At 51.5% G+C, this 71,255-nt stretch overlaps 2 protein-coding genes across 2 annotated transcripts; both read right to left on the bottom strand.

Annotated features, from left to right (window-relative positions):
* Positions 1–39,985: 39,985 nt before the first annotated feature.
* LOC306951448 (Krueppel-like factor 5) lies at positions 39,986–58,761 on the bottom strand (the record flags this gene model as incomplete). The annotated part of the gene is made up of 5 exons (XM_079541950.1): positions 39,986–40,164; positions 42,898–42,957; positions 45,639–46,542; positions 49,196–49,240; positions 58,597–58,761. The coding sequence occupies 5 exons, from the start codon at positions 58,759–58,761 to the stop codon at positions 39,986–39,988; spliced, it is 1,353 nt and encodes a 450-aa protein (XP_079398076.1).
* Positions 58,762–62,721: 3,960 nt separating this feature from the next.
* Positions 62,722–66,184, bottom strand: KLF8 (KLF transcription factor 8; the record flags this gene model as incomplete). Its single annotated transcript, XM_079541951.1, has 5 exons — positions 62,722–62,903; positions 64,307–64,443; positions 64,534–64,636; positions 65,240–65,783; positions 66,116–66,184. The coding sequence occupies 5 exons, from the start codon at positions 66,182–66,184 to the stop codon at positions 62,722–62,724; spliced, it is 1,035 nt and encodes a 344-aa protein (XP_079398077.1).
* Between the last annotated feature and the right edge of the window lie 5,071 nt (positions 66,185–71,255).

The following is a 71,255-nucleotide window of genomic DNA, read 5'->3' as shown; positions in this document are numbered from 1 at the left end:
GCAGCTTTAAATGAAATACTGTTTTTCTCTTCTCAAACAATATATCAAGATTAAGTGTAATTTTAGCCTGAGTCCCACATTGCATTAATGTGTTTCTAGGGAAAATTTCTTTCCAATGGCAACCAGCTCAAGCTAGAGAGGGAGAGATGTCTCTTTTCAGTGTGATCTTCTGTGATTAAACTAAATGACACCATTTGGGGCTTTCCCGTAGACATTCACCTTCTCAACAAGCACAAAAATGTTTGGTTGTACCCTACAGCTGGTTGTATCCTACAGCTTTCTAAGGAGAAAACCGTTGGCTGTTCTCCGCGGCTCTCTTGTTAGAAGGGGTTTTGGTGCTGATGTACCGAGGAGTGCCAAGGGGACTGGGTTGGAGGGATCCCACCTGCTCAGACATCTCCCTTGTCTCAGGGATGCCATGCAGTCCATTGCCTTGTTCCTGTTCCTATAGGATGCTTTTGGCAAACATCTTCCCTTCAAAAATGGCCACTTCCAGCTTGTGCAAGAGCATCTCTTCAAATGAAATAATAAGAGGGGGTTGAGCTGGTGGTCCTATTCTTTGGTTAAGGTAGGGTCTCGTCTTAATCACTACTGCAAAATTATATGAAGTGCTCTAGAGGGATGCATCAAATTACCTATCAGAGGCATTTCATGACAAATCATGTAAAACCAGGCTGGGATCACAGTGCACATCCAAGGGAAATTCACTGGACATCATTTTTCATGTGATGGGTGCTCTTTCCCTTTCCTTGTACCCCTCCAAGGGATGTGCTTTTTTGAAGGGAAGTCACCAATGTTGTCATAGTGAAGCAGAGAGCCAGACCCATATCTTTTCCTTTTCTCCAGGTCCTGTCGTGCGAGGACAACTCTCCAGGCAACTCTCCAGGCACTTCAGCCTCCCAGGTAAAGGCACCCCAAAGGATGGTCCAGGGCAAGGCTGGGTGGTGAAGATGGTTTTGGAGGGCTTGAGGAGCCCAGATTCAGTAATATTGTTGTGCTGCTCCTGATTCCCAGGAGATTCAGTGCTTGGTGGCCATAGGCCCTTCATCCCACTTGCAGGATGTCATCTAAACTGTTGTATTGCTGAATAAACTGGTTTTGAGACCGAAAGTGAAGCCAAGTCAACACATTTCAATAAGGACATAAAAATCTTCCCAAATACTGGGCTTTAATCTCTTTGAAGGCTGATCGGAACAAGGATGGCTGGAGAAGATGCAGAAGGGAGATGTAACCATCTCTTGTGTATTTAGTATATGAATAAGGATCCTCAGTAAGACATTCTCGTGAGCATCTGTATACATGGAGATGGAGACCAACAGGACAAGCTGAAAGACACTGTATCTCCCTTGAAAGCACAGTGCCTCCATTGCATTGCATTTCTCAGCTCATACTTGACTCCTGACACACAGGGAAATGCTTTCCACACATTCCTTGGCTTTGGGGAAAGGCTGTAGGTCAGAACCACAGTCATTATCCAGAGGATTTATGTTCCTAATAGGAAATGGAAAGGTGAAAATTTCAGAAGTAACATGGAAGAGAGGCTTCCCCAGGCTGGATCAGACTCTGGCAGATTTTGCAATGTATTATGTCTTGGTTTCAAACTCTCTTTGAGTAGGCACAAAGAGTGAGAAAAAGGTAAAGTAGGCAGAGGACTCTGCAGTTTCAAGACTTCCTCTCAGTTTTGGGGTGAAGTGGTTTCTATTCTCTGAAAATTTATTCACCCTTCTATGACTTCTTTTGGAAAGAGATAATGATGCTCCTGCTGTCCATTCTGGCTGGACGTGCACTTGAACATAGGAGCTGGACCCATGGCATAAGGGTCTGCATACTGCGTTTCTGTGTATTGGGATAGGATTTAGCTCAGATCATTACAGAGCTGCAGTGATTTTGTGGCCCTCAGCTCCCCAAACTGACATTAGAAGAAAAGTTAAAAACAGGAAATCTGGTGGAAAACTCCAAGACAAAGGGGCACACCGGGAGTAAGCTGCTGTTTTGATTGACTCATCTGGATCAGGCTGGACAGAGGTTCTGCAAAATAGGAAAAGGACTTCTGGATAAAGGAAAAGGTGAAGAAGACATTTTTCCCTTTCTTGTTGCCCAGACGCTGAGACTCTGCTTGGATGATAGAAACACAGATCTGTGCTACATGGCCAAGGCATCTGCCAGAGTGGGTGACCCAGATCCTCATCCCCTGCTCTTTATGAACTCTTCTCTTTGGGATTGAGCAGAACATTTGATTTGGCTTGAAGAAAGGATTTCTGCTGTTCTTTCTCCCACTATATAAAAGTTTGCAATCATTCCCGCCTTCTTCTTTCACTTTCCTGCCTCTGATGTCCCCAGCTTGGTCAGCACACTGAGCAGTCTCCCAGTCTTGCTTGGAATCTCCCTGTGAGACCATCAGTGTGTGGAATTTCTTCTTGGCAAAAGTAACAAGAGAGGAAGTGAGCACTGTGTGGAAATCGCCTGTGGGTCTGCTTTCTGAAAGGTGACTCCTGGAAATGATACAGAAATGCATATTCTGGTGTAAAGAAAGACAGCTGGAGCCACTTTTGTGCTGGACACACTGCCAGGGAACAGCACGTTCAAATGTACAGTCTTTCTGGAAAGCACTTTCCCAATCCTTCCTCATTGCTTCCTTACAAGCGATTCCTTGATGCTCTTGAAGGAACCTTCCACTTTGCAAGCAGGGACCATGACTGAGATCGTTTTCCATAAAATGGTGGAAGAACAAGAAGCATTTGGCTGGGGAGATGTCTTCCATACAAAAGGGCAAACAGTAGCTGAATTTTGGCAAAAAATGGAAAGTAACAAGGCCAGACAAGCTGAGCTTTCCTTAGAGATAGCAAGCAGCTAGGTAGGTGGAAAACCTGAGCCAGGATAGCGCAGTCCTTTCTGCTACCTTCTCACTGCTGAAGTGAAATTTTCAGATCTCACAGCTGAGGCTGTGCTTTGATGAGGGTTGGGACATGAAGTTTTAGCTCAGGAGAGGTGTTCTTAATGGACCTGAGGCTTTGGCACCAATAGAAACAGGTGACCCTGCTCTGGTGGCCTCATTCTGCACCAGTATCAGTGAAAGCAGGGGGACTTCTGTTTTCTCTGCTGGAGTGGTTTGACTCCTTGTGGAAGGAGATTGGCAGGGAACCAGCAATAAATGCGTATTTCTTTAATAAGTACATCCTCATGAATCAGTCCTGGCAGATGTACAAGGCAGGCTCTGGGTTTCCTCAAACTCTGGCTGACTCCAGGGGAGAATTCATTTCCTAGCATTTCTCCCCATCCCCTCTCCTGTCCTGCTTCACCCATTGCCAAAGAAGGCTTTAACCCAGGGCCAGCACCAAGAGCTCCAGCCACTTGCTGTGTCCTGAGCATGGGAGGCAGAAAGCAGCACATGAATTACGATGACTTGAACTACTGGTTCAAGTACTGGCTTCAGAGCCATCACTTTCAATCAAGCCATAAACTGCCTGCGATATACAGCCTGTCTATATGTTTGTATGGCATTGACTGAAGAGTGGGCTAAGCTAATTGGTGTTGAAGTCATTGCTATTAACACGTGAAATCCCTCCTATGCCTGGAGCACTCTGCAGTACAACGACTCCCAGGGCACTGAGTTGTATGTCATCATTCTGAGGTTGAGTTTTTCTTCCATCGGGAGATCTGAATTCAGACCTGACTGCCTCCACATCTCTGTGTATTTGCTGGCTGAAATCTTGGGCAGCTCCCTCCCATAGAAATTCCTCATCCAGACTGACACAAGGGGTTTCAGTGGGATGCCATGAAGGACACAAAGGAGGATTCTATGGACACAGGGCAGAAGGTTCGGTATAGTCCTTACTGACCCCTTGCAACAACAACAACAAAAAGATATATAATTATGAAAAAGACATGGAGATTGCTACCTCCCCTCTGCCTCCAGACAATAAAGAAAAATTAGAAAGATCTACTTTCAGGTGTGCAAAGCCTCTGCACAGAGAAGCACTCACCCTCTGCTGGTCGGCACACTGCTGCTTCTCCTCCTCCCTCAAATCCTATTAGTATTAGAGAAGGATAGAGCTATAACAGGAAAAGCCACCTCTTAGCAGCACTGCTGACAGCTTGCCTTTTAAATCTTTAATAAGAGCTGGCTTGCACAGCTGCTCTCATCTGCTGCATGACAGCACAGGGAACCACAACTCTGCCTGGTGCTGCATCCTGGGGTCACTAAAGCACACCAAGGAGCCTCAGCCTTGCAGGTCTGACTCCATCAGAAACTCTTTCCTCTCTACATACGTGTCAGGACCTGAATTCAGGACTTTATTCCCTTATCTCACATGGTCACTCCTGTAACCCCGAGAAGAGGGGACAAGTCTGCCAGCAAAGGACATGATGCACCGTGACGGCTCAGGAGCTGAGTTCTGCCCTCAACCCACGCAGCACCCAGAAGTGTTTCAAGGCCCCGTGGCACAGAGTTCAGCTCAGACTTCCTCCTCCACATCTCAACTTGGGACCGCAGACCGTTCCTGCAATGAAAAGGGTGCAACAATAGCTACTCTGGGACATTAACTAGAACCGTTTATAGGCCTGCTGAAACATGGTGACCACAAAAATTTTTCTAGAGTGTCTGGGCGAAGAATATTGCCATAGAGAGTAGAAAGCCGTGTTTACAGCTCAGGAAAGAGTTTGCAACTGTAATTCAGGAGTGACGAAGGGCATGGAGCTTGCTGGGATTCTGCTGCCCTCTCCTGGACGCAGCATCTTATTTTGCCCCATGAGTTCATGGGCTGTGGTTCATGGGAGTTGTGTGTGGATAGGCTGTCTGCAAAGCCTATTTCTCCAGCATCCGTATAGAGTAAAAAGGGGGCCTACATGGATGAGAGTGTGCGGTGGGCCATACACACGCGTGTCCCACTGTGTCCTTACAACTTCAGCGCACATCACAGCCTTTGGGCATATACACGAGCAGCTCAGAGTTGCCAATCCCGAATGATTTGGGTGGGGATTTCTAGTAGATGTGTCCCCACAGGCATATCCTGCAGAAACACAGCCACTGTCACAGGCAGAGCAGGATCAGCCCAAGGAAATGACGCAGTCTGGACTTACTGCACTGTGGGACGATCCAGTTCTGAGACCTGGTCATGGAGAGGATGGGCTATTACCATCAGGAGGGATCTGGGAGGCATTGAAGCAGATAGTGCCCAGACCCCTTTTCACCATGGGCACACAGCAGGGTTCTCTGAGAGGTCATTCAGGCCCTGGTGATGTTCATATGTGGAGTGCAGCCAACTCTACCTTCCTTGCTCTCTGTGCATCATTCACTTTCTATGAGTTTCTTTTCTTGGTCTTGATTTTTTTAGGTAGCTCTTGGCTCAGTCTGCCTGTTCCCCAGCCTTCAGAAACAGAGCAGAGCCCTAAAAAACACATGTCTTCTTCTGAGCCCATCCTGGACCTCAAGATAGACACAACAGAAGCACTTCCAGGTGAGAAATGTGCTGTTTGATGTGCTGGGTGCCTGCAGTCACTGGCAGAACCGTGCATTGGCCACCTTGATGGACCCGCACTAAGCAGTAGACTCTGAATAGAGATATGTATTCCTATTAGTCCTGTGTATAGTTTCTTCTTCTTCCTGCTATATCAATTCCTCTACTTCACACACCCTATTCTCTCCCAGCTCTTTTTATACCGTATCAAGCTGGCACAGAGTACAAGAAGTCCCTCTGGCTTACAGTTGACTTGGCAGGGACACCAACCTGGAGCCAGTGATGGGCAGCTTGCTCTCAGTGAGTCCCATAGCGATTTCTGGAAGGAATGCCTCCTCTGGAGCAACTATGGTTAGGGCTGCACTGCTAATGAAGCCTCTTCCCATCAGTAGCAAAGGTGGGATGTTCATTTGAGGGTCACTGTATGTAGGCTTCACGGGTTTCTTCTCACCATGTTTTCAAACCACTGTGAATCTGGAGTGCTCTGGTTTAGCCTCAGTGACCATGAAGCTTAGCTTTGTCACCAGAGGGGGTCTTCTGGGCCAAACAGTGTGAGATCTCCACTCAGAAACATCAATCTGAGTGAGACTAGCCCATGTAATCCCACATCCCAGACATATCTGTACTGTTGTGTGCTTACCATGTCATAAGTCAGTACAAGTTATAAGTCATGTCCATACGCTTTCCCATGCTCAAAATGCTTCCCATGCTGAGCTGTTTCCAGGAAGAAGTTTCCCTGTGCACATGCCATGGCAGAGATCAGATGGAAAGGCTGAATCATATATCCTGGGTTGTAAGCATTTAGACAATTCCACAATCAGAATGGCTCATCCAAAACCAGTGATCACTCATCTCCCAGTCACACATGAGTGCCCCTGATCTCCTCAGAAACTGCAAAGCAATCCCTGCCATCTGCTGACACAGCAGAAGGCAGCAGTATCCATTTGGTGGAAGCTCCCAGCAAGAGACATGGAGATGCAGGTCCCAGCATGAGGAGCTGCTGCTTTGCCAGATTCTCCTGTCTTTCTTGAGCTCATTTATAGAGCACCCAGTGAAGATGATACCCAGTTAGTAGGCATACACTTCTAGCTGTAAAAGACTTAATGTTCCATTGCTGGTATTTTATAGCCAAAAAACACACAAAAGTAAGAAACCTTTTTCTCCTACCAATCTCAACTTCATAGAATATCTGTGCTCCATTTTTTCCTTTTGCACATTCTATTTCCTCCATCATCTTTCCACCATCCCACCTGGCAACACATACAGTGATAATTTCCCATGGCTGGGAACAAATTATCCCAGGACCAATGCAGTAACACACACTGAGACATCCGCTCTGACACTTCTCTGAAACCTCCTCTTGCTGGGTTCCTAATGCAGCTAGTGATGGTTTGCTTCAGGTCAGTCATTCCCCAGGCCAGTCCATGCCCTTGGAAAAATCTTCTGGCCCCTTCCAGCTTGCAAATCTCTCCACAGGGAGAGCAGCTCCTCATGGTGGGGCAGCACCTCTTGCAAAGTATTTACCATGTGCAATATTGGTGACTGACTCCTGCCAAGGAATTGGAAAGTCTTACCTGCAGAGATTGGCTTGGCAAGAAGTGCACAGTGAAGGCTGCTTTTGCTTCATGCAGCACTGAAGCATCTTCCCCAGAGCAGAGGTTTGTTGGTGTGAGTCAGCATGGATCCACTGGCTGCAGCTGCAGCAGCTTGCAACATCTGCCACTGTAGTTTGACCTCTCATGTCTGAATTCATCCTGTTTTGCCTAAACAAAACTTGTTGCAAGTTGTCTCCCTGCCATCAAGCTGCAGTCACTGACTCAAAAGTAAAATGAAACATAGCAATTCTGCTAAGTGTCTGTCTGACAGAACTGCTGGCCATCAGGTAGGGGTTCCATCTCTGCTGGTGTGCTTCAGGAAGCATCTCTCAGCTGCTCCAGCAAACTGCAGGCAGACATTATTGTCAGAAAAGATTTTCCCTGCTGCAGGGACATCTCACAGCATCAGCACCAGCAGGTCCTGCTAAGAGCTTTGCCCCTCAGAGCCAAACCTTCCCTCCAGGAGGAGTTGCTCATCCTGCAGCCAGCTCTCAGAAGCACACATGAAATCCCCAAGTCCTGCACCCACCCAACCTCTTCCTGATGGCAAAGTCCAACCTGAGTGACAAAGGACAATCTGGATTATTGTTTCAAGGCTGCAGAATTGGATCTGTCAAGGGATCCACACTGGGTAGCTTGGGTTTTCTTCTTGCTGCAATGTTGCATCTGCAGAAACTAACCTTAACTGTAGGAGCAATATATGTTTATTGCCCAATGGGGGATAGGAGGAGTTTTGTCTTTAGCAGGGAAGTTTAAAGCCAAAAGCTGCTTGTCCTGGTCCTACTGGTGTTACCATAGCAGTTAATCCATGTACAGTGTCACCAGAGCTGCAGATTTAGTGCAGCCTCACTGGCACAACCAGGCTAATTGAGGCTCTTGGGAATGCAGAGGCTACTGCTGTGGGCAGATGGGGTCAGAGCCATTTATTTACACAGAGCCTTGTCCTTCTTTGATGAAATAAGTGGGATTAGAGACAGACAGAAGTGCAGACATCACTTTTCAGGCTCAGCTTGATTTTTCAATAATCACTTTGGGCAGAGGTGAGACCTGAGATTCACGGGGATAAGGAGCTGGCAGAGCAGCAGCTATTCTGCATCCAGCATGAGTAGGCTGCAGGTACACCCATCACCATCAGATTTCACGAGAAATATTTAGGGGGGGGGGGGGGGGGGGGGCAGCATCTATCTGTTTTCTGAATGCACTTTTAGTACTAGCAAAACTTTGGTTCAAACAAATGGTACAGGCCCGTGCCCACCTCCTTCAGGCTCAAACAGGGATGCAAACTGAGTGAGCTCCTCCAGCTCATTCTGAAACTTTCTTCCATCTCCATGTCACAACACGCTACACCAAAGAGGCTAGGAAGGAGTTGAATAAGCTTGTGCAGAAAGTGGGACATGATTTTTTGACCCCAAGCTATGTGGTGGTGGTGTTTTTCATTTAAAATCTGGAAGGAAAGAACCAACAAAATGCAACCACAGAGCAAAAATAGAGATGCACAGAGCTCTGCTTCTGCCCGTGGGGAGGGCTTCCCTCTAAAGCCCATCTCTCTGTCTGACTGTCTGGTAGGAGCTCAGAGAATGCTTTTGTTTGGGACAAAATAGTTCCTCTTTTTCTGTGAGACGTAGGTGTCTGAAAAAGTAGTAGAAGAGGAAGAGCCATCTTTGAAGCCAATCTGGTCTGAGCTGAAATTCCCCCATTGGCGCAGGGAAGCAATGTAGGTATGAACTGCTTTTCACTCCTCAACACACAGATCTGTCCTAAAAGCCCAGCAACATCCCTCTGGCATCAGCCACTTTTCTTTTCTAGAAAGGAAACTAGGAATGCTTCATTCAGAGCCACAGGGCTATGCTGGACCTCTGGGCTCCGGTCTCTTCTGGAGCTGGAGGCACTGACACAGAGCAAAGCAAACAATGTGAGCTTGGGACATGGCACATGGTGAGTTCATCTCCTTGTCAAGCACTAAGAAAACAGTGCTATCCACAAGAGCAGCAAGGAGCTGGGACAGTGTGTTCTTCCTCTGCGACGTATGAGCTTGCCACGTGCAGGAGCCCATTAATTGCACTCAGCAGGATTTCCAGCAGCACCGTGGGGCTGCCTTGGAAGTGTCACTTCCGTGCTCTAATTGATGCTCTACAGCAGACAAAAGTGTCGCGCAGGAAGAAAAGTCTGAGAAAATTAAAAAAGGATGATAAAATCTGTCAGTGTAACAGATCCTTTCTCCCAGCTGAGTGTGAGGAGCACGCAGGAAGAGTGGTGAGGTGTGCTGGGGTCATCTCAGGAGCTGTACCCACATATTGTCAGACACGGGGGTTCATATTGCTATAGACAAGAAATGCGATGTGAGGGAAGTTTAGCCCAGGGGAAAATGAAATTATTTGTCCAGAGCTACAGAACTATAGAATAAGCTTAGGTTGGAAGGGACCTTAAAGCCCATCCAGTCCCAAACCCCTGCATGGGCTGGTTGCCACCCACTAAGTCAGAATGCCTAGGATCCCATCCAACCTGGCCCTGAGCAATTCCAGGGATAGGACATTCACAAGTTAGAGATGATCAATGGCAAGGCAATATCCTGGAAGACTGAGCTGCCTCAGTGTTAGGTTGTGCACAGGTCAGATTCCGGAGAGGTCCCCGTGCTCCTCAAATCACTAGCACACAAAACTCTTAACTGTGGTCAGAAGGACTGATGCCACGGCTTAGGCACAGATTCATGGATCCGAGTGCCTTGTACCAGTCACAGGAAAACTGCTGGTGACCAGTGCAGAAGAGTGGGAAGGATGAACATCTGTTCCTTGTCATCTGCCTCTTGCTGGATCCTGCAAATTCCAGCATGGATCTGATTTTCTTTGGAGAGCCCCTGGAGGTCTGCATGGCCCTTGGCTCCCCTCCAGCCCTAAGCAGTTTGGGAGCATGTGCTGATGCAGGTGGATGCTTGGGCTGCAGTACTTGGCCAAGACGTTCAGCCAGGAGGAAGCTTGTGTTTCAGCATCGTGTGGAGAGAAAATAAAATCCTGCTGAGATCTGCACTTCTCAGTGTGTGCAGGACCATTTGTGCAGATGTTAGCGTGAGAACATACCAGAGCAGGCTATGGTGTTTGAGATAAAGCAAAGCTAAGTAAATTGCTTATGGGCAGTTAACAAGTATTTCTGAAGAGCAGTCATTAGGACTCACCAGTCCATTTATGCAAAGTGCCTCAGCCGCCTAGAAATGGCCCAAATTACATTATCATACCTAAACTAACAGAATTAGGCTGCTCGTATTTGCAGAAGGTCGTGACTGAGTTGTGTACTGACACGGAGAGAAATCGCAATGCCAAGTTTGCTATCGTCATTGGATGGCCTAGGAGCTAAGATGTTGGAGAATGGAAGAGATGTGAGTTCAGCCTGCAGCTAAGCTATAGGCTCCTTATGTGAATTTGAGTGCATCAGCTTACGCTGCCCTTGCCTCGGTTCCCCATTCCACATAGGCAGTTGTGAGGCTTGCAGATAAGGTGATTAAAGCAGTCTAAGAACTTAGAGACTTTATTCCATCACTCAAAGAATTTGGGGCTAAGATACATCCCTGTAACTTCCTGGTGAGATGTGACAAAGAAAATCCAGCCTTCAAGGCTGCTCCTCAGTGACGGATGACATTTCAGCTTTCCACCTCTGGTAAGTGTTGTGCTGAAGCTGTTCAAGTAAATGTCAAAATAAAAAAAAGAAGAAAAGAGAAAGGAAGAGGGGAAAAATAACCCTTTAGAAAAGTTTCCAGAGAAAAATAAAGTGACATTTAGTGATAGGACAAGGCAAAATGGTTTTAAACTGAAGGAGGGGAAGATTTAGATTAGATGTTAGGAAAACATTCTTTACTCAGAGAGCAGTGAGGCCCTGCTGCCAGAGAGCTGTGGCTGCCCCATCCCTGGAGCTGCTCAAGGCCAGGTGGGATGGAGCCCTGGCAGCCTGAGCTGGTGGAGGCAGCCAGCCCATGGGTTGGGGCTGGTGGTGTTTGAGGTCCCTTCCAACCCAAGATATCCTGTGATCTTATGTTTTTCTGTTTCCATAGGTGGCAAAGTTTAGATTGAGGGATTTGAAATGGAAATATTTTATACTCTGCTTTGTAGCTCAAAACCTTCCTTCCCTTCCCTCCTCCCCACTTCCCCCCCCAAAAAACAATAACAACACCAGTAGGTTAAGAATTCAGACACTTTAGAGGAAAATGAAACCACACTACCCACACACTTACATGTCTGCTCTTCTGCTTTGCCCCATGGCATCACAAGCCATGTTCCTACTCTCTCTCAGCTCTCTGCTTTATCCCCAGCCTGCAATGACCCTGAGGAGCCCAGACCAGACCCAGGGACGAAGCAGGACCCTGTCAGCACCCTGTGTGATGCTGCAGCCTCCAGCACCAGCAGTCACAGCGAGCCCAGTCCTGCTCCGTCCGCAGGTGAGAGCATCTCAGGCAGAGACTCCAAGTCAGAGCAGGGGAACCCCAGCCCTGCAGACTCCATGCCATGTCCAGAAGCCCCTGAAGAATGCCCAGCTCGCCCCAACACCCTGGACTTGTCCAAGTCGCTGAAGAAGCTGGAGGAAGTGAAGCAGATGGGGCAGAGGCGTAACAGTGACCACACGGCGGTGAAGGAGAACGGGGTCGGGAGCAGCCCTGTGGCCGCAGCGGTGAGCGAGGAGAGGAAGGCGCTGCAGTCCGAGCTGGGGAAGTGCATCGAGGACTTCCGGAAGATCAAGATCCCTCAGGCCTTTCCCAATAAGAAACGGCAGTGGCAAAGCGAGCTGCTGAGGAAATACCAGTTGTGAGGGCTGCGGTGAGGCTCTCTGGGGGTTCCCCCAGCCGGTGGGTGGCGCAGGGCATCGGCACACCTGGGGTGGGGAGTATAGGCTGCTCCTTCAACAAGTGTTACAAGCTGAAAACTAGGACAGCATGCTCCTCAACGTGGCAGGAGGGATGCATGCTGCCCCAGACAGTATGAACATAGGTGAAGGGACATAAAAAAGGCAAGGGGGCCCAGGGAGAATTACCAGGGGAAAAGCTACCATCCAGCAGGAGCCCTCATCTTTGTGTGAACAAATTTTCCTGGTGTTTCAAGTAATAAAATGTAGTTGATGTCAAAAAGGAATTCAAATCTCCCCATCTCTTTGGCAAACATGTTTAGCTCATCTGCTCAAAGCTGTGCAAGTGGTTTAGATGTTCCATTTCCTTTAAATTAATGGAAGTTCCGTATCTGACTCCCTTCTGTTCTTGGCAAAACTTCCCCATTTGTAATATCTGCAACTGGAGAGCTGGGATTCAACAGAACCTTCTTTTCGTGAGAGGTCATGATGTTTTGCAGATATTTTCCTTTTTTTACACAAATCCTTGAACACTGCCCAGCCTCACACTTGGGGCTCCAGCCAAAAATGAGTAAGTGAGAGGGGGAGTGCATCTCCTGCAGAGACATAGTCAGACCAATCAGAATCAAATCCCCATCATTCTAGCCAGTTCTTGGCTACTCCTTGTATCCAGGTGCTGTTGGATGGCTGAACCCAACCTCAAAAGGAGAATGGAAGGAGATCAACTATGTGGGGCTCTTCTGCCGGATGGGGATTGGGTAAGAGCTTGTGGATAAGCACCAAGAAGGGGCCAGGATGGGTGGCTCTGAGTGGGGCAATGTCACAGCCACCCAGCAGGGTGGATGATGGGTTGGAATGCAAGCGGTCCTGGAGATCTCAGGAGGAGTTCATGGATGTTCTTGTGATGGAGGTGCTGGATTGGCCTAGTGGATGCACAGCTGGATCTGCTGCCCACTGGCAGAGTAGACACCAGATGTGGTTGTGGTAGTCAATGACACCTTTGGCCCCCCTGATCAGAAACAGTGAATTTTAAGATCCTGAGAGGAGCAGGGAAGATGAGCAGCAGAACACAGACTCTGGCTGCCCTGAAGTGTCACTGGTTCCCAGCAGAATCCCAAGGTCAGTCTCCCCCTCTCTGGACCCGTAGAAGCTTGGAGAGTCACCTCCCGCCCCAGCTGCGGCCTCCAAACCTCCCACTGATAAAGGATAAGGGAGGAACCCCCAGCAGCAATCACACTGCAGGGCATGCAGGGCAGCCCTCCCACCCCAGCAAAAGCCACAGAAGAATTTCAGTATGTTGTTGTTTTTTTTTTAATGAAACAGAAACAACTCAATTAAAAGCTCGATGAGTGTTTGTTGAGGTTTTGTTGGGCCGAATTGCTTGACCTTTTGGGGGATGGATGTGGAGGCTGGATCCACATTCTTCTTCCTTTTATATACAGACACACGATGATAGTGTTTATAGGAACTTGTAGAGACAGAGAGATGCAAACTGCTTTGGGGAAACCACCACATGCTGGGCTTCAAAGATTTTTGGAACCTCCAGGCTTGCAAGTGGTGAACATGAGCTGATGGGTGAGCTTCCTAGGAGCTTTGGGGTCTTCTTCCTATGGATGGAGCAAGGTTTGTCAGCCCCACACCAGTGGATCCCAGCAGCATTTCTGCATGCCCTCAAAAGCCACATCCTGGGGCATGATTACCCCTAATTAAGTATTGGCAGCGATCATTCTTCTGGGTACTGTGCAACCAGGTGGATGAGGGCTTTCGAGTTATGTTTTACATAACCAGCTCTATTTTTAGCTTGATCTCCAATTAATTAGAAAGTGGACTTTGCTGGAGCTGTAATTGGAGTTCACATTTCCGCATTACTTTCCATCCCAAAGGTCTCAGGAAGGTGTATGTATCCCACTGTGTCTGCCCCATTCACTTCACTAGACTTCACTCACAGCAACCAAAAATACCAAGAGGTCAGTGAGCGCAGGTGCACATCGTGCTCATACACAACTACAGCTGAAATATGTTACAGAATTAGAAAGCAAAAATTAGTTATGCAGGAGTGCCAGAAAATAATGAAAACAAAATGTGTGTAAGGAGCCAATGTAAAGAAACAATAAATTATTAATAGTGTCATTACACTGCTGGGTTAAACAATTAGATCCAGCAGGCAATTCCTCTATAGGAGGCATCGGCAATCAACCCATGAAGTACAATTTGCATTTTCTCCCCCTTAATTGTTTTGCAGTTCTCAGCTGGAAGTGTGCACTCCGAACAAAAATGGCTTGGGGCTTTTTAGGGAAAACCTGCAAGCTGTCGGGGAATTGAAGCACTACAGTGTTTCAAAATGTTCACTTTGCATCTCACTGAGTACAGCAGCTCAGAAAGGCTCAGAAGGGGAAATAGGGAGCTGTGAGGTTTTGCTGAGCTGCGGGCCCAGGGGAAGACACCACTCAGAGGGATGCCCACCTCCCTCATGGCCCTGTTATATCCCCATTCTGCCTGGAAATAACCCAGTTCCCAAGGGGTGAAAGAAGAGCTGCATGGCCCACAGTGGGAGGGATGCCTGGGAAGCAAGGAGGATCAGAAATGTTTATACCCACAGCACACACAGCATCACAGAGAGTTTGTAAGCAAAGTGACTCACTCCTGCTTCTCCTTCAGTATTTGTCCCTCTTTATTCAAGATGGTTTGGCTTGAGAAATCCACTTTCATTTGTCTTCATGTCATAGGAAATTCACAGTTTCTCTGTGCTCTGCTCCAAAGGCAAGAGGACACAAGGCCCATTTTCTACCAGATACTGCAGTCCTTGATTTCTGTGGGGGCAACAGTGAGTTTACATTCATCAGGGGAAAAGCTCGACCTGCCCTGTCCCCTGGGCGAGGGGTGTGGGAATGGAGCCCTGTTGCTGTGGAGCTGCTGGAAGCACTGAGATGCCACCATCCATGCTGTGACCATCCCTGCCAGTGGTGGCACATCAGGATTGCTGCCAAGAGAACCAACGATGCAGCTTCTCCTCTCTATTTACTTTCCACAAATGCCTCAGATCTGCCTGAGCAGCAGGAAGCCATTCATTACCCAATGACAGCATTCCACAGGCATCCCTTAATTGAATGCCATTATCCCTTAATTAATTAAATACCAATTAATTACCAGGAACATTGCATGACATGTAACAAATGCCACCAGCTAGTTGAGACAGAATAATTTAAAACCTGGGAAGCGTGGCCCAAATAATAATGATCAGAATTGGTCCAGCAGAGAAAACACAAGGATCTGAGCATGAAGTCCTGCCAGGTGGGTTGGGATCAGCCTGGTGATGTGGGCAGAGTCCTTCAAGCCAGAATCAGGCTGTGACATCGGGGAGTTTTGCTGTTCCACCAGGTTTCATCTATGGGTTCATAGCTGGTCCAATGCATCCCATTGGATGGGGTCTCCTACTGCTGATGTTGATTCAATAGAATTGAATGGGCACACGGTAGTGAAATAAGTGGTCAGTAGTACCCAGTAGTAAACCTCACATTAGTTGTGTGGCATTTGTAGTGAGCAGGATTTTCACAGGGAAATGCAACATTTCATTTTTTCTTTCCAATATGGAGCACATGGAAAAGTCCATTTTCTTCTCATGGAGGAGAAACTACGGTTTTTAGCAGTGACCTCACAGGGAAGTACAGAGATGGGCACAGAAGACACATGGGTTTCTGCCATTCTCAGACTGCAGTCAACAAGGCCAAGTTCTTTGCACTGTACCACACCAGTACCCTCCAGCATGACTGGATTTATGACTGGAGTCGTGCCCCATGCAAGGAAACCCATCTCTTTGCTCTTTTCTTGGCTGTAAAGTCAGAGCTATTTCCAGTCAGAAGCATTTCATCCAGCCACCAAGGATGCTCTCCCAAGCAGTGCTTCAGTGTGCTCCCAGGCTGGGGAGAGGAACTCAGCTCACAAGCAAGGTGCTTGCAGGTGACAGAGACACACTAGCAGGAATTGGGTTCAATTTAGCACAAGCCTTGGGAATGCCCTTCAGAAAGCACTGCAGTGAACAACTCAGCTTTGCAGAAGCGATGCAGAGATTTGCCAGGCTGCCTCAGTAACTCAGGCATGTGTAATGTTATGTAAACCAATGTAATGAGTTGCCAAATTCCCCATGGAGATGGATATTGTAGAATGAGCTGCCATGGTGCCCTCTCAGCATCCCCCCAGCTCTCAGTGCTGGAGCTGCTGCGGTCTCTGTAAGGCTGAGCTTGGAGAAATTGGGGAACAATAACCAGGTACACTGTAATTCAGTCCTTGCTAATTATTTTCCAAACCTTTTTCCTATCCCATATCTTCCGAAAAGCCACTTCAGATGCTGGCCCCACCGGTGCTGCCAGGCCCATAACCACAGCAACGTGTTCAAAGGGGACTGCTGTAATGTTCAGAACTTTGGGAGCTCAGAAACGTTCAATTTCACTTCAGGCACTGCAGTATCTGATCAAATAACTCACAGAGCAACCAGCAAGAAGAAAAGAAGCCTGCTTCAGTGTAACACATAGCATGATTTAATTGATATAATGATGCTGATGCTGTACCAAAGGAACTTCGCTGCCTGAGTTATGTCACATAAACTCATTTTTTCTCTTCTGCAATTAAAATGATCTATGTCTCTTTTCCAAGCACAAGGAGATTAAAATAGGGATCAATTAACTTTCCAAAAACCATGAATCAGCCAGAAAACAATCTTGTACAGGAGGAAAAGCCCAGGTTTCACCCATTGGAGAGAGATATGGGCAGGATCCATGCACAACGATGGATGGGCCTCACAGGCAGAGCGGGGAAGAGTGATCATCTTCTGCTCAGCTGAGATTGAATCACTCAGCTCTGGTTATACTAACACCTAGAAAATCCAATGGGACTTTGCTACACAAGGAAAACATATTACAGTCTATAACTAACCCCATCAGTTACAGGCAGCAGCAGCCCTAACACTGCAGGGAAATTAAGCTGCTCTTCTGTTTAATGCTTTTTGCCATGCTCTTTTATTAGACACAACAGCTCAGGTCTTCTGGGACCTACCTCACCCATGGTCAATGCTTTCATCTATTTCTGATGCTGGGTTTTGTTCCAACATGTGGGTTTTTCCTCGAGGTTACATATGGACCCCTCAACCCCCAGAGCCATGGGGGCGCCTTGCAGAAAGCCACTGGGAGGGGGAAAAACCAAAGAAGTCTTCTGCCACCTCCATTCTGCATCACTGGAGCCAAATACAATGTGAAATCAAGCAATTTGGGTTTGACCTTATCATTTCCTTCACTGACTTGAAACTTTATGTTGCAATGAAGCACGAGATTAATACCCCTTGGCTGGATTGTGATAAAATCTTAGCATAATGCTGCACTATCACACAGATATGGCAATATAACACTATATGGCTGGCAGCTTTTGTCTTTCCTGAGGTGCAGCATTCCTCTTCCTTTCCCTTAGTTGTGTTGTGATGCAAGATGGGCAGAGGACTGGTGGGACGAAGAGGCCTGGGGGCTGCTAGCTCTCCCCACCTTCAGTCCCCAGCAGAAACAGAGCTGGGAGCACAGCCAGCAGCAAGAGGGGGAATGCAGCAGTGCTCTCCAAGCATCCCTGAGAAAGATTTATAGGGAAAATGTACTGCTTACTTCTCATACGCTGATATGGCCCCTATAAAAGCCTGGCTAGCAGGTATTAGCACAGAGCTTAATGCACATACAAAGCAGATGTGTCAGTAGGACCCATGGAGCAATACCCGGTGCTTTTCTAGTGGTAAGAAGAGCTCTGCAAAAAGCATACAGAAGTATTTGTGGTGGTTTTCTGGCCAAGCTGCAAGGTTACAACGGGGCTTGCTTTATGCTGAGAAAACCGCAGACAAGTTAGGACCAACAAAAGGAATAAAAATAACAAGATTTTTCTGTGCCTTCTTACAGTCACATCTGCCCCGATCATGGCTTAGAAAAATCAGATTAAACAGCCAGAGCCTAGGGAGGAGGCAGCTGGGGGCAAAGGGGAGGAGCACCGTCCCTTTAACATTTCAACAAGCAGCCCAGAGGAGACAGACACAGCAAATATCTCCCTTGTTAGTAAGGAGTATTTAGAGGAATGCTTTTATTGCCAGGTGACATTTTGGTCTCCAGTGCCACGGATGACTGCCACTCAACAGTGGTTTTTTTCCCCTTTTTGCACAGCAAATTTTACCCGGATTTTCTCCAGCAAGTGACTGGGAGCAGGGCAGGCATGCTGTCAGGGGAGCAGTCGCACACTGCTGTGCGTTGAGTCCCCAGCTGACAGAAATTAATTTGTTTTTCTTGCAACTAAATAGCTTCTGTGGCTTCACCTCAGTCAATAGTTACTTCTTGGGTCAGTAGATCACAATTACCACTTTGAAGAAAGGTTCAGTTCCTATTTATGCTTCCTGCTCTCTCTCTGGGGAGAAGTTCACCCAGGAAGTGTTCGTAAGGCCCCAAAATCTTCCTGAAATGCCTTGGAAAGACCCTCTCCATTACTAACATGCAAACCTTGCAAACGTATCTATTTTGATATTTCATCAACTAAAAGGAGAGATACCAAAACTTTTTGGAAAACAAACTCCAAAGCTGCCTGGTAAATGCTGGAACAGAAATTCTCAGTCACAGCTCTGCCCCAGGAGAAACCCCCATGTACTGGAGCTGGGGGCTGCTCCCACTGCTCTGCATGGAGCAGCTGGTGGAGACTGAACAAAGCAGAGCCCCGTGGAGAAACCTTTGGGCAGCTGGGAGAAGACAGAGAGGGTTTTCTGTAAGGGAATAGAGTTGGGTTTTCCTGCAGGAATGACCCAGTCAGAGAGAAGGCTGACATGGGAAGACCAACACCAGGAGGGTGCAGGGATTGTGCCGGCAGGTGCCTCAACTGTCAAATGGGCAATGGGGAACGGAGCTGGGCAAGAAGGGGGCCTGGACAACACAGGGGATGGGGACCGTGGGGTGGTTGGATGTGTGACACCACCCGGGGCAGCAGAGAAAGCATCAGGCCGAAGCAGTGCCCCATCACCCAAAGGAGATCGGTAAGGACATCATGGAACATTCAGCCCAGCTGGAAGCCTCACACGGAGGGACTCCATCCCATTAAGCTCTCTTTATCAGCTCAGCCCATAGATGCCCTTCAGCGATGCTCGCACAAAGCAGGCGAGCAGCAGAGCCATTAATCTTCTCAGCCCACACTTGGGAAGCCTCTCGCAGTGAGCGCTGCAAATCTCTTTAGCGGGTGATGGGAGCTGCTGGGGGCTGTAGTGCAGGGGACAGTGCGAGGACCCGCATTGCACGGGGCAGCACCACCCAGGCACAGGGAAACACGAGCATGTTTTCACAGCATTTCTTCTGACCACAGAGGAATGCCTTTGAAACCAAAAGCTCCGGAAAAGGCAGTGCTCAGGAAATGGCGTGGGCACGCTGCTGTTGAACTTGTGTGCTTGTAACAATGGAGCCCTGCTGAGCACAGGGAAGGGGAAGGTCTCTGTTCCCGACCTTTCAGACACCAACCACAACCCGGGGCAAAAGAAAATGAGGCAGAGAACACTGAGAAATGATTTTTTAAATCATGAGCTCCACCCCACATAAGGAGGGTATGTAAATCAGAGAACACATCTCACTGTAGCTATCAACACGAGCAGCAGGGAAAAAATTCTAGATGAGCCGCACAGCTCATCTCAGAACTGATACATGCAGCAGCAGCAAAACAATAGGATCTGTAAGGCATCATGGTCAGGTCTCCCCTCGCCTCTCTCAGCTGGGGAAATCCTGACCCTGCTGGCCAAGGTCATAGCAGTGCGGCCTGAAGATATCAGCGAAGTGAGGGGCCGTGGTTTGCAGAAGGGCGGGGGAACTCAGGGCTGTGTTTCTGGGATACAGACGTGCCTGGCTCAGGACCTGTTATTCCTTCTTATTCCTTCTCCCCAGGCATTTTCACAAAGCCACCAGCATCTGGGAAATAGAAATCCAAATGGCTGATGCTTTGCAGCCCTGGCTCCTTAAATAGTGTATGAAGAAGAGAGAGGCTTTGCATGATTACTTATTTTACAGGTATTTAAAAAACAGAAACACTCCCTCCATACACTGAGTATCACCCACCTCTAAAACAAAGTGCCATGTCTCTTCCGAGCAGCTGCAGGGCTGAACTGAAGGAGACCTATCCCCATCCTTTGGTCTTCAGCTTCTCCTGGCTAAATCTCACAGCTGGATCTGGTCCTGATGGGAGGACTCTGCTGGTGGGACTTGAGTGCTAGAGATGCCAACAGAAGGGCACCATCTGTAGCTGCCCCATTCTTTGGTGTCCTGTCCCTTGGGAAGACGTGCAGCTCCCTCCAAACATGTGCAGGAAGGAATTGTAGAGTCACAGAATCACAGAACCATAGAATCATTAATGTTGGAAAAGACCTCTAAGATCATCTAGTCCAATTGTTGAACCAACTTCACCATGATCACTAAACCACATCCCTCAGTGCCACATCTCCACATTTCTTGAGCTCCTCCCGTGACTCTTTCACTTCCCTGGGCAGCCTGTGCCAGTGCCTGATCACTCTTTTGGAGAAGAAATTTTTCCTAACATCTAATCTGAACCTTCCCTAGTGCAACTTAAGACCATTGCCTCTCATGCTAAAGGAAGAGGGCAATGGCAGCTGTTCATGCTCTGGTCACAGCCTGATTGGAACACCCTGCAAAGCAGAGTCATAGAGAGCATTGTGATGTGCTCCTCACCAGGCTGGCACATAAACCCAAGGAGGTTTATGTGGGGAGGAGCCTGTGGGGTATTTTAAAAAGAAATTGGACAGATTTGACATTAGGAATGGTTTGAGCAGGGCTGCTTTGGTCCTGGGATGGGGAGCTCAGAGTCCCTCAGCCCAGCTGTAATGTTGATTTTGGAAACCAGAGTCACGGTGTACAGCAGACCCTGTAGGCAGGGATGTCCCTCTGGGGACATGCAGATAGGTAAGGGTCTGGTGGGCAGGCTGCATGAATGAGTTGGAAATGAGGCATGAGCAGAAGGACTGGAGGCACTGCCAGGACGGCTTCTTGAGGGCTCCTGGAAGACAGGACGTGTGCAGGGGGAGGAGGGGGCCGTTCCCTCCTGCTGCTGCACGTCAAGCTGCCACCTTGCATTTCACGCTTGCTGAAGCACAAGACAAATGGCTCTCAGTGGTGGCCAAAGGCAGGTGCCAACATCCCTGAGCTGCCGGAGAAGACGGGAGGGCAGGAGTCGTCCAGCATCGCTCATACTCTGCTCTATCCTACACAGAGACTGGGCTAAGTTCCACAGCAATACCCAGAGGATGAGGAGGCATGGAGAGGTCAGAGATGAATACCTCTGTCACCCCGAAAAGTGTCATGGGAATGAGTGGTGCTTGCAGAAGCAGTCTTTAAACTCTATCTTTAATTAATAAATATTAGTAATAATAAGGTAATACTTCTGTGCGTGTTTCCCAGACTGTGAACTGATGGAGTGCTAGGCTTCAGCTTGTGCCTGGCCATGGAGTTCCTTGATGTGGAGCCTGCAGGATGAGTTCCCAGCTTTGCCTTGGACTTCCACCATCACTGTGGTGTTGCCTTATACCTGGACTCTAGATTGTGTCCATCTCAGTTGGATGCTGAGGATATAGGCCCCACCGTGGCTTCACCTTCCTGTGAGAGAAGCCCTGATCTCGCTGCTCCTCAATGGCTAGGAGCACATGGGTGGCTACAAAGCTTCAGCTGCCTGGGGCAATCACAGAACACAGCAGTCCTCTGATGGGAGCATGAAACAAGAAGAAGCTGCACAGAATTAAGCAGGTTTGTGCACAAGGTAATGAGGTTTTTGTCCAGAGTAGGGTAGAAGAAAAAAAAAATCCGAAAACACAACCAGTTACATCTCCTACTTTCTCATTAACCTTCCAGCTAAATCACAGCTCTTCCTCCTTGACGTGACATCTTCCCATTAGGATGATGAGCCGGGTGGGAGTAGCAGCTTGCAGATACTACCTAAGGAAATCTCTTTAGGGATTATCATAAACACTGGAGTTTTTATCCACATGCTAATATGCTTTGATCTCTAGATAGCTGAAGCACTCTCTTTGTTGTAAAATAAATACGATGTCATTTGTCCTATTTATCAGCCCCAGTATGGCAGGGGCCACTTCCTTGGTGAGAGACGAGAGCTGGCCTCTTTGACCATCACCTCTTGGCTCCCCAAGGAAGGATGTTATTAGATAGACAGAGGAAGGATACTGAGAGGTAACAACAGGCAAAGCTTTCATGCTACTCCCTGTTCTCCTCTCCCAGCCATTGCTGAGCCAAGGGAGGAACTAAAGACATTAAAGCTAAAGAGTCCTTGCCAAAACCCTTGAGGTCTATTCTTCATCAACTAGAGCATAACAACCAATTAATGAATATAGATAGGTTTTATGAAAAATGCATGATGAATGTACATCTCATCTTGGAAAAAGGACTCCTTAAGGCTTAGAAACGCATCAATACCTTGAGGAAGGTACCCGAGTTCACCTGAATGACCTTGCTAATGTGTGGAAATGATTCTGCCCATTCAGCTCAAGATGTGAGTGCTCTGACACATCTGGCTGGCACAGTCAGGAAGTCAAAATGCTCAGTGCTGGCTTGCATGTAATGAAGAACATGATGGAGGGAATGACTTGGAGGAGAGCTTGCCCAAAGTTTATAAATGGTATCAAACCATTGCGGGGGAGCAGCTGATGTTCTCAAGGGGAGCACTGCTATTCAGAGGGCAGCATCACAGCCACTGAACACCTCAGCCCCAAAAAATCAAGAATTCAATTCACCTGGTAAGGAGTTTCTTTTCAGCTTTTTTATCCCTTCAAAGCTTTCTATCTTGGTCAGCACTCAGCTTCATTATGTCATTTTTGGTTTACTGAAAGAAGAAGATAATAATGTAATAACTCCCCCACCCCCCAGGAGACAGACAGCTACCTTTGTTGTAATGCCACGTCCAGCTCAGGCTCATGGGGATAAATGCAAGATGACAAATGTCCTCGGGGCTCCCCAGAACCATCTCTTTGGTATTACCCTTCCCATCTAAGAAGCTGTAGGGCTTTCCTGCCCAGCTCCAGGAAAGCAGCTTGTCATCCTCAGGCTTCACCCAAGAGGTTGAGGAGCGTCAGCATAGCACTGTAAACCTTGTGTTCCTGTCAGCCCGCAGTGATTAGTGTTCCCAGATTAATAGATACAGCTCTCTTTAAAATCAGATCAATAGTTCTCACTCACTTTTTTGGTCCTGTTCCCTGAAGCGCAGGCATTCAGCTATCACTCCCACAGATATATTGCACAAGGTGCAATTCTGCATGGAAATGAGCTTCCCAAGAAGAGCCAGTGGCTGGATAATAGCTCTGCTTCTGACCATGCCTTATGGATGGTAGCTGCCTGGTCACAGGCGGGTATTATTTCAGGGCTGTGAATAATCCGGGCAGTAAGGAGGGCTCATGGCCTGGGTTCCCCAAACAGGAACAGTGCCACTGGGGATAATGGGTCCCCTGCTGCAGCAGCACTGAGGTAAAGCCAAGCCAATTGCTTCCCAAGCGTGAGATGCTCATCATGTGGCAGAGCTTCTTGTCTAACGGCACTAAATGATTGATGCTGCAGACGCAATCATTTGCTTGGCTGGACGTTGCGGGAGCAGTGGTGATACACAGGAAAATCCATTACTGCGCTGCTCCGTCCTCATTGACTCCCTCACACTCCACGCTTGTCTGAGCAGACATCAGCCCATCTATAAAACAGCCCCTCATCCTAAATACATCTTGACTCCATATCACTACCTGACTGGCTGAGCTTTATTTTATCTTTTAAAATGTTTTCCTTTCTGCTTTCCTTCTTTTTGCACTCTGACAAGCATCTCTTGGAAGGAACTGCTCCTTGTGCAGAGGTACTGCACAGAACAAGGCAGTCAGAGCGTTCCTGGCCTGGGGGAGCAAAAAGTCACCAGGAAATAATTGCTGACATTTAATGTCAGCTGGGATGAACATTTTACCAGTGAGGCTCAAGTGCTGACGTTGTGAGGGCACGCAGCTCCACATCCTCCATGGGGACACCGGACTCAGTCCTACAAGAGCTGCTGCAGACGTCCCATTACCTGTCAGAAACCCTTGGGATCTAATGCATTTCCATCCAGTATTTCTGGAATTGCTTTTTATAATTTCCAGCAAGCACAAAGCTTATTTTTAATATAAAACAAGGTACGTGCCATCATCAGCACAGCACTGGGCTCCCATCAATACAAGATAATTGGGGAAGCAAATCCCCCTGGCTAAACAGCACAGGGTGGAAGCACAAGCACTCTGCAGTCATTATGCAATTGGCCCAACTTTTTGCATAGCCATTTCAAATGATCAATGAGCCTGACACGTCCTTGTAATTAGATTTTGTAGCTGATATCTGAGCTCATGCTAAATTAGGCTGATCTCCTGCTTTCAGAAGCAGATGTGAGTTATCTGCCATTGACGTGCTCTAAACACAGAGGGACTAACAGTCCCCAGAATGTTGATCTTGCGGTGCTGGTTTTGATTGAGTGGTTTCATTGCAGGGGACTTGCAGTGTTCCTCCTCCTGGAAACTCCCAGCTCTGCAATTCAAGAGCCAAGAACTCTTGGGAAGGTGCCAGATGTGGCACAAAACAATGTCATCATAGAATCATAAAACTGTTTGAGTTGGAAGGGACCACTAAAGACCATCTGGTCCAGCTCCCCTGCAGTGAGCAGGGACACCTACAGATCCATCAGGTGCTCAGAGCCCCATCCAGCCTGACCTTGAGTGTCTCCATGGATGGGGCACCCACCACCTCTCTGGGCAACCTGTGCCAATGCTTCACCAGTGTCCTTCCAGCTGTCCAGATAACACCTCTCCTTGAATGTAGCTCAGAGTGCTGCTGATGGTCTTGGACATGGGGGAAGCCATCACACCCTGCTTATGATATATAACAGAGATATATAACAAAATACATGCTAACTGACCTACCCCAGGCATCAGCTTCCCCAGTGCACCAACTCTGGGAGCTCCAGCAGTGAGATGGAGTAGAGCATCATGCAGAAGGTTTGCCAGTGATCCTTCCCAGAAGGTTTGCAAGTGAACCACCAGCTCCAGCCAGAGGTGGGCACCTAGGGAACACATGCTGATTCACTGCTCCTTTAGGCTGGGTGGCATCTCCAGCTGCTGGGATCTTTCTCCAGCAGGAGAGACCTAAGGACCTACAAAGAAGGCTCAAATCTGACACACAGCTCTAGTCCAAAACATGAGGGGAAACCTTTCTGAAAGTGGCAAGACATCTGCTGATATTTCTTAGAGTGCTTTCATTTGACCTTCTCTTAGAATAATTCAGGATTTCCTGGCTTCAAGGCAACATTTGCTGACATCCACTTTTTTTTCATTTTAAAGGGTCCCTTAGAGTGCAGAACTCCAGTGACCCCAACACAATGCTTCACTTGTGTTGCAAGTAAAGCCTGGAGAGGGTGCAGTATTTTTTCCTTTTCACCGTTTCCAAATGTCACCAGCACTGAGTTTCTGCTCTAACCTCTGCTCTCTGCTTATGCTTTAGCTGAGAACCCTCTCAGTCTCCCAGGATGAACTATGCTTTGATTTTCCCTGGCCAAATGCCAGCATGGGACTAAATGCTCTCCCAGAGGAGCTGCACACCTCCCTCACCCACCTCCGTCTGCATAATTAGGAGAATGACTTTATTTTGGCAGAATATACATGATATAGGACGTAAGGATATAAGTTAGAGAAATACTGGCTGAGGGAAAGGTGGTCCTACCTGTCTGAGACAGGAAGAGTTGAGATGGATGGAGGGAGGGGACAGGATGTGCTGAAATGCTCCAGGAGTCACTGTGGATGAAGGTCCCAGAGCATCCCCAAGCAGGATCCCCCTACACCAGCTTTGGCTCCTTGCTACATCCCAGCACATTGTGCAATGCAGGGATGCAGCAGAGATGATCCAGCAGGTGTAGCACCAACCCACTGCCTGCCTCCTCCCTGCTGTGACTGAACACTAATTACTGTGATGATTGACTCCTTTGTTATTTATTACAGTAGTAGCACCCTAAATTTTGCGAGCAACATCTCATGGCCGTTCTGGACCAAAAGCCAATTGAGATTGCACTGCAGGCAATATCTTAAAATGAAATCCTCCCAGGCACATCTGATGATGAGTAGAGCAGTATCTCTGGGTTGATCTGCTGTCCTCATCTTGTCCCCCCTCGAGTCTTTCCTGGGCTTCTGGGGCTACTGCTTTTGGGGCTGCTCCTGCAGCAAATGCAGCAAATGCAGAGCAATGCTGGGGAAACTGCAGTGCAGGCAGACGCTGCTGCAGCTGCTGCAGAGGGCTGTGCCCTCCCTCTGTTTCCTACAGGCCAGCAAGAAGAAGAGGGCACCTTTCCCACCTTGTCCCCTGTTTTCACCCCCAGGTCAGCTCCTTTCTGATGCTCCATTCACAGACCTTCTCAAAATACAGCTCTCACCCTGCAGGCAAACCCCATGGGATGATCTGAAGCAGGGGGCTGGCAGTTGACCCTGCAGACCCAGGGCTAGGTGATGGATGGCTTGCTGGGTGCTGCTGGGGGGTGGAGATATTTTCCATCACCCCACTGAGATGACAGCCTACAAGGAGCCTGCCAGGAGCTGGGACAGGGCTGGAGGTTATTTATTTATTTATCACTTTCTTCCTTTCCACAAACCTAAAAATAAATCAATTGAAATGAATAGTGGGAGCCAACCAAGGCCAGCATAGGCTCGCAGCACCTCTGAACGCCACAGCAGCAGGAGCAAGCAGCAGGTTGAGATGCAAAGCTGCCTGGTGGGGCTGGCATTTGACTTCCAGCTTCCTTTCACGCAGGATGCAAAGGTCACTGCATCTGCTGGCTCTGTGTCTGCCTCTCCCTCTTCCTCCTGCCTGCTGGGATGAAGGTCTGTGGGCAGGCTTTGATCTTCAGCTGTTTCAAGCCAAAGCCTCAAGTGTCTTCTCTGGGATATGAACACCCCCAAGAGGAAAGAGCTGCCACCTTTGTGCAAGATCTCAGCACCCCAAAGCTCTCAGCCACTCCATCACCCCCAGCAATTCCCAAATCCTACCCAGGAGCTGGAGCACTTGCCAATGGACTTGTGCCTGGTCCTCCTTGTGCCAAAGCTCTGCTACACTTCATTCATCGTAAGTTTTTTGTAAGGGAATTGCCCTCCATTCCACAATATCTTGCTGGCAGAAATGCTCCAGGGTGACTGCAGTTTGGCCATAAGCCCCCTTGGGATGCTCAGCTATGACTTAAGCAGTGCAGCAGCTTGCTTGCTGAATCAGAATCAAACTCCAAAAGCAGTCACAAGAGATTTAGACCTCTCCACTCCTCTGAAAGATAGGGAAGTCAGGAGCTTCAGGCAGAGGAATGTGATTTTGGCATCTATGGCCAGCAGCCCCACCAACCCCAGGCATGTGACTCAAAGGCAGGAGCCCACTTGGGGAGAGAATCAAGTGTCTGCTGGAATGTCTCCCCCTCTTTTATGGGGAGTCTGAGGGATGCTGCAGATAGAGGGGTAGGGCAAGGTGAGCACTGCACACAAAGATCACCAACAATGCTATACCCCTCTCTCATGACCAAAACCCCTTAAGAAACGCCAAAATTTCTCCTGATTTCTGCTGTAGATGAGATTTCCAGGCACAGCAGTTCATGCCACAGAGGAAGCCAGAGTGGGACAAGGGCTTGAAGTAATCCCCATCTGAGATGATACTGAAGCACAGCCCTCTCTGCCTCCCCATGGCAGTGGGACAGGAGCACACCTGCCCACCTGCCCCCTGCCCTAACTCCTCGGTCCTTCTTCTGTCCTTCCCCAGCACAGCAATTTGTTCTGGTGTCACAGCAGCCAATACAATGAATCTAATAAATATGAATATGACCTTGACGGTTCCTCCACTAGCAGAGAGGCTGGAAATAAAAGCAAAACATACATATATATTTAAAATTTCAGGAGCTCGGAGCTCAGAGGACATGCAGCAAGCAGCACTGCTACTACAGAGCTCACTTATTAATCCAGGGCTCAACGGGAAATACAGGAAAGGTCTCTGATGGATGAATTGATTGACTGATAAATTGATAGAAAGCCGAAGTCTAAATCCATTCAGACAATGTGAAATGCTTCTATATTTTGATTGTTTTGATACAGTTGTTTTGTCTATCATATAAAAATCCAGTATGTAAGTAGAAACAAGAATGCACTGAAGATTGTGAAGAGTTCTGGGAGTTATTTTTAGTGGGAATAGAATTGTTTCAGTCTCTTTTCTCCAGCCTCATACTGTCCCTGTTCCAGCTAGTGTTGCAGAGACCTGCCATCTGCTGGGCTGCTGTCTGTGAGACTGCACAGCACAGACAGGCTCTGAAAAATACATTGCTGTTGTCAGCATTGTAAAAAGGAGTGGGTCAAGGATGGGTGGGTGATGGACGAGTGGGTGGATGGATGGATGGATGGATGGATGGATGGATGGATGGATGGATGGATGGACGGAGAGAGCCTAAAAATTGTCTTTTCTAGAGAAGTAGTCTCGTGTGACTGCAGCTAGGTTAACTGAATTGCTTTGAGGCTCTCATTTGGATGCTTTTCAATGGGAAGTTTAAAATAATCTATTAATCTAGCTATTCTTACTGTACAGAAACCATCCCATCTGGTAGAATCACTGGGCTCAGTGCTTCTGAAGGCAAAGCTGCTGCAGAGAAGTGGTGGGAAAAGGAAGTTTCATATTGGTGGGTACTGGGTGGAGATGTAGGGTCAAGTCAGTGGGTTCAGACAGAGGGCAGGAAGTTTTTCTGGCAGCTGAGTTGAGTCTGAAGCTGTTATAAAGCAAGGGATTGGAGCTGGGTGGTGCGGTAGCAAATAGCACCATGAAGGCAGTACACAGTTATTAGTTCTTAATGGTGATTAATGGCTCTAATAGCATTCTACCAAACCGCCTCTTCTGTTCTCTGCTGTGTCCTTCTGAGACCTGAATATGCAGCGAAAACTCTGAAATAAAGACCACACTGCCTTGATATTTCAGCATTGTTACTAACAGCGATCAGCCCAGCTTTCCTGCCACTGTGAGCTCACACACCAATGCTACTCACATCTACACATGAGAAGAATGAGTGCCCTGCAGAGCCAGGCACTGCTCCCAGTCCCAAACCACATCCACCCCTTTGATGTGTCCCCCTGCCCAGCAGGCACTGCAAGCTCTGGTTTACAAACCTGTCCTTCTCCAGTGATTCCTGCTCCTTCAGACACTACAAAGCCCATCACTTCCTCCCCAAAGTACATGTTAATAATTTCATTGTACTTAGTGATACTGAACATCCAGTCCTGGGTGAATTCCCAGTGTGTCCCCATTGCAGCACAGTGACTGGGATGCTTTGCAGAGCAGCTCCAGTTCCTTTGCTGGAGATAGTCACCTGCCACCAGTAAAACAGCTCATTGAATGCGCATCTTGAGGCTGCTGGAGCTCTGGGGGGAGACAGGGGGGAAGGGGGGGTGCTCGATCCCTGGTAAACACCCCCACAGATGGAACCAGAGTCGTATAGGAGCTTGTCTGTGTCTGTGCAGCAATGCTCTGCACGTTAAACACCTGCTGAAGAACCTGGAGATGATGTCAGCAAGTGGGAGATTGGTGCTCTGAAGACTGGTGCCCACTTTTCCCCCCTCCAGCCCAATTAATTCCTGTTGCAATCTGTTGTTTTTTCTCCACAGTACTGGTCACTAAATGACCTCCTGAGCTGTATGAGCAATGTAAATACAGCCCCTAAAAATGACCTTCCCAAACTCTGGCTGAGGATCCCACAGGACTGCAGCCTGCTGCAGAAGAGGTTAATAGAAACCAGCTGCAGCCAGCAGCTCCTTGCCTATATTTCAAATCTGTCTATGTCCTCCCCCAAAATGCCATCCAGGTAAGGTGAAGTCTAATTGATTCTCTCTCCATCTCCTGCTTTGTTCCATGTTATTGATGGTAGTCTGCCCTCCCTGTGGGCGCAATCTAGTGAGGATAGCTGTGCCCTTCATTCCATGGCAGAGAGCATGAATCTTCTAGCGGAGGAATAGGAAAGCCCTGGGGGATCATGAGCCCAAATGAGTTTCAAAGAAAAGTTCAGGATGTTTTGCAAAACCTCCTATAGCTTTGGAGTAACCTTAAAGCAATACGATCAGACTGGGTGGAATGCAAGCTTGGTGTTTGCAGGAGATTAGGAGATTCTAAAGCACCCCAAAAATGGGGAGTGGGTCAAGTCTTTTTTCCCATCGTGCCTTGAAAAGTGAGCTCTTCAAAGGCTCCCCTGTTAACAGCCCAGACAAGCTCTCATTGCTGTCTACCAGTGCTGACATTTCTGAGCCCCCATGACCTCCAAGGTAGGCTCTAAACCTGTGGGACAACAGTGCTGGTGCAGGTGCCCTTGGGACCCCTTCTCCTATCAAAATGCACCTCCTGCTTTCTCCTAGCAAATTTGTGAAAGCCCTGCAGAGAAGATCAGCCAGCTCTGAAAGGATTACCTGCTGGGCTTAGCTTTCCATTGATGCTTCAGATCTAATGATGGGGCTATTTTTCAAAAGGGACATCCCACACTTACTTCCTAGGAGTAATGCAGTTTGCTAGTACAACCTAATCACACAATCCCTGATGGTGATGGATGGTGTTAATTACAGCATGCCCTCCAGGAGCCATGGCCCAGACCAGGGAAGGGCCCACGAACACACTGGGCAGGAATATATATGCCTCTTGCCACAAAGCTGAATCCACCAGCAACAAGAATGGTTGCCCTGAGAAGCTATAGCAGCTGTATTTGGCGTCTTTGAAAAACTGTTGTTTGCTGGCAGAGCATTTCCTTTTGCAGCTTGGAGGTTTTTCAGCAGGTCTTTCTCCCATAGGTGCCTCATAATGTGGTGGAACAGGCTGGAAGTCTGTCTTCTGCCCGAAAGTCTGCCATTTGTCACAGCTTTAAGGAAATTTATCCATCCTTGCACCTTGTTATTAGAAAACCCTGAAGTTGAGAGCTTTGAATGGCAGCATCTCACTCGAAGGAGATCTTACCACAGATTTTCTCAGTTTTGAAGTGACTCCTCAGAGCTGAACTCCATCTGCCATAGGTAAGAAAACCAATAAATTGTCTGTTACTCCCAGGCTGTTACCTGCCTCCAGCTGAATCCCAGCAGGCTGTAAGAAATCGCTGCCTCCCACCCAGCCCACAGGTCCCACATGGCCAATTCTTGCCCAGTCTGAGGTGTCTGGTTGGATCCTTCACTCTTGCCAACTCCTTGCCTGAGTGCTGATCCCAGACTGGGAGCAGTCCCCAGCCCCTCAGGAAAAGATGCATGGATAGGCAGGATTCCCAGGCAGCATGCATTTTATAGCAAACCATGCACAGATTTCTCTTGTATCTTGAGAAATTCAGCTAGTCTCAAGCCTTGTGCAGAACTGCAAAATTTCCTGCTGTAATGTGCTCCAAGTTTGCTCATCTTGGGTTTGGCATACACCCGAATAAGTGTCTTGAGGAAAGGAAAGGAGAGCTCCAGCTGCTCCCAGAAACAGACCTTTGGAGTGGACTCTGAAAGCAGATGCAAGCATTGAGAGTATAACATTCCCATATTAAAGTGTGACTGCCCAGGCAGCTTTGGAAGCAGCCAGGTGATGGTGTCGGAAGCTTTTGAATGGTTTTCTCTGCTGTCCTGGATGCATACACACAGCCCAGGATGAGGAGGACTGCACTCAGAGCGTCCTGGTCCTGAAGGGAACCTGATCCTGTGTCCCCTTCCTCTGCTGAGGGGAAGGTGGGGTCCAAACAGCAAAAGGACAAGTAAGGCTATGTACAATTCGGCTTTCACCCAGTGCTTTGCAGTGGGCTGTGCTGGTGTCCCGCTAGATGGCACATCAGGATAGGCAGGGCCACCACCTGCTCCTCCTCCGGCGCTGCCTCCAGACCTTAGGGCTACAAAGCAGACACAGAGCAGCTCCGGCCTCTGCTTTCCCCAGGTGGAAAACAGCAAAGAAAAGACCTCCGAAGCCCTCATCCCCCGGTATCCCTCCTGCTAGGGCTGTGCTGCCTCTGCAGTGCTGCTTACCCCAGTGTCCCCCTATACAGCCCCGTCCTACTGCCCCACAGCATGGCCCAGTGCCAGGCAGGGACAACGTGGAGCTACGGGATGATGGTTGAGCTGCTTTCAATGCAGCTGGTGACAGGTGCCATCTGGGGCCCTGCTGTGAAGGAAGTGATCAGCTGAGATGAATGTAACTCCTGAGAATAATAATCAGTTCACTGGAGCATCAAGTTGTGAGGTCTCTCTGGTCCATCCCTGCCTGCGTGATAATGGTGCCAGGAACTGATCCTCCAGCTCGGGGCCCCTCTGCTTCCCGCAGCCCAGGTACTGCCTGGGTCTCCTTGGTGACGGATTAGGGGATTAGAGGGCTCAGGTGAATGGTGGGCACACGGTTGGGTTTCTCCTGGAACAGCAACGTTTAACTGTGCTGTGGGAAGCCATGTGCCTGGGATGGGAGGAGTAGGATGTGGAAGGCTCTGTCCCACCACCGTGGAGATGCTCAGGGTGAGCATCTGGGGCTGTGAAACCTGCCGGATGTCTGGGGCTCCCACCACTTTGCATAGCTCTCATGGTCATCCGCTGTCCCCCAGTGTTTCCACGCTGGTCCTGCAGCCTGTGAGCTTTTACAGTTTGCTCTCATCTTTCTGCATCTCTTCTCTGCTCCTTTCGGTCCCTGAACATTCCCTTTGTTCTTCTGTTCTCCCAGCTTTTCCCAAAGCAGTCCCAGAGCTGGCTATTTCCCATCAGGACCTTCCCTCTGAAGAGGGAACTGCCTGGTCTCCCTGAACAATCCCACCACGCCATGAAGCTACCAGTGTCACAGTGGCACTGAGACCACAGCATCTCTGTGCACTATTGCAATTTCAGTGAGAGGAACTGGGGTCACTTTTATCCTAAATTATCCAGTCATAGCAGCTCTGGGAAGGTCCCTTTCTCAACTCCTGTGTGACATCTGGTTAAGTATAGGAACAGCCTGCCCAGGGAAGTGGTGGAGTCACCATCCCTGGGGGTGTTCAATAAAAGTGTCGATGTGGCACCGAGGGACATGATTTCGTGGGCATGGTAGGAATATGTTGATGATCTTAGGGGTCTTTTCCATCCTTGATGATTCTACGATTCTATGACCTGTGCTGCCAATAGGGCAGAGACTGGGACAACAGAATGTCCCGATGGAGGCAGAACATGGTGAGTGATATACAACACAATTCTATGAAAATACAAGGGCAGGAAAAAGAGTAACCAAGCAGGGCTGGAGTTTGGAGAGAGAGATGGAGAGATTTCTCCCACTTGGTGGGAGCATTGCAGCGTGCCGTGACAGTGGACATGAGTGCTTCCCTTCCAACCTCCCGCATCTCCTCCATCCTGAAGACTATAAACCCCACAAATCTCCCTCTGATTCCCTATCACACGGCTGAAGCCAGGACAGAGCTATTAAAGTTAACTATTACCCAAAGTGAGTGTTTATTTGGGGTAATAGAGGCCCTGGGGAAAGTGAGGGAGGGGAGAAGGAAGGCTCTTGTTGCTTTTCTGCAAGATATGGCCAGCCTTGCAGCACCGGGGCAGCAGCCTGCCCTGAAGTGGTGCTTGAACAAGACGAATGCTTAAATAATGGTGGGCAAACAACTGCTAGGAGCAGGGTGGGAAAGCACGAGCCACCGCCAGCCACTGAGCTACAGCTAGTCCCAGAGTACAGTGATGGGGATGCCTTGGGGTTTCCTAGCGTAGGGTCCCCATCCCCTGCTCCCTGCAGGGCTGTCTTCTCCCACCACCTCATCTCTCTCCAGCCATGTCCTGCCTCCACCAGGACACTCTGTTGTCCCACTCCCTTTCCCTTTGGCCACACAGGTCATAGAATCATTAAGTTTGGAAAAAACCTCTAAGATCTAGTCCAACCATCAACCTGTCCCCATCATGCCTATTAATGCATGTCACTCAGTGATATATCAACCCTTTTCTTGAACACCTCCAGGGATGGTGAATCCACTGCCTCCCTGAGGTGTGCCAGTGCCTCACCACACTTTGAGGAGAAATTTTTCCTAATATATAACCTGAACCTGAACCAGGTGAGTGGAGGATGCTGAGCCTCTATAGAGGCTGTCTCCTGTCCCTGGGCTGTGTGAGACCGTTCTCAGACCCGAGCAGCTTTTGCAATGCCCGGCAGCAACCACTACTCTGCAGTCCTTTGCTGTCTTCAGAGACACCTGAAGAACCTGCCTGGCAGCTCTTTCTCTCTTAATTGTGTTTTCCCAAGTCAATGGATAACTTTACAGCCTGGGACAAGAAAACATCAAACAGCATAACCTTGGAAGAGCAGCTATCAACAGTAGGGCAGACGCTACGTTAGTCGCTGTGGGAGGACAATAAAGTTCAGAACCAAACCCATTTTGAAAGCCACTGCCACAGCTTGTGGGGTCCTCTGTGGCAGTGAGGTGGGAATCCTAGGCATCCATGGAGTCTTCTCCAGATCTCCACTCTGCTGCCCATCTCTACCAAGCCCACCAGCCCCATCTTGGCAGCTCCCATCACTTGCCTCTGATGCCAGGACAAGATATGCACAGCACCACTGTATGCACATGTGGTATGCATGCCCAGGTTTGGGTGCAGGTCCAGGGCTGCCTCCTGCCAATGCAGCTCAGCCAAGAAGCAGGACCCCCTCCTCCAGGCTCTCGCCTCAGCTTTTTGTTCCTCCTCCCCACCTTCTCCTTCCCTCCCTGTCCTTGACCAGCCACGATCTTGGCATTCCTGCAGCTTTACAGCCCCATAACCACAGTGGGATTGAGGCAAAGTTTTACAGCAGTGTTGCCTCATCGCTAGAGCACAAACAAGGCCAAGACAGCACCAGCAGCAGTGGGGAGGCTTGCAGGGGAAATGTCACAGGGGGACAAAGGGGTCTGCAGGCATGGTGAAGGGCTTTTGGCAGAATGAGGCCCTTGTGTGCTGCCCAGCTCTGCTGAGAACCTCAGCAGGGATGAGCCTGATTTGAGCTGCATCCCAGACTTGACAGCATTTGGAGAAAAGGTTTTTTCTTTTTTCTTTTTAATTGCTGCTTCCTCCTCTCAGAGGAGAGGAGCCACTGGGCCTGTCCAGGGCCTGGCATTCCTCTCAGGGATGCCCAACACAAAACAATGCTCCATTGCTTTATGGGGCTGTGCCCTCCCAGCAGATCCCAGCTTGTCTTAAGGATGGCCTCACCAGCCCAAACAATAACAGCTGGCCCTAACATGGAGGCAGGGCCTTCTCAGGGCCTCCAACTGTGGGCTAGAGCAGAGTGTCACCACCCCTTGGGTCTGGCACTGGGCCTGGGGAGAGGAAAAGGGCAAGGATAGGGAGCTAGGGGTATGTAGCCTCATTCTGTGCTTCTCAGTGCCACAGTGGGGAATGTCTCACTACTCATAGCTGCATGATGACCTCAATATGCTCCAGCCAGCCTTATCCCTAAAGACTGGGCATGGAGGAAATTCCTCTTGACAATGGGGTTACAGATGAACAAACAGAGGGACAGCCATGGATGGGCCTGAAAGGTTGTGGCTGTTAGGGTTCCCATTCCACATAGAAACAACACCATCAAGAGCCATCAGGGAGAAGCAGCCAAGGCAGCCCCATCCACACTTTCCTCTCATGCCCTTTGCGGGGGTTTCCCAGCCACAGCTCTGTTGAGGAAGGACGCTCTGGTTTCACATGCAATAAACAGCCACTCTCTGGACTTTCATGACATCACATTCCTCATATTCTCAATGATCTCGCCAAGAACAGTTTGTCTCCACAGCCAGAACAAAGTGCAGGACTCAGTGGTGGGCCAAAGGGCAAACTGAAGTGTGTTGGGTGGAAGGAGGAGCTTGATGGGCATGTGATGCCTCACTACAGGAGCTGGGAAGGCACTTATCAAAGAGGAACGACAACCTGGTTCTGTCCATACCAGCCAATGTGAGACCATACATCAAAATGAGTTCCTGTGAACAGTTGTGTGGAAGGAGATGGCTTTCAGAAGGAGGCTTGGACCCATCAGCCCATCCACGACTGACTGGGACATCCACAAAGCTTTTCACAGTTCCCAGACCTCCTCAGGGGCTCTAGGTACTGTTGCACATCCTCCTAGCGCCTCACTCCACAGAAGCACCCATCTTCTCCACAGCCCCCAACCACCTTCCTCGTGCCACAGGTCCCCTGTCCCACGGTCAACATTATCCCCTCCCTCTCCCACCCCAGTTATGACCTTATTTTGCAGACAGAAGACTTCAGAAAGGTAAATCTTAGGCTGTTCAGAAGTTGAAGCCAACAGCAAATGCTACCCTTTGCCAGCTATACAGTGAAGGAGTAGATCCCAATTCCCATGGGTCCTGGCATCAATCACAGCATAGAGAACAGTGGCTCCCCGTGCACTGCTTCCATTTCTGTCCAGGTAATGTGAAGCAGAACTGCAGAGAAGTGACAACAGAAGGTGTGTGACTTGGTGTCCTGCTCTCACAATGCCTTCACCAGGATAATCTGAGGGTGATACTGAAGCCTGGAAACAAGAGAGGGAGGTGAAGAACTCGGAAAGAAAAACAGTGCCACACCTGGGGACTGTCTAAAAAAAGGATGTCAGACTCCTCAGCATCTTAATGGAGTTCCAGGTGGCGGAACCAAGACACTTAATGAAAGAGGAGGATTTCTCTGGAAAATCTGATTGAAACACAAGCCCTATGGAAAGCAATACAAAACTGTTGATTTTAATGTGGAATAAGGCTCATGATTCCACAAGTGTAGCCAGAAGGCAAACACAAAGATGTTGGATAAGACATACGAGGTCCAGCCAAAAACATTTTTTTATAGAGCTGTTTAGTTTAGCCTGTATGCATACAGGGTAAATATATAGGAGTGTGTGCGTATGCCTACAAATACATATTTCTACTATATATGTACTTGTAGATGTTTGTGCAGGTGCATGCATGCAAAAGGCATGAGCTCAACAGCCCTGGCCAATGTGCAGCTGGCTGTTTGCATGTGTACAAAGGTGTATGTATACACACAGACTTAACACCAAAGGGGATTTTGCCTGCCTCTCCAGCCCAGGACTTCCTCATCCCTCCTCTCTCGTCTAAACCCTTGGGCAGGAGGATGCTCACATCCCTCAGGGCTGTTCCTTCTCCTGTTCCAGGGCAAAAGGTAGGGGAACTCCATGGGCCTTCTTGGACAGCAAAAACCCTCTCCCACCCTCCTCTGCACAGCATTGCAACATCAGCTGGAGGAAGAGCTCAGCATTCCTCTGAAGTGTCAGCCTAGGCCACAGAATTGCGCTCCCAGCACTGCCTGGTGCTGCAGGTTATCGTCACACACCAGTCCTGCCCTGCTTGGACACCTGCTCTCCTAACCCAACCAAATAAAAAAGCCTTTTTTCCTTTATGAAGCTTATAAAACCAACACACACACACACATGTGAGTAGCAGACAAAGGCAACAGAAGCACTACTTACAACAGGAGGGAAGAGAGACGCCATCTCCATGAGATAAAATTTTATTACAAAATATTAGATAGATTAGTAGTTGTAGGGGCTGTGTAACAAACAAAAAGCATCACCGGAAAAAAAATAAACCTTCCACCCAAGTTTTCCAGGTCCAATTACTTTTCTCGCTATGCTCATTCTGGGCAGTGAATGATCACGTTCAGCCCACCCAGACATGCCAAGCAATGCAGTGCTTTCCTATTTACAGCTGTTGTGCTGCTATGATACAAGCTGCCGAAGCTGGGTTTGTTCTGCACAAAGCACAGGAAACCTCGCAGGAAGAGCCCCCCAGCTCCCAGACCTTCCCCCATGTCTCCTGTCTGCCCTGGGAAGGGACAGGGTACAGAGAGACCTTCCTCCGGCTCAGTTCCCTATCTCTCCCCTGCTGTTGGCTTTGCTCCTTCAGCATCCCTCCCCTCCTGCCCCAGCTGATTCTGGGGCTCACAGGCAAAGCTTCCTTCAGCCACCAAACACACAGCTGGAGACAGAAATAAAGGAATAAAAGCTGAGATGCACTCTGGTTTTGCTGGGGATTCTTTCAGTATTGCCTTTGCACTGGTAAAATATCTGCATGGCAACATTTTGCACACAGACCAGAGGTGCAAAGATGGACTGGAGTGGGTTATTCATTATGGCACATCTTCCCCAGTCCCCCGTAAAAATAATCTCAAATGCAACAAAAATATAGATGTGTGTCTATGTGAGGATGAGCAGATGCATTTTTTTCTGTAGTGAAAAAAAAAAAAAAAAGATAATCAGGTAAATTATTTCAAATTCCCCTAAGATTTAAAGCTGCCTGTTGCCTGGATCAGCATTTCTTGTTTGTCAGCATGTGGGTTTTGGGCCCCAGGAGATAGAAATGGAGGCAGCTGTCTGGAGGTTTCTGTCCCCAAAATAAAAGGGGGGAGCAATGAACTCCCTCTAGGAGAGTGACAGGTGAGGGGTGAGCCCACCACCAGCCCCATGGCACATGCAGTGAGCTGGTCAATCCAGTGCCCTGTAGTTTAACTCATGTGTTTAGGAGGTTCAGCCCATTTTGCCCTGATTCTGTCCTGAGGGTCTCCAAAAGGAAGCAAGAGGAGAAACCAACAGCACCTGCCCCAGTATGTTGGCTTCTACCACTTGTACACACCAGACCTCAACACACGCAGAGACGCCACAGCCAAGAGGATGAAACGTGGATAAGTCCATTGGCCCCTGTAGCCACTGCTCCCCACCGAGCCATGATGGAAGAGCTAAAGTAAGGACATGAGGACGTGACCGTGACCAGAGCTTGGAGCCATCCATGGCTGCAGTTAGCAAAAGATCATTTATGCGCCTGAAGATGCTGCAGTTCAGTTCCTGGTGAGAAAATGCATCCATTCACACGTTCCTTAATTTTGTTCAAGGAAGAATGAAAGAGAAGCTGGGGTGCGGGGACATCAACATTCTGTTGAACGCACCAGGCCCATTATTTGTTCCTGATTTATTTATTACTTCCACAGCTGCCGGTTGAGCTGGCGTGGCCTGGTCCTTGTTCTGCCCACACCTAAGCCCTGGCAGGCTTTGAAGGGGAGCCAACGTGCCCTATGCGTCATGGCACTCGAGGAAGTGGGGGGTGGCACCTTGCAGAGCTTGGGGCAGGAAACCAGTGAGGTAGGTAACATGATCACATTCTGAACAGCAGGATTTATCGGAATTTGTTTTAAAGATGTTTCTTTGGTTCTTCTTCCCCTTTCTTTTGTCTAATGGTGGTGAAACAGCAACAGCCCAGACCCAGCGTGATGGATGATGTCTGGTTTCTCATGCATGTGGTCAAGGCTTAAGCAGAACCTGCCCTTTGGAGAAAGGCATGGCATGTTCTGGGAAGCCAGAGCTCACAGGTGAGTTCCCTGCTGTCCCCAGCGTGGCTTTGAGACCCACTCTGGTCCCCTCAGATTCATCTGGAATCACATTTCATCTTGGAAGCAGAAATGCTACGGACGTAACCAGAAAATCTATCCAAGCAGGGCAAATGCCCTGGGTTCGACAGGATACAGCTTCTGCACTGTCCCTTCTGTGAGTATTTCATACTTTCTTCTATGCCCCCACAGGGACCGGGGCTGTCAACCCAAGCAGCCATAGGCTGCAATTCTTTCTCCATGTCACCAGTGCCAATCATGGCCATGAAATGGGGCAGTCCAAGAGGATTTCACAACTGATGGGACACCCTGATCCACCAGCCTTCCCAGCCATACTTTGACTCCCCAAAGGCACAACCTTGAGAAGGGCAAAACATCCCCAAGAGCTCAAGACGCCAAGGAGAGCTGGTTCCAAGAGACAAATAAATAGCAGGTTTGATGGAAGAAAGACCTTGCCACCCAAGACCCATAGCCCTGGTGTTACAAGGAGCTTTGTGGCAAGATCAGTCTGTAATTATCATTCTTTTTTAATGGTATCTGTTTTAAAACCAGGAATGGTGGGGGAGGGATTCACCTTCTGTCCTGCCAGTTGATCAAAGCACAGGGTTGTTCCTATGTACAAGTGGAGGAGAGGTTCCCTCGAAGAAGAGTCCCAGCTGCCGTTGGAGACATAGCAATGGAGGTGGTCCCTAGTTCTGGTGCCGCTTCATGTGCAGTGCCAGGTGGTCAGAGCGAGAGAAGCACCGGCCACAGGCCAGGCACTTGAAGGGCTTGGCACCTGTGTGCTTGCGGTAGTGCCGGGTCAGCTCGTCAGAGCGGGCGAAGCGCCAGTCACAGCCATCCCAGGTGCACTTGTAGGGCTTTTCACCTGCAGGGAAGAGCCACAGGTCACCATCAGAATGCAGAGAACAGCACGGCCACCTGCCTGCCCAGCTTGCCCTGCGCCCATCTCCTGCTCCAGTATGGCTAAAAGACACTTGGGGCTGCCCCACTTCAGGACCACAGTGATGATCTGCACTCATAAAGGTCACTGCCATGAGAGGTCAGTACCTCAAGCCCGTTGGATATCAGAGCATTTCTGTGCACAAATCTTCCAGAGCTCTTTTTCTTTTTGAGTAAAAAGCCAAAAATTGCTATTCTTGCTGCTAATTTGGGATAAGGGGAGCACCATGAGAAAGAAGAGGCTTCTCAGAGCCTTGCATCTTAGAAACCACCACCCAGTTTTCCCAGCCCTGCAGTAGCTGGACGTTGAGTTTTCCTGGGATCATCAGGCATGACATAATGCCTCCTCCCCCCACACACACCTATTCCCCAACCGAAATCAATGGCGTTGTGCAACCCTCTGCCAGCTGGGAACCAGGCTGGAGAAGCCCGTGCCCGCCAGCAGTTCCTGGCCACCGCACTGAACCCTGGCTGCAGCCCTCTCCCTGCTTGGGTGTGGTGCTCTCAAATATTAGCCCTCACTCTTAACAGCCTGAACAAGCAGGCAGAGTTCAGGGAATGTGCTGACTTTCCCGACCTCAAATATTTACTGTTTCATCGGCCAATTGCTGAGCGCACCATCGCGGCATGAAGGCACGCACGCACGCAGCGTGCATGCATGGGCATGTGCACGGTGCTCCGGCACGCTCACCAGCAAACGGCCCGTTCCTCCCCCAGCCCTGCTGCCAGACAGGCTGCGGATTTGGCTGGGAAACAGAAAACACATGGCCGTAGCAAAAGGAGCAGCCTCCAGCACACACCAGACCAAATATTCTAGGGTTGAATGCACAGAGGTGTATCTGGAGGAGATGGGGCACTAAGACGACATCCCGCTCCCCAAAAGGCTCCACACGGTGTGTTTTTTGATGGGGGGTAAAGGCAGCACTTGCAGTCATACTTGAGGGCAGGTGCAGGGGTCTGTCAGCAATCATGCTGGCATGTGAAAGCGCGATTTGCACTGTGCAACCACAGACATTGTCCAGGCAGGTGACCTGGCTGGGTCAACCCCACCAAGGCCCTATAGCTTCAAACAATACCAGGTTGAGCTCCAGAATGGAGGGAAAATGCTTTCCATTGTCCCGTGAGCTGGCTCCATCTCCCAGGACAGCACGGCAGGGCAAGCTCAAACAAAGGGCCCGAGTTGGCATTCCCAGCCCTGGGGGGCGGGGAGCGGATTGGTTATATATTTAATCTCACAATGGCACCCAGGAAATGAATGGTGTCTCCAGGAGATGAATACAGCCCAGCCCATGGCAACGGACAAACTGCAAGAAAAGACCTGAGTAATGGTGTGCTCCCACGGTCTTAACCCCTCCTGGCAGAAAGAACAGATCTCAAAAACTGAGCGCACACACCCCGAGCTTGCCTGCATGTAGCCTTCAACTTTGGGTTCCCATTTTTGGGCAACCATTGGTAGCTCTCTTGTGGCTCAGGTCACTTCCTGGGCCCCCTGCCCTTTCTCCTGCAGCAGGTGAGCTGGAAGATGGCAACCAAGCTTGGTTTCCTGCCTTGTTACTGGGAAACACGGAAAAATGACTGCACTTTATTGGGTTCAAAAACCACCCAAGTTTGCCTGGATACATCTTTATAGCGTGGTTTGTAGGGACAACGTGGGTCTCATATAAGCTGCATCCCTAAGTGGTGCTCCAAAAAGGAGAGGAAAAAGAGAGATTTAATTTTAGAGACAGACCCCTCATGTGGCCCCATGCACAGATCACCGTTGTGACCAAGGTTTATCGGTGCTGGGACAATGTCCTTCTTGCATGTCTGTGCCACCCCTTCCGTGTTGCTCCCTGCCCAGAAATACTGAACCTCATGCACAAAGAAAGTCTTCTGGCCAGCTTGTGGGAAGGGCTGATAAGGTGGAAAAGGAACAGAGCCAAGTACAAGAGCTGATTCCCAGCCTCAGGATGGGTTTTGTTCGTTGTTCATAAAAAAGAAAAGTGAACTCTGGGCCAGCTTAATTGCTTTCAGTAAAGATCAGCCCTCCTATAAAAGAGATTTATGAGGGCACTGATGGTTCCTGGACTACCTGGTGATCTGATAAAGTTTCAGGTATAATAAATACCTTAATGAGGAGACCTGTGCTTGAATGCACAAGTGAGCTGGGTCTGCTGCAGGCCAGCTGGCTGTGGTGGGAGCACGGGGACACCAGCCCTTGCCTCACCTCAGCACCCTCACCCTACAGCCAGAGGACGGCCACTAGGCAGCAAGCAGTCTCACAGAAGAGATGAGCTCACTATGAGCCCAGAAAATCCAGCCTGGGAGCTGTGGACACCTCTTCAGAGGTCAAAGATATGTACCACGTGCCAATAGGCAATTTTTCTGTTGGCTAGGCAGGATCTGAGCTGGCCAGGATTTGTGAGATCAGGAAGGAGGATCCTTCAAGCCACACGTGACAGAGGACTGGGAACACCTCCTCCTCCCAGCCCACTGGGAGAACCTCCTAGGAGTTTCCTGTGTCCTAGACTATCCCTCCAGAAGGCAAGCGAGCTGCATAAAGTTTTCAGAAACCAGTGCAACCATGGGGTTTTTGTTACCATTAGCATCTACAGGCTGTCCTGACAGCCACCCCAGCTCAGGGCTGGCAGGGTTTGCTGGCAGGATTTGGTGCTCTTACCTGTGTGAGTCCTTTGGTGTGCCTTCAGGTGGGAGCTCTTGGTATACACTTTCGTGCAACCTGTGAAAACAGCAAAGACAACCTCCCAGTGAAAAAGGGGCTCTTGTTGGAACAAACCTAGAACATTCATGTTTGGGATTAAGTACAGAGTGGGCCTTGAAAAGCACCCCAGTAGCAGGATGCAAATAAGCCTGGACATCTCCATTTTGCTTCAGCAATATCTAAAGACATTGCTTGTTCCCCAGCACAGACAAACACTGACAACTCTCCATCTCTTGCTACACAACCGTGACAGTCATAAGCACTGTGCTGGGAACTACAGGGGATAAAGCCAGACCCCAGCTTTCAGAACTTCCCTGGCCTTCCAGGCAGGATGGAAATATCAGATTCACCACCACAAGTTGCCAGCTGGGCTCCAGAGGCCACTGGTACCACTATGGTAAAGTGAGAGGGAAAGTGGGCTCTGCAACAGACTTAGCAGGCATGATGAGGCCGGTTCCCAAGAGGCACGAGGTGGCACATTTTTCAGATTAGCATCACCAATCAGAGAAAGGCTCTCAGCAGAAACACTGTGATTTTGGCAAGAGTTTCAAAAACAAACATCGCTCAGTGAATGACTGCCCATTCTTCCTTTCACCTGGTCTGAAGAAGCTCCTCATGCTGCCTTTACGGCCCTGCTTCATTTAGTTTTGACATGAATACTAAAATATAAATTTGAATTTTTATTACCCTTCTAATCAACATGGTCATATTTTTTCTTTCCATGTTTCCACATCATCTAATAAAACCTTGTGCTACTTCCCCCTCACTTGCAAAGTACAGTTTATTTTCCCAACGCTGGCATTGCCACCAATCTAACACCACACCTGCAGATACTGTTTGCCATCCTGGAGAGCCCACAGCAGCATCCCTCCCCACTGGACTTTGCAGACAGTAAGAACAGTCATCACTCCAAGTGAGATGGAGTCAAAAAAAGGCCTGAGCTCTTAGGAAGATTTCACTGAAGGCCCCCAGCACTGCACTGTATACCTCTTCCCACCAACAGTCTTCAAGCAGTTTTGGGTTAGACTTTCATTTTCCAAACCTTTCACATGCCAGCAGAACTCTCAGCAGCCCAGGCCCTTGAGCACCACTGCTCGTAAAGGCTCTGGGGCATTACAGTTCCCAATCTCTGCTCCCTTTGTTGGAGACACACATCTGTGCTCAGTCACAGCCTTCCAGCAGAGAGAGGACAGAGAAGCTGAGCACATCCCATGGAGCCCAGTTTAGCTAAAACTTTTTGGTTTTTCAGAGAAAGATGTCTCTAAAAGAAAGAGTGTTCATTCAGTTAAAGGAGAAGTTAGTACTTCTGGCTGGGTCTACCAGCTCCTGATCAGCAAGGACACATGAAAGCCACCATACCCTTCCAGTGGCAAAGCTCCTAACAATGAAAACCAAAATGACTGATCAACACTTTCAGTTCTGGCAGTTCCCTTTATTGTGATGGGCTGTCCTAAGTTCCTTGAGGCCCACAACCCCATTAGCCAAGCAGGAGGGCAAACAGCCAGTTTGCGCAGAGGAAAGCCCACCTGGACATCACCTTGCCCTTCCTCTATCCCTTCTCAGCTTCCAAGAAAAGCTAACATCTGGCAAAAGGCTGAACACTCAATAGAGGGAATGCCTTTTTTTTTGTTCTTTTTTTTTTTTTTTTTTTGCTGTGGCACAGTTTGTGGAAGTCACAGTATTTGCTTGCAACAGGTGCTTCAGAAAGTGAAGGCCAACCTCTGCATTTCAGCTCCTCTCTGTTTGCACTTTTGCCTTGATGGAAATAAGACTGAAACAGGCCAAGCTCTAAGTAGAAATGAGGTGAGCAAGTGCCTAAGGTATGAGCCTGGGAAACAAAATGATCTTTCTTCACCATCTGCAGGACCCTGCTTGGCCCCTTTTGCTAAAGAAGAGGTTAGGGTTGAGGATTCCCCATTCTTTCTCTCCCGTACTCTTGGAGCAGCCAGTCTGGCTTGTAGGAGAGCTGCACCTTGGTAATGTGTCCTGAAGGACATGACTCTGACCAACCTGACTGAAGCAGAGGAGCAGCCTCCACCCCAGAGCCAAGGTCCATCTACACCACCTCAGTCCTATCTCCCACAGCTGTGAGCAGGAGGCAGAAATTCAGCACACGCTGCTAATCACAAAAACGTGGTGGCAGCTTTCATCAAAACATAGATGATGTCAGATAGTCAGAATCATAGAATCACCTAGATGCAATACCTAAGGCCACTGATGGGTATGATTCTTTTATTTTTGCAAAGGAAGAGAATTTGGGTGCCATAAAGAGACTAAAAATGTTGTTTGTGGAAATCAGTAGATGGTTTGCTACATCTCATGGGAGGATGGGAATGGAAAGTTAGACAGGAGGCATGTTTTTGCCCACGTAGAGTACAGTGGACTCCTAAGGCAGTTAGCTGGTTTTTGGGAGCATCCCCATGCTTGGATAGCACCCTCTGCCTCTCAGAGCCAGGTTGTTGGAAACTACCAGAGTTGGAAAATGGAAGGGCAGAGAAAATGCATCAATGGGAGCAGAGAGAACCAGCCTCTTCTACTGCCTTGGTGGTGGGAGGACCTTGCTTCCCTGGGGCTTTCCACTCAGTACCATGTCACCTTTCTTCACACAGACAGAGTGATTCTTGGTCAATCTCCAAGCAGCCCGCAGTCTCCCTGTGCCAAGAAGTGATCCCAAAACCAAGACAAAACAGTGAAAATACCTGGGTAATCACAATGGTGGATCCTCCTTTTCTCCAGCTCAGGGTTGTTGCGTCTGTTATATTTGAGGGTCTGCATGACAGTGTGCCCTTGGCAGAGGGTCCCAAGGCTGCTGGGGACTGGAGGGACCTGGGATGACTGGACCAGCTTCAGTCCAAAAGTAGCTTCATAGGATGGTGGGGGAGAGATGGTGTTGATGAGCTCTGGTTGATTTTCTGGGCTGCCAGGCTGCGAGTTGGGGGGTGAAGGTGGCAGGTTCACCCCTGGCACAGAATAGAACTGCCCTGAGATGTTGAAGTTTTCCTGTCCTTGGGAGACATGTGGGTACTGCTTAACTGGCCCTCCAGCCTGGACATGTCTGTGAAGCACACTGGACATGGCGTTACCTGTGGACATGGTGACACCACTGAGGCTGTTGATGGCTGTGGTGCTGTTTGAGGAGGGCGTCAGGTTGGTAAGATCAGCATTGCCGTTGCCAAGAGGCATCTGGTAAAACTGGGCTTGCTGTGAACTGCTGGATAGCGAGATATCAGAAGGCATCTCCTGCTTGATGAAGATGTTGCTGACTGCCACTGACTGGGGCATGCTAAAGACACTGGTGAAGTCAGGCAGGGTCTGCGTGGAACCTGATGTGGAAGAGCAGGGCTGGGAGAAGCTGGTGCCAGGTTCCGTCTTGATCTGCGTGAATGGCGTCATGGGTTTGGGGGATCGGTAAAGTCCAGTCCGTAAGTGCGTGGTGTCGGGCAGGATGACATTGATGTTCACGCTGTAAGGCGTGGAAGTGGGTTTCTCCGTTGAGAAAAACTCATCTACCACTGAGGCACTCTCCCGGCGGTATTTCTTGTCTGGTATCATGGGGATGGGTGGCATCTGGTTGGAGAGGTACTTATCCATTTCAGAACGTCCCTGGGGTGAAAAATACAGGAAACAGAATTTGTGAAGAGCAGAGTTCAGTGTTCAACGTGTACTAGAGGGGAACCAGGAGAGCTACAAGCCCACGTATCAGGTGTTGCAGCAATCAGCTCGCTCTCTGACTCCCAGAGATGATGTCACCCTGTCCTCTGTCCCACTTCCCTCCTACCTACCTGCAGTGGTACCAAAGGCTGAGCAAGGCCAAGGGTGCCGTCGTGAAAGAAGTTCATGTTGATAATGATGAGGCTGGAGATATTCAAAACCTGCCTGGACACTTTCCTATATAACCTACTCCGAGTAACTTGCTTTAGCAGGGTGGCTGAACTAGATGATCTCCAGAGGTCCCTTCCAACCCCTACTATTCCGTGATTCTGTGATTTAGCACAGTTCTTTGGTCCCACAAATGACAGCATCAAGTACTAGACATGGGATAAAACATGGAGCTCTGCCCAAGTCAGCCTGGATGTGTTTGGAGTAGCTCACCCTAGACACATCGACTCCGGCCTGCTTTAAACTCAGCAACCTGAGACATCCTTATTTTACTCTAGGGTGGACAATTTTGAGAAAATTAATTGAGACAATTAATCGAGAGCAATTTTGGCAGCAGCGCTAGAAACCTAAGAGATGTTGGCAGAAATTTCATGTGACCGTGAGCCTAAAATGGAAACTGCCAGGCATGCTGTTGCTGCCTTCTCTTGGTAAAATGACTCAGCCCTTGGCCAACCTCTGGTCGAGTTGTACAGCCCTGGATTACCAGGCTAACAGAACTTATAGCTCAGCCACTGCTTGTCAGAGTTCATGCCTGATGCAGCATCCCACTGGATCCAGGCCCAATAATTCTGCAACCTGATGGAGCAACCCACTAGGAAACTCATCCCCTGGCATTTGATGACTCAACTTTCTGCTCTTTGTGGTTAAATACACAAGCACTAATGCTCTTCTATAAAGCTACAGCCTTTAATTATGTGGTTATCCCTGTGTCAAGCTGACTGCAAAGCCCTCATAGACTCATTGATATGTAGAGGAGCTGGCAAAACTGCAGGGCTTCCCTGGCAGAGCCTACAATGCACTTGAGGAGTGCAGGCTGCTCCCATCCCACACCCATTATGCTTGAGCCGAGGGCTGTGCCGCTGTGAACTATGCCACCAGGCCAAAGTCATCTCTGCTGTAAGTTCATTGCTTTTATCAAAGCTGGACAGGATCCAAGGTACTTTCCTCGCCCTTTCCAGTGAAACACATCACCAGTGCTTCCAGAGAATTCAAAGAGCCTTTGCACCTCTGCAAGTCACAATGGCAATGCACGACTAAGCTGGCTTCCACCCAAACACAAGTACATGCCACCAATACATCCTCTTCTGCATGAGTGGAAGCTCAGAGCAGAGGACCCATCCTTGGGCGCTGCTCCAAAATCCTGGCCCCTTCTCTGCCCCCCCCTGCAGCTGCCAGTATGGGAGAGCCACGCCACACAGAGAGCTGAGCCCTGGGTGCTGCTTGTGCGCCCACCCTGGCACCAAACTGGACCCCTGGGTGGGACCGGAGGCTCCAGATGCCGCACATACCTGAGCGATGAAACGGCCCCACTTGCTGGGGGAGTGAAGCAGGGGGAAGGCGCTGGATGCCTTTTACTTCTGCCCTTCCCTTATCTCCGGTATTTGAGTTTCTCACCTTCAGTTCCCAGGAAAGGTCTCCCCCCCACACTCAAATAGGTTCTTATGCAGCGGGTGGCCAGGCAGGTATATTCGGTGGAGAAAGGGCTCTAAGTTTGGATCCCAGGCTGCATTGTCACTAAGAGACCATCCATCTGTCCAACTGCTGTCACTGCCTTCCCCTGCCCAGTGTCTCCCCTCCCTCTCTCCTCACCTCTACCTGCAGATCAAGGTGTGCTTGGTCCCACTCCATGGAGTCTCATAAATCCACTTCTGATCCTAGGCAGCCCCAGGGGAAAGCTAGGGCACAACTTCTCAGAAGAGCAGAAAAATCGTCTTTGATGGGACAGGGAAGACTTTCAGCCCTGTCCTTGGCTGCAGAATCACTGTGGGGGTGCAGGTCCCACCCTACTGGAACTTAGATCATCACTATGATGCCGGTGATGCTCTAGAACATGCAGGACCCCAGAGGTGTCCTCAGAAGAGCCGCTTGATTTGTTTGTGGCCCAGGAAAACCTAGCAACACTAGGCAGCTCCTTGCTTGCTGGGCATTGAGCAAATACTTAACACCAAACCATTCACCTAAGCACCTCCCACCTAACACTTTACCCCAAAACCACCCTTCATTCCACAGCTGACACAAGAGCTGGGATGACTACATGCAGGGATGCCTTCCTGTCATGCCTAGGTGGGATCCAATTCAAGAATCCCAAATGCAGGTGTCTCCTTCTAGATGCTGCTTACACCGCTTTTCACAATGGGGGAGACAGCCTCACTGTCACCCAGATGGCTAGCACGGATAGAGGCACCATAGGCAGGGGAATGCACCCCTGCTAGTGGCAGGACCTCAAGGAAGGAGTAAGGAGATGCCACCACGTCCTTACCACTTTGTTCTGAATAGGCTGCTGGATGGCCTGCACTGGGGTGGGGGATCTCTTACAGGTACCTCTTACAAAGAGGGGCAGAAACAAGCAGAGAGAGAAAGAAGGAAAGCTCTTCACCTCGAGAGTGAGTGGCATCCGCTGTTCCATCCTCATGGGGTGCAGCTGTGGAACAGACAGGGCTGTGTTAGTGGAAAGGTCCTCCTGAAGCCAGCCCACCTCCCACACCTCTGCATATTCCACCCTTGCAGCCCCAGCCAGCACCCCCAGGACATGCATTTCAGAGGCTGATGGAGAAACAAGCAGGGCTGCAGGGACAATGAGTAGAAACCTGCCTCCTAAACTGTTCTCTCTAGTACCCTATTTCCATTGGGGTTTCACCAGTGGTTCTCTTCAGAGGTTACCCAGAGCTGGGGAGCCATCCTGAGCAGCTGGGAGAACCTCCATTTTCCTCCAGCCTGGAGGTGGGAACACAGCCATGATACTGCCCTCCCTCTATTCACCAACAGCAATGTTTTTTTGGCTTGCTTTCCTCTTCAGAATCACAGGCAAGGGGAGGAGGGGCAAACCTGGTTCCCAGCTCATGCAATCACGCTCTGTTTTTGTCTTAATCCTCGCCAAGGGGTGGAGAGGGCCCTGACACTGTGTGTGCGGGATCAACAACAGCCTACAGCCCACTTTCACTCCACACCCTTCTCTCACAGCTGCTGCTGCCTCTCAGTGTGCCATTCTTCTCCTCCACTAGCATTCACCCTAACCATGAGGTTTCTCCAGGATTGTGGTAAAGCCTCATCTCCTCACCGTAGGAGCATAGGTGGACGTTTAATAGGGTGGACATGCACAGCAGCAAGGGATGGAAACCAGAATAGGCTTCACTCTGTCTCAAAGCAATCCCGCAAAACCAACTCAACTAAGTTTTCCCACCTGTGAGGTGTACATATTCTGAGAGCTGCATCCAAATGGAAGATGTTTCTTGCAGGTTGATGACAGACCACAAAACCACGTGGCCTTGATAGGACAGGTGCTAAAAGAGCTGGGGACATAAGATCTGCCACCGCTGGAGGGTTGCTGGTCCCATGGGCTGACTGGAAGCATGAACAGATGCTTCATGGTGAAGCCTCTGGGATAGAGCTATGATGGTTTTTGGGGATTTGTGTCCCATCACCTGCAAGAAACAGCTTCAACACCACATGCACAGTTCAGCCAAGCTCCTGGGAGGGCAGCTGAGGACTCTGCAGTGGCTCACATGAGGCAGGAATGACCAGAAATACTCAGCCTGTTCCATCCTCCCCATCTGACAGGCACAGGCAGAAAATTAACTATTTTCTTGCCTCTTTGAGAACTAAGCCAATCACACAGCCACAGCGCTCAGTGCACCTCAATACTGCAAGAGCCATCCCACTGTGGCTCTATGGAGAAAGACCATGGAGAAAGACTACACAGGGCCTCCCAGATGAAGGCCCAGCAACTTTTTGGAGGGCTCAGTGATCCAGTTTCCCTTGTAAGCATTAGTAATGGCATTGCTGCAGATGAGGATGAGACACAGGGTCAGGAGACGGGCATGCCCCAGGCTTCACTGACTGCACCGACAACGGTGCCAGGAGTCATGGGTCACTAGCTCCAGCAAAACCAGAGCCAAGGGGAAACAGAGCCAAAGCAGACATCAACAAAACCTCCATGCTTCAGAGGCATCTCCTCCAAACTGAGATTTTCAGTTTGGCCAGGAAGGGAATAGTTTTCAGTGCAATAAAAATGCTGAATTTCTGCATTTTCCCCTCAAAGTCACAGTATCTATTTCTGACCATATAGGATGGTCTTTTCGACCTGCCAGTGGAAAGAAAGCAAAAACCCATGCAGGCAGAGGGAAGGGGCTCCCCACTCTTCTTCTCTCCCTCAAATGGATGCTCCTGCGGCCAGCAAACAGACCCAAGTCCTCCCACTCTGCCAACCACCGACTTCCAAAAGCCCTGCAGGAGTCTCCTGCCTTGGAGATCCCCATCTCTCATCTCAATCCCATCTGAAGCAGGCTGAGTAGTTATCAGGACACTGATCAATAAACGCAGAGCCCCAGACAAACATTTCTTGGCAGGACGCACAAAAATGGGAGCTTGAGCCAACCAGGCCATTTTGCCAGCGATTAACCAGAAGCATCGTTAAAAAGGTGCGAGGCACAGCCAGCTGACCAGGCAGGAGGTGAGACATGTCTTTCCCATGATTAAATGCTTTCTAATCTGAAGTTGATAAATAACAAACTGCCATAGAAACATCAAATGTGGTCACCACAGAGGAACAAGGAGAGAAATCGATGTTTGCTAAACAGGCAACGAGCTCATGAAGTTGGCAGAGAAAGCAGCTGGGGGGGAGGGGAGGAGGGAAGAAGCAAAGAGTTTCTTCATTTTTTGGCATCCTCCAGCCCTCTTGGCCTCAGCCCCCTCCTGCTCTGCAAAGTGACGACCCTGAACCCCTTGCCCACTCCCCAACTGGGGGGGGACCTCCCCAAGCATTCATGGGACAAGGGCAACGATGGCCAGGCTGTGGGATTATGTAGTGCAGTCTGTTTCTCCTGCCTGCACCTGCATGAAACTCCAGCCTCCAAGGGAATCGGCAAACAATGGGGAGGATAATCATCAATCAAAAGCCATGGCAAGTACCTGGCAGTGCCCCTTTAAAGGGACACGTTATAAATAGACCGTATTTATATACAGATTTGGTTCAATATCAGCATTTATTGTCTCCCTAGTTAAATATTGACTTGGGTAAATATTTGTTTCTCTGATCATTTGGTTTTGATATTGACCTCGATCAACGTTATTTTCTGTTTGTTCCTCAAGTCTTCTGGAACTCTCTGCAAAACAGGATTAGTAGAGAAAGCCCCAGGACTCTTCCTTTCAAGTTCACAGGGCCTAATGCCTAGCTGCTGCAAACAGCCCAGCACGACTGCAGGCAGCAAAGCCAAACCCTGGTCATAGGTAAGTGGGTGCCACAGGTGGGCTCCTCTGATTGCTCCATCCCAAAGAGGTGAGGAGCAACTCCTAGAGGTAGCACTGCCCCTAGAGCATTCAGCATTAGGTGCAATGGGGCAAGATTCATCTTCACGAGCTTGGGCCACCTGGAAAGCGAGCATCTAAGCTGAAGTCTCTGTGCAAGCTCTTTCTGGAGCCCGTGGAGATGGCTGCCAGAGGTGATCTGCCCCACCAGCTTCCAATTTTGAAATTTCACACCTTTCCATTTGCAAGAGCACCACTGTGAGCACGACGAGGCCACAGGGATGCACCCTTTTCCCAGATTTTGGAGCTGGAGCTCAGCCACGCTGCCTTGGAGGGTTATTCCGGAGCTCTGTTCTGCCCTTGCAGTTGAACTACCTGAGTTAATTATCACCTCTTGGAACCGAGGGATTTTCTTAAGCCCACGATTTGCCATCGAGGCAGATGTGGCCAGATGGCCTCCGGCTGAGCCAATAGGCAGCAGTGTTTCCAGCAGGCTTGCTGACTCTGTTTGCTATTCCTTTCTTCCAACGACTGATAAGGACTCGCTGAAAGGCAGTCTACCTTGCTTATTTATCACAGAGACCATGCCACCACAGTCAGTGATCCCAAAGGCCAGAGAAAGCAGAACACCGTCATCTAGCTCCAAGGTCAAGTACCCAGAAGAGGGCCAGTTTGGAGCAGCCAAGCTTCAGGGGGCTTTAAGAACACGAGCAGAAATCTTTCCAAAAACAATGGCTTAAATGAAGTGAAAAATATCTACGATCGACCTTAGAGGAAGCTCTGGCCCTGCTGCACCATCTCTAGGCCTTACTGAACACCACAGCCACCTGGTCCACCTAGCCTTAGACAGATCTAGGTTGGGATGAGAGGTCTCACATCGGTAGTAGAGTAACCCCACACTGATTTTCCCTTTCCCAGACCTACCAAGCACAAAACAATTGCCTGCATGGAGCCTGAGAGTGGGTAGGAAAGAGGGGCAGCTCCCTCCTCACCCACTGCTCCCTACTCTGCCCTGGCAGAAGGACAGCCCTCTGAAACTGTGTCTTCATGGGAGGGGATGACATGAGGACACCTTCTTGAAAAGTGAGTCATGCCTTTGTATGCAGTTTTCTCTTTCCAAAGCGCTGTTGCTCAGCAGAGTCTGGGGCCAAGCCCATCAAAGCCAACTGGAGGTTTTCCATCAACCTAAGTGGGCACACATTGCTGGAGGCTGCACTGGATAGACTTTGGTATGGATGCTTTTCTGGAAAGATCAATGATACAATACTATTTCAAATCCTGGAAGATCAGCCCCAGGCAAAACACGCAGTTCAAATGTTCCCCCAGTTAAGGCATACAACCAAAAGTTGACCTCCAAGAGCCACACAGCCCCTGCTGCTCTCTTCAGCTAGAAGCTGGCCCACCTGCAGCACCATTTCTCCATCCTGGTTGCAGACTCTGTTCCAGCACTTCCTCTCCTCCAAATCTGACTAGATGGAAGCACTCAAATGTCCCTAAAAAATGGCCCAGACAAATTTATCCACCCATTTCTAGCTACTGCATGGCTAGTGGGCACTAGGCTAGTTCTTGAGCTCTCCAGCAGGTCCTGAACCAATGATGGGAGAGGCTGTTAGCGCTCACAGGGAGCTTCCTCCAGCCAGATTATGGGTGGGATTCATTCCACCTCACTCAAACCATCAGAAAGCTCATACTCATCACCCAGCCTCTTCCAATCAGAAGAAAAGATGCACGTTCCCAGGGCAAGGTCTGACAAAGGCAGAATGAGTCATCTGCTGCTTGCTGAGGCTTGTGAAGTCCTCCTGGCAATCAGCAAGTGATAAGACAGGCCAAAAAGCTTGTTCTTCCTCGTACAATGAGCGAAGCAGACCCAATACCCCATGCACGTCTGGGAGAAGCAAGGTCAGGTTTCATGTGCAGACAGAAATCCCACCATCTCTGCAGCTTTCAACTTCCTCGCCAAACCAGTTAGCAAAACAAAACAAACCCTAAGGCATGTAGAAACATTGTATTCGAGTGAGTAGGTCTTTGGGCCAACTTTTTTCTGGGCTTGCACAGCACCTAGCGTGTCACAAGGCCAAGTAAACACTGCCAGTATCATCACAGCGGACTGAGAGGACACTTAGCGCAGTCCTTTCTGGTGTGCACGCTGCCCTACACATTTCGTGGCATCCGTGCTGCCAGCAGGGTCCTCAAGCAGCAATCCTCAGAGAGTGTCCTCCAGCTTCCTTCCCTCAGAATAAACCCTCTTCTTCCACATTTTCCACGCATAGAAACGAATAGCCAATTGCTCTAATTAAGGGAGACTGATCAGGGCACAGGCTGACAGGCCGCATGGAGAAGGGTGCTGAGCCCTGCAGAAGCTCCAGCAGGAGCGTTTCATAGAATGGGGCTTGCCAGGCCCTGGAAAACATGAGGTGATATCCCAGAGATTACATCAAACAGCCAGTCAAGCTAATGATCTCCCAAAAGGATGATGCGGAGCCACCAAAATACCAAACACTGAAGATGCTCACAATGAAACGCTCTGCTCTAAAGTAACAACAGATTGGACAGTCAGAAAGGAGTGACTGAATTTTTCCATTTCATTTAACAGATTTGAGTCATTTCCATCCTATTAGTGAACACCATCAAACCTTGCATTCTTTGCAGGGGTTTTCAGTGAAAGCATTAACCCACCCCTCCCTTTTGTTTAGCTCCCTCTGCTAGCAAAAAAAACCTGATGTACAGGCAAGGATGCTAAGAAGGGCTGGGCTGGCTGGTGAACAGGCATCTGCATTTTTGTGGAACAAATCACCTCAGATATGACAGGGGTGATAGTGGATGGACAACAGACTACACTCCTACAAGAAAGAAGGAGCCACGTTTTTGGAGGCTGGAGGATCTGACCTGACTCTAATGAGACCGATCTCTCGCCATTCTCCTGCTAGTACTGGAAATACTACAAGGAGCAAGGTCATTAAATACATCTGAATACTTGCAAATCCTGTCCTTGGTGGAAATTCGAAGGTCTCTCATCACATTAAAAAAAAAATTAAAAAATAATTTTCAAAGAATTCTCCAAGCATTTCTGAACTTAATGAAAGAATCTTTGTTTGAGTTTCAATCTAAGCTTGGAGGGGCTGAGCCTCTTTGATGTGGGAAACAGCCCATGGGGTTTTTTTGAGAGTTTTCATGCTAGCTCAAGTTCTGAGAACATCTGAATTGTAAACACTGGTTATCCAATCCCCAAACACCAACAGTACCCTGTGACTCACCCAATTCACCAATGGAGCACAAGGAAAGCAAATATTCTAATCAAGGGGCTCAGCTAACAAGACGGTGGTAAGTGCGATTATTTGCAGTGGATGGGTTAGATAAAGGAGCTCACTGGACCAGGGAACAAAGTAGCGTAGGTAGCTGACCAAACAGGTTTGTGAGAGGAAACTTGGTAGTGGATGATGCACCGGTCAAAAATGAGCTGCCCTAAACTTTCGTGAGTAATTCCAACCTACGTGTGCCTCCCACAGCCATTCAGGAAGAGTGATAAAGGGAAATCCGTTGCATTTATTACGAGTCGGAGTCCCCTGCTCGCTCCCTCCCTCCCCTACCTGCCTTTTTAGTGGTCAGAGACAAGCAAACACCTTTTCCTGGCTGATTTGCAACCTCCCTCATTCCGGGAAACAGCAGGAGGGAAGACAGCAGCACACCTGCAGCCCCTCTGGCTGCATCCCCTCCTGCAGCCGCCCGCCGAGCGCAGCGTCCCGGCGGAACAATCGCCCTTTGTGCCACGTGCACAAAGCCACTGTGCTCCCACAGCTCAAAATTCAGCCAAGCTGCTTCGTCCCACACCTCACCACCAGGGAGTCTGTGCGTCTGGAGCATGCAGCAAAATTAAACCGTAGTGGTAATGGCTAAGCTGAGCCCACCACCAACCCGACAGGTCTCCTTGCGGGGACGTGGGGATGAGCCCATCCTCTTTGCACACGCCAGCTCAGTTCCCTGCAGCCCTGCAGACACCTGCCAGGCACAGAGACCACCAGACATGCAGACCTGCAGGCCCGTCCTGGAGGCTGTGGGCTCCAGTTGATCCCAACACGACGACTCCACTCCCCTCTAAGCACCCATCACCCCAGTTCCAAGCATGCTGTGCAGGGCGCTGGGTCACTGAAGAACAGGAAAGCACATCCCTGGTCCTCACAAGACCCACAAGAGAAAAGGGAGGCAATCAAAGAATATCCCAAAGTTGAAGGGGACTCACAGTGACCATTGAGTCCAACCCCTCACTCCACACAGAACCACCCAATACCCAAACCCAATTTGGAGTTTTGAGAGTGATGTTCCTTGAACTCCGGCCGTGCCCATTGCCCTGGGGATGTTCCATGCCATTGTCCTCTGGGGCAGACCCATTCCCTGACCCCCTGCCCTTCCCCTCACACAGCTCCATCCCGTTTCCTCAGGCCCCACTGCTGTCACAGACAGCAAAGCTCAGCGCTGCCCTCTGCTCCCTATGAGAGCTGCAGCTGCCCTAAGGACTCTGCTCTACTCCTCTGGTCTGGACCCAACAGACCCAGGGACCATCACACACCGTGCCCTCCAGGCCCTTCCTCATCTCTGTAGCCCTCCTTTAGATGCTCTCTGATAGTTTTATGTGCTTCTTATCTTGTGGCACTCAAACCTCGCGGTGAGGACACACCAGTGCAGAGCAAAGTGGAACAATCCCTTCCTTCGCCTGGTGGCAGTGCTGCCTCTGTACAACCCAGGGCACGGTTGGCGGTGTTAACAGCCAGGGCATGCAGTCATGGCAGTGTTTTCTCTGTTCTCTCTTCACAACCACTTCTACATTGGGTCCTGACCTCACCCAGTGTTGCAGCAGGCCCAAGTGATCCTCCAGCACCAGCTCTGCAAGATCTGCAACCAGCGTGACCCTTTGAATCACCACAACCATCCTCAAATGCTACAACAGGACTCCCCTATCAGGCCCCATTCTCCCCTGTTTTAGCAATCCAGCCATAGTGATGAGCCCCTGCAGCACCTTGTGCTGCTCACCAGCTGCAGGAAAGCACACTAGGAGCCAGCTCCTGTCCCACATGCTTGGCAGGGACCAAGGGACACACTACCACCATCATGCTCCTGGCCATACAGAACCATCCCCAGGGTCACAGAGACCTGTTCTCATGACTTCCACCAGCTCTCACAGGAGTGCAGAGGGTTTGCACCACATAAGACAACACTTGCACCCAAGGAAGGCAGGTGGAAAGCCGTGGGTGGCTCCAAGAGGCTCAGGGCACTCAGCAGCAAGGTCACTCAGCTGCCCAGAGAGCAAACCCAGCTCAGAGGGATGCAGCCCCCTCTCTGGCAGCAGCAGCCAGCCGTGGGGGTGCCGCAGTGGGAAAGTCTCCTTCTCCCCTGGAACACCTCCCCGAATGCACCTTGGGTTTGTTTATTTTCCTTCTCTCTCTCCCTTCTGGTACCAGCCTCTTGAGATTTAAAGGGAAAAATTCTTTTTGGTCAATCCAGTCGAAACTGGAATGGGAAAACCTTTCTATCTCCTTTCTTTTCGCTTTGTAATTTGGGTCATAGTAGCTGGCAAGGCTGAGAAAAGGGCCAAAACAAGTGCAAACTCCATGAATGCCCGATCTCCTCCCAGCACGGATCAAATAATGTTTCCACCAGCAAAGAGCTGCCCCCCTCCCCTTGTTAGAGCAGCGACTTGTGGAATGGGGAAGAGGACTGAGATAAGGAGACTGCGGTGGGCAGGCTCCGGGGGGCACTGGGACATGCTGTGGGGCCAGAGCAGTGATGGGTCACAGCCTTGTCCAGCAGCACCGATAGCCAGCCCCGTGCTGGCAAGCCATGGCAGAGGGCAGAGCGGGACGAGGTGCCCCCATGGGGCAGCCATGGGGCTGGGAGCCGCCCTCCCGCCACCTCGCGGGGCCCCGCTCACAGCAGCACTGGGAACACGGGGATCATCAGCCATGGCCCCGCTCGCCCCGTGTGTCTGGGGAAAGAGGCCGGAACAGCAGCTCCCACTTGATTCCCATTGGGAAGGACGGCCTTGTGGCAGGGAGAAGCCCTGGCACCCTAAATCCTGGTCTTTATCCCCAGAATGCGTGGGGGGAAAACAGTGGGCTGGGGAATTTTCAGGTGCATTCTTTTCCTTCCATGAGGCAGAAATAAGATTAATAATCATAAAAATGCTCCCCTTGCACCATGCAATCCCAGTGTCTGTGGTGTCCCCAAAGACGCGGGGCCCTGGGTGCTCCCTGCAGCGAGCAAAACCCATTCCAGGAGCAGAGATCTGCTCCAAAACTCCAAAACAGAAGCACAGAGAAATGCAAAGAAGGGAAGGAGAAAAATATGAAACCAAACACGGCCGGGAGAAAGAGCCACAGAGGGGAAAGGATGAGCGGGCAAAGCGGTTGAGGTGCCAAAAAGCAAGAGAAAAAGCAGAATCAAACCACATATAAATTGAACAAAACAGAATTAAAGCAAATGCACGCAGTTATCGGTCTTCAGCTGGAGGCTGTAGCAGCCTTCCGGGGGCCTCCACCTTACCTGTGCCAGGTCAGGAGGGTTGTCCGGGGCCCTAGCAGGCGGTTTGATGTCCTCAAAGACGGAGGTGTCCTCGCCAGGCTCCCCCGACATGGTGACGGGCTTCAGCGGGGTGAACGCTGAGGAGTCGTCGGGGAGCGGGGCGCGCAGCACCAGCCCGCTGCTCATCCCTGTGTGCGCCCACTGCCAGGGACCGAGCTGGGGGAGAGGGAAACGGAGAGAAGAAAAGGGGTGGATGGGAAATGGGGGAAAGGTGGGAAGGGGGGAAGAGGAAAGGGGAGAAAAGGGGGGCGGAAGGGAAAGAAAGAGAAAAAAGGGGAAAAGGTGGGAAAAAAAAAGATGAAAAGGGAGAAAAAGGGAGAGAAAGGGGGGGAATGATAAAAAGGGGGGAAACAAAGGGAAAATATATATAACGACGGAACAATACAAAAGGAAAAGAAAGGTAAAAAAAAATAAATAAAAGGGGGAAGAAATGGGGAATAGTACAATTTTTTTTTTTTTAAAAAGGGGTTGGGAATAGAAGGTGAAAAAAAAAGGGAAGGAAGGGTGGGGAAGGAGAAGACGCCGGCAGTGCGGCCCCGGAGCTGGCTGGGAGCCGGGTGCCGGGGAAGGCTTTACCTGGGCTCGGAGGAGGATCGCCGACCTGCAGCGCGGTGAGGCCGGGCCGGGCCGGGCCGGGCCAATCAGGCCCCGCCGCGGCCCCGCTGCCGGCCCCGGGCGGATAAAAGCGGCCTCGGGGCGCGCCCCGCTCCGCTCGGTCCCGCGGGGACCCGGCACGGGACGGCGGCCGCGGGGTGGGCCGGTCGGGGTGCGCTGTGCCCGGGGGGCTCCGCGTGGGGCGGGGGTCCTCCTTCCTCAGCGCTCGGCCGCGGAGAGGGAAAGCGAGTGGGTGAGGGGGGAAGGAGCTCACTTCATTTTTCCCTCGTTTTGTTCGAAGTTTTAAACGACTTCTTGAAAAAGTTTTAAAAGTGCGGGCGTGAGGGCACAGAGGTTTCCTCCTGAGCTCTGATGGACAGACCAAGCAATCACACCCAGGATTTTTTGCAATGATGCCTTGCTTGGTTTGGGTTGGTGTTTTATGTTTTGGTTTTTTGCAGTTGTGCCCAGTTCACGTTTGTCTTTTCTGTGAAGTTCTTTTTCTTTTGCAATTACGACCAGGTTGTTTTTCAAGTCATCCCTTTTTAAGGAGGGCAAAGGAAAAAAAAATATGTATCAGGAGTGCCCAAACCTGGAACAATGCAGGAATACAGACTGCCTCTCTAGCCAAAAAAAACCCCAACCCACTTCCCTGGCGGCCCCGTTCCCCCAGCAGGCAGAGCTCTGCCCTTGCAGTATGAAGGCTCCTGCCCCTTCTCCCAGGCGCGGAGATCTCCTGGTGCACAGCCCTACCCGGGGGCTGAGCATCCCTGAACTGCAGCTGAGGGCAGCACCCACCTCTCACACTGTCCCCAGTCCTCCCCAAATTCACCTCCCATCAGGTGCAGCTGTTCTTGCACAGAGGCTGTGGGGAGCCCCATGCAGGAGGATCCCCAGGTTCCTTTTTGCCACCAGCAGCAGACAAAGCTCTGCAGGGCTGCCGGCTCCCCCCGCTGAAACCCAAAACCACCTCTCCTGCCTTCTCCTTTCTCCTGCAGCCATCGAACCTTTCCAGGGAGCCCTTCAAAGCAGGCGGCTGCCCCTCCTCTTGCTAAACCAGTCCGGTGAGTGTGGGCAGGAGGCCCCCGGCCCCCCAGCACCACGAACCAAGATGACCCCACAGCACTGGGCAACCCCACAGCCTGGGGGAGAAACGGGGCAAGGTCCCTATGTGGGGTCAAGCACTCACCCCCCACCTGGAAGATCAATGCCTGGAAGATTCCTATTGGGAAGAGCTATGGTGAAGCCAACCTGAAGTCTAGATCCCTGCTGCGGTCCAGGCAGGTTCTGCAGGTGCCATGGCCGCCTCAGCACAGCGTTAGAAGGACCGTGGATCAGGATTGCTGTCTCAAAGAGGAAGCAGAAGGCATAGGGATGGGTCTGGGGTCACCGAGCTCGGCTGGGACCCGTTTCTTGCCCCAAGGAACAAGTCAACCTGAACGTCTCTGGGGCTCACCTTGCCCTTGGCCTGGACATGTAGAGCTGGGGACCAGAGGGGGCTACTGGCTGGCTGCGAGGACGCGTTGTGGCTTCCAGACACATGGGGAAGTCATTTGTGAACATGGCCAGGCTGAGATGTTTACCTGCAGCCTCCAGAGCACATCTTGGAGGCCTTTCGGGTCCATAAGCCTCTCAGAGGAGGTCGTGAGGTGTGTGTTCCCATGCATCGGGCACAGGAAAGGGCCAGCAGCTTCCATAGAGACTCAGCAGGTCAAGATGGCCACCAGGCAGGTCCACAGGGACACGGCAGGCCTGATGTCGGCCCACAGGTTGGGATCCATGGCCAGCATGCCACAGCATGGCTCAGGAAGGTGAGGGAGCACCATGAGAGCCCGGGGCTCAGGAGGGTGGGCAGAGGTTCCCAGTGAGGATACTCAGAGCAATTAAAGGTGATTAGTGCCCTGAGGGCACAGGGGATGGGGTTGACAGAGACAGAGGATCTTAAGGGAGGAGGTGGGAGCCCAGCAGGACCCAGGCACCTTCCTCAAGCACAGGGCCATGCCCAGCCTGCAGTGGGAACTGACGGAGCTGTGATGGGCAGCTGAGACAGGCAGTGTGGGGATATGCACGTTGTGTTCTTCGTCTCTCCGTCATTGGTGCAGTCAATTTCTGCTCCACATATCAGCTCTCCTCTTGATGCACCTGGAGACAACATGGGTTGCAGCTAAAGCACCCAATTTAGGTTTTTGTTTTCTCCTTTTTTAGACCTCTTGCTTTTCAATAAAACCTCAGAAGAGGAACTCGGGAGCCCTGCAAAGGAGATGATGAAGCCCAGCCATGCTCGTCCCCATGCTCAACCTGCCGCTGCTGCAGCACAGACACACACCACCAGGCTCCTCTGCTTCCAATGTTATTCCCCTGTAGAAAAACGTCAAATGGTTTTGTACAAATATCACAGCTCAGGAGTTTTAAATCCCATGGTTTAAAAAAAAAAAAAAAAAAAAAAAAAAAAGCCAAAGAAATGTCCCCACTCCCTCACCCCAAAAGGTTCCACCACCATCCCACCCATCCTGGGCACATTTGCAGGACAGACCTTTGCTGTGGGCCATTAGTGGTGCTGGCCCCCATGCATTGTCCTTAGCTCCTGATCCGGGGCTGCATGGGTCTCCCCAAGGCTGCAGGAAAGGATGTAGGGCTGTTTCCCACCACCAAGCATTCAGATCAGATGGAGAGTGCTGCTCTGGGATAGGGAATGTGATGGGGACACACAGACACACATGCATACAGAGGAAAAGCCCCTAGGAGAGCCATGGACCGGAAGGGCTCTGCCTCCTCCCGAAGCTTTAGAGGAACTTTTTGAAGCTCCTCCCTTCAAGCGGCCCTGATGGTCACTGTCCCCTCACTGACCCTCCCCCCCTCCCCACAGCCCTCTGCCCTCCCAGCACAGGAGCTGGGCCAACCCCACAAAAACAACAATTACAATTACAAAGAAAAGTGCGTGGCCACAGTCCATAGGGAGGCTGATGCCTTTTTAACTTATAAATGGTTCAACTGTCCCATAGTCTCCGAAAACTGAAAGCCGGCGTGACCCCCCCCCTTTTCCCACCCCCCTTAGAACTCCATAAAATCACAGTTCCACGTTCCGCAGTTTCCCTTTTCCTGGTGGCGGTGTTCATACGGGTGGGTCAGGGTTCTTTCTGTCCTCCCCTTTTGCTTTTTCCTTTCTCCCCATCCCTTGGGGCAGGACGAGGCAATGCAGGTGGGCTGGGAGGAGGCAGACACAAGGCTGGACGTCTCCCCACCTCGGCTGTGGCTGCGTCCGCACCGCCCCTGGAAAGGTGAGCGCGCACGGCCGGGGTGAAGGCCGGGAGGCCGCGGCGAGAGGAGCCTCCGGGTGTCGCCAACGGGGAGGAGAGGTCCAGAAGAAGAGGCGCACGTTCCGGAGACCATCCCGCACCGGTGCAGGGCTCGCTCGCCGCCAGCCCCGCAGTCCCTCAGCTGCACGCAGGGAACGAGGCTGCCTCCGTCTCCCCGCTCCGCGTGCTGGGCTCCTCACATCATGATGTGCCGCCGGCGGTGCAGGGCCAGGTGGTCGGAGCGGGAGAAGCTGCGGTCGCAGTCCGAGCAGCGGAAGGGCTTGATGCCCGTGTGCTTGCGGAAATGCCGGGTCAGCTCATCGGAACGGGCGAACTTCCAGGTGCAGCCCTCCCAGGTACACTTGTAGGGCTTCTCGCCTGCGGGGAGCGGGGGTCAGCACGGAAGCGGGGTGTGCCCAGGCAGCCACCGCCCTCCAGCCCTCCTCGTCCGCCCTTCCCCGGCGTAGCACGGGCCGCGGGCGCCACCGGCTGGACGCCGTGCTATCTGGGGGCGTGCGTTAGATGCAATACGGTACCGCGCATAGAGAAGTGGCTCCCCGTCGCGGGTGTGCAGTAGGTGCAATACGGTAACGCCCCTAAAGCAGTGGTTTCCCAGTATAGGCGTGCGTTTTAGGTAACACCCCTTCACGCAGCGGTGCCCCAGCACGGCTGTGCGTCACGTGTGGCTGTCTATTAGCTGCACCATGGTAACACCCCTAAAACAGCTGTGTTGTTGCCTAGTTAGCTGCACCATGATCATAGAATCACAGAGTGGTTGAGCTGGAAAGGACTGTAAGCCCATTTGGTCCCAACCCCTGCTGTGGGCTGGTTGCTCCTCTCCAGCTCAGTTGGCCCAGGATCCCATCCCACCCGGCCTTGAAGTGCTCAAGGCACTTCAGAGCACTTCCAGGGATGGGGTACCCATAGCTCTCTAGGCAGCTGTGCCAGGGCCTCACCACCCTCTGAGTGAATTACCACCCAATATCTAAACTAAATTTCCCCTCTTGGTTTAAAACTGTTTCCCTTTGCCCTATTACTATCAGATCATACAAAAAGTTGCTTATAAGCACTTCATGTACTGGAAGTCTGCAATGAGGTCTCACTGGAGCCTTCTCCAGCCTGAACAGCCCCACCTCTCTCAGCCTTTCTTCATAGAGCTGCTCGAGTCCTCTGATCACCTTCACAGCCCTCCTCTGGACCTGCTCCTACGGATTCACGTCTTTCCTGTTTCCTGGTCTGCAGCCCTCAGTACAGTACTGCAGATGGGGCCTCACAAAGGGCAGAGCACAGGGGCTGCTCTCAAGCAGTTCTTCTCCCAGCCTGCGCACACACCTGGGATTTCCCGACGCAATCACAATATCTAGCACTTCTCCTTGTTGAACCTCATTAGGTTCCCACAGGCCCACTTTTCGAGCCTGTCAAGTCCGTCCGGCTGTCCTTCCTTCCCCGAGCAGCAGTGCCCTCGTGTGGCTGTATGCTCCCGTGCATTAGGAGCGCTACGGTAACGCCCCCTAAACGCGGCGCCCCGTGTGGGCGTATATTAGGTGCCCTACGGTACCACCCCCGCGGCGGTGGCGCGCAGCGCGGGCGCGCATTAGGGGCACTACGGTACCCGCTCGGAGCGGCAGCACGGGGCGTAACGGCGCCGCGCCCCTCCACACCCCGACCCCTCCCGGCCCGCAGCTGGGGCGGCGCCGGGGCAGAGCGCCCTGTTAACGCCCCCCCCCGAGCAGGGCACCGAGCTCCGCTGCCTCCCCCGATCCGCCCTCGCGGTTCCGTACCCGTGTGTATCCGCCGGTGGGCCTTGAGATGGGAGCTCTTGGTGTATACCTTGTTGCAGCCCTCAAAGTCACACTGGTGGATCCGCCGCTTCTTCAGGTCGGGGGAGTCGGCGCGGGGCAGGCGCGGCGTGGCGGACCTGGGGAAGGGCGGAGGGATGGCGGTGAGTGGCGGCCCCCAGCGGGCTGTCTGCCCCGGGGACGGGGATGGCACCCGCGGGCGCACTCACTCTCGCTGCAGGTCCTGGAAGGGCGCAGGGCCGCTCTCCGAGGCGCTGTCCTCGCTGTCACTCGGCATGTCCATGGGGTACATGGCGCCCGGGTCCATTTTCACTGCGGGGGTGGGAAAGAAAAGCTATTAAGGAGCAAGGGGGGACGGGCTGGGGGAGGCTGGTGAGCAAAGCACGCTGACAGACATCACCGACCTCCCAGAAAAGCCACCACGCCGCAGGGCTCAGCCCACCCCGCCGCAACCTACATCGATCTGGGGCAGAGAGGTGACTCCGTGCCGTGGGGGTTTAGCACAGGGCTATGGGGGATGGGGGGGGTGTGCAGCTTGAGGACACCTCTTCCTTCCCAAAGCAGGGAACGTCCAGGGCACCCCACCCTCGGGGAATGGGGACACAGCGGGGACTGAAAGCAGAGCTGGGCGGGACGGGCAGGCAGCCAGCCAGCCAGCAGCACCTCCCCGTCCCCTGCTCAGCACAGGCGGATGGCCAGGGCTGGGCTGCCTCTGGAGTTCTGTTGTCCTATGCTGGGGCCTGGGGACACCTTCTGGAAGTTAAGTCACCAGTGGTCCCGGGGAATCCTTGGTGGAGAAATGGGTTCCCTGCAGGGGATGTGTCCTACCAGATGGGGACACGTCTTACGGCTGTGACAGGACCAAGGCTGGGCCCACCGAACGGGGGGTTCCAAACACCTCAACAAGCCCCTTACCAGAGCCGGTGTTCTTGCCGTCGCCCCCGATGAGCGGGACAGTGATGGCGGTGACGCCATCGGTCGGCATGGTGGTGTAGACAACGGGCAGCGACTGCACGACCACGGGGATGGTCTGCAGGTTGCCCATCTTGCTAGGCAGGTTGACGGAAGGGATGGTGTGGATGACGTGCAGGATCTGCTGCCCGCCGCTGCCCTGCGACGATGCCAGAATGGAGCCGGGCGATAGCACGGCTGGGATGGCTGAGGTGGTGCCGAGCCCCGAGGACGCGATGGAGATGGTGGGCGCAGGGACCGGGGGGGCCACCAGCAGGGGCGAGGACTGCACGGGGGGCGGCGGCGGGGGAGCCTTGGACTTGTTGAGGGAAAGATCGACGGGCTCAGCCTGGGGCTGGCTGCAGTCGGAGGCCAGCAGCTCTTCGGGGGGCTCCGTCTTGATGTCGGTCAGCAGCACGGGGGGCTCCAGCGGCGCCTCGGCCAGCAGCGAGGACGAGCTCATCCTGGGGGCCGCTTTGCCCCGCCCCGAGCCTCCCGCCTGCCAAAACTGGGGGGAGCAGGGGGGTGTCAGAGCGCTCTGCACCCAGACGCCGCCCCGCTCATTCGTTAATTAACGTGCTCATCAGTTCACCAACTCGCTGCTCACCATAACCCACTGCGGGGGGGGGAAACCGGCAGCCCCGCACCTGTTCCAACCGCTGCCCCCACGCGCCTTTGTGATGGAGGGGCGGGGCCGGAGGGGGCCGGGGGCGGGGCCAACACCCATCCACCCCACCCCGCTCCCCTCCCCCGCGCCTTAAAGGGGCCGCGCTGCCCTCAACCGACCCTCCCAACCCCCCCCCACCGCACACACCCCTTCTTCTTAAAGGGGCCGCTCACCCGCCAGGCGCCGCGGGGGGGGCTCCTCCGCGAATGCGCGGCGCTCATCCCCTCGGCGGGCAGGATCATGCTCCCGGCCCGCGCCGCGCCGCTCCGTGCCGTGCCGTGCCGCGCGGGAGGTGCGAATAGCCTCACGACTCCACCCTGGCTCGGCCCGGGGTGGAGCTCCTTAAAAGGGCCCGGCCGCGGCGAGCTAGCAGCAGGGAGGGGTTGCGGGCACGGCCCGGCCCCGCGGGCACCGCACGGAGCCGCCCCCTGCAACCGCCCCAACGGGCGCGCGACCCCCGAACGCTGGGACCGCCGCGATGTACGAACCCTTCCCAGCCAGCCGACCCCCAGTTACGCACCTTGCTGCGGGCGCAGAGCGGCCCACGGCCCCGCACACCCACACCCACGCGTGTCCCCGCCCGGGCACGCCCGGTCCGCACACGCCCCGCACACGCGGAGCCGCCCAGCGCTCCTTTGGGGATGGGTGGGACGCGGGCAAGGACCCCTGGAGCTGAGCGCACTCACGGACCCCACAGCCACGGGAGGGCACAAAGAGCCGTCCCCTCTCTCGGGTCCCCCCCAGCGCCGACTCAGCGGTACACCGCACACCGATTCGGGGTTAGGGTGCAGCAAGGCGTGCTCGGAGGGTCCCGCTGCCGATATCCTACCGCGGGAACGGGAAGGTGAACTCAACGGGACCACGGGTCTTACGGCGGGGAGGAGGGGGCTCAGCCTCACCTATAGGGACCGGCTCCTATAGCACTCCTATAGCATCCATACATTCCCGCCCAAAAGGCACGAGGGAGAGGATCCACGGTGCCGTGCGACCCCAACGGAACACTTCGGGGGGGAATCACCCCTCCCGATCTCATTTTGGCTCCTGCCCCCCCTCCCCGACAGCCGGGCCGAGGGGGGGGGGGGGGGGGCCGGGCCGAAGCAGCCCCGGGGGAGGGTGGCCCGGCCACGCCCCCCCCAGGAATTTCCGCCCCGCCTTGCTCGCGGTGCCGGAGGTCGGGAGGGAACCGGGAGGAGGGAAGGGTGGGGGAGGCACAGCTGGGGGTGAAAGAGGAGGAGAGGGTGCCGTTCGCCCCACGGCGTCCCGCCGGGTTCTCCGGACCCAGCCCCGGGTATGGCCCTTTAAGACCAAAGGGCGTGGGGGGGTGAGGTGGGGCGGGGCGCGCGCACGGCGACGTCGCGCCTCGCACCCCCGCCCCCCCCGCCCCCTCTCCCCCGCTGTGACCTTCCCGGCGCACGCCCCGCAGCGGGGCCGCTCTTAAAGGCGCCGCCGCGGGCACAACGGGGCCTTCCCCCACCCCCCGCGCAGAACCGTGCGCCCCATCTCTTCCCCCCGCCCCGTTCACAAAATGGCCCCCACCGCACGCCCGGGCCCGCCCCCGGCCGCCGCCCCGAGAAGGCACCGAGCGGCCCGGGCGGGACGTACCGGAGCCGGGCCGAGCTCCCCCCGCGGGGCACGCGCTGCCCCTTTAAGAAGCGGTGGAAGATGGAGGTGGCCTCACCGCCCCCCGCCCGCACGGCCCGGCCGCACTCACTTTGCCGCGCGCCTCCTCGCAGTGCATCGCCGCGCTGCCCGGGCCCCGGGCGGTGCCGGGCGGGGCGGGTGGGGCCGCGCCGCGCCCACGGGCGGGGAGGGGCGGGGCCGCGCCGAGGTACGCCCACACCGCGCCCCATCCCCCAACACCGGGGCGCCCCCAAAAGTGACATCAGCGGCCGCGGCAGCCAATGGGCGGCTCCCCGCGCGGCCGCGTTACCGTGGAAACGGATGCGGGGTTTGGGGATGGGGCCGCCCCACCAGGGATACCCCCCAAAAACGTTGGGAGGCGGCAGCCGGGCCGAGCCGGGGCTCCCGAGCCTCGAACCGGGGATGGCAACGCTATAAGCCCCGCCAAAAATAACGGGGGGCGCCCCTGCCTGGTTGGGGGGGGGGGGGGGGGGGGTCACGGTCTCCCCGCGGAGCTGCCGCCCTCCTGGGGGCCGGAGCACAGCGTCCTGGGGGATTTGGGAGGGTTTTGCAGCTGGGAAGCGGTGGGATGTGCGGCCCTCGTCCCCGCAGCGTTCCTAAGGGCTGGGACGGCTGCGTCCCCCAGCCTTTGGTGGGACAAGGCACTCGCGCTACCTGTCCCAGCGTAGCGTTGCTTAATGTCTGCCCTCTCACCTACCCGGCCCAGCCTAACCCCCTTTTAGCCCGAACTGCCTACATACCCATCTCACCATCCCTTCATGCAACCATGCATGCTACACTGTCCCCCCCACCCTCGTATCCACCTACCACCCATCCTTACTCATACCCCATCCACCCTCCCTTCCCCCACCCTCATACCCATCTTCTCACACATCCATCATTCACTCACCTATCGATCCATCCACGTGCCTCCCCCTATACCCCTCTAATCCTACATCCCTTCAACCTCACAATTACCCTTCCAACCACCCATGTTACCCCCTCCCACCCACCTGTTCCTCTCTTCAAACACCCACATGCTCACCCACACACCCAGCACTATCCCCGCTCTGGCCAAAGCTGACATTTCACCACTGCAGAGCCCTGGCTTTGCCACGTCCTCCTGACGTGGTCCTCAAGTCTCCCCTTGGTGGCCTTAACCCAGCCGCTCCATGATGTGGCACCACCATGCTAAGCCCCAGCAGCACATCACCCTGCAGGAGGGCTGGGCAGGGCAAAGGAAGGACAAAATGGGACAGGATGAGGCCTGATAGAGGCACCCATGGGTGGGAAGGCCACAGTCCAACTGTGCCAAACTGTTCGTGTAACCGTCCGGGCTTGGCACAGTAAGATGGTGGGAACTGACCCACTACATGGGGCAGTGAAAGACAGAATTCAGAGTGAAAGACCTGATTCAGAGACCTCACTTGGAAGGGACAAGGTGCACAGGTAGCTCCATCCGAATCATTAACTCCTGAAAGCACAGTGAGGAATGATTCATTTTCAGCTCCCATGTTTCAAATATATCCTCATTTTGGTTAAAAATACAAAAATGAAATTCTTTTCGTCTATGCTTCCTTCAGTCCAAGCAGCAGGAAGGAAGCAGTCAGAAAATCCGCAAGCAAAGAGCATACAGTGGCACTCCCTGCTGTAGGGAGGACAGCCAAGCGCTCCCAGCAGCCCTGCAGTTTGCTCCTCAGTCTCACAGCAGCCCCTGCTATTTGGAAATGGGGCCAAGCGGGGAATTTGCTGTGCTCAAAATACTAGTAACATTCACAACATGGAATGTTGACTGCTTCAATGGACAGGCCCCAAAGGATAGACCTCTAAAACCTGACCAAAAGCAGAGCTTGGCACTCTGGGACCAGATGTGTGTAACATCGATTGTTTAGGATGGCAAGATTCTGCAAAGCAGCCAGTGCAGGGGGGAGCTTGCTACTGCCCCCAGTACCCAAGAGGAATGTACTGCAAAGCAGGGTGAGGGCACCTGACCCACCAAACCTGGTTGCTTTGCTGGCAGCAACTCCAGGTTCCAGAAAAGGCCCCCAGGTATTCTTTTAGGAGAGAGACAATCAAACATAACACAGTTCCTCCAAAAGATGTGTCACGTTGAGATGAGACCATCAGCTTATTTCCATCAGCACTGCAGCTGCTTGCTTGACATCTCGTGCATGGAGAAGCACCAGCAGCACTTCTGCCAGAGAGCAAACTATTGATTTCCAAAGAACCCCCCAACATGCATATGCTTGGGGAAAACACATTCTGAATAAGACAACAGCAGCACATCAGCCACTGTCATCATATCAGACTGTGGAGGCTCAGCAGGCCAGGACACCTGCAACAGCACTTTGCTCCCATCTCTTTCTGATCAGCTCCCCCCACACCACCATTACCTGCTTCCCCTCCCTCTCCCCATCCCACTTACCCCCAGCACCATCCCCCTTTCACACACCAAGCAGTTTATCCTGCAAAGAAACCCAGTGGCACCTCCCAGTCTGCTCTCACACACAGCACGAGATAACCCTGCTTGGTTTGTAACCATGGAAATAAGGCAGCGTTTCCCTCCATCCTGGCCTCACCATTGCAGAACAGCTGCCTGCTAGGAGAAAGTAGTCTGAGCAGAAAGTGCCAGGATCCACACCAGCACTGCAGCTCTCAGTCCATCTCCTGCACACAACTCTTGGAGACACCTGACACCAACCTTTCTGAGGCTCCAACAGCACACAGCTGGGCAGCAACCCATCCTCTTCCTCTGCTGGACAGGGCTTGGGTGCAGAAACCCACGATGAGAGCAGAGCAAAAGCAGGGACTGACCTCAGAGCACTGTGGGAGCATCCACAGGAGCACCTGCAGCTGCGATCGGCTCGCTCCAGCCCATCAAAAAGCAGCCACACAGTGCATGAGATCTGCTGTTCCCATTCCAGCACATGAACCTGCAAGCACTGAAGACAAGCAGAAACCCTCTGCTGTATCTCAAACCCATTCAGAAGCTCCCTAGAAACTGACATTTCAATTTGTAACCAGCACCTATGCTTCTCTCCTATAGGGATGCTTCCTTGATGATGCTCATTGAAGACAATCCCAGTCCTACAGATCACAAACACATCTGCTGAGTAGGTGGTGCAAGACAGGGGTGTTTAATACCATGAAGATTTAGAATCGATGGAAGATCTTGCGTGCAGCCCAGCCTCAGCTCTCCAGCTGAGATCTGCGCTCCTGCTCTTAGGTCCCATATCACAGCTCACCCTTGCAGGCATTTTCCCAGTGTGCGGGACAGAGATCAGGGGGAAAGCATGATTTTGTGAATGCAGAGTTGGAGAGCCAGGCTGAGTCACCACACCCTCTTTTATAGAGCAATTGGATGCAGCAAGAAATAAAGGAAGAGATGCTGACAAGCATCGGCTCCCACCCAAGTCAGATTCCCCTAACTCACAGCACTTCCATTCTTCCTATGTTTAACTGAACCACACACAAGAATTCATTTAAAGTGGACTTAATGTCAAGACATACCAGTGCCAGATACTGCCCAACTGACTCGTCACAAACACAGCTAATATAGCTCATGCACACATGGCCCAGAGCTGCCACATCCTTCAGATCCTGTGTACCTGCATCATCCCCAGCAGGGAGACCGACCATCCCAGGACTATTGCTGCGTGGCCTTTGGTTCCTCTTTACTGTTATCTTTCAATC

Source organism: Tetrao urogallus (genome assembly GCF_951394365.1).
Source record: "Tetrao urogallus genome assembly, chromosome: 13".
Taxonomy (NCBI): domain Eukaryota; kingdom Metazoa; phylum Chordata; class Aves; order Galliformes; family Phasianidae; genus Tetrao; species Tetrao urogallus.
The sequence above is the reverse complement of the archived record's forward strand: the minus strand, read 5'-3'. Positions and strand labels throughout refer to the sequence as shown.